At 43.5% G+C, this 71,640-nt stretch overlaps 3 protein-coding genes and 1 pseudogene across 9 annotated transcripts; 2 read left to right on the top strand and 2 right to left on the bottom strand.

Annotated features, from left to right (window-relative positions):
• The first annotated feature begins 35,738 nt into the window (after positions 1–35,738).
• LOC125528194 (transcription termination factor) lies at positions 35,739–46,513 on the top strand. Of its 6 annotated transcripts, XR_015608248.1 has the most exons (12): positions 35,739–35,938; positions 36,041–36,251; positions 41,945–42,293; positions 42,389–42,750; positions 43,396–43,541; positions 43,915–44,076; positions 44,816–44,938; positions 45,030–45,126; positions 45,261–45,309; positions 45,394–45,503; positions 45,613–45,776; positions 46,175–46,513. XR_015608248.1 is itself a non-coding variant. In XM_048678848.2 (2 exons), the coding sequence occupies exons 1-2, from the start codon at positions 35,801–35,803 to the stop codon at positions 36,191–36,193; spliced, it is 291 nt and encodes a 96-aa protein (XP_048534805.1). In that variant the 5' UTR covers positions 35,740–35,800; the 3' UTR covers positions 36,194–36,430. The 6 variants fall into 6 exon arrangements, 1 of the variants encoding a protein (XP_048534805.1); XR_015608244.1 differs by having other exon boundaries at positions 45,261–45,503; XR_015608246.1 differs by having other exon boundaries at positions 44,736–44,938; positions 45,261–45,503.
• On the bottom strand, positions 38,024–41,185 carry PHT2;1 (phosphate transporter 2;1). Its single transcript, XM_048678847.2, has 3 exons — positions 40,449–41,185; positions 39,427–39,618; positions 38,024–39,267 (listed from the first exon to the last, which is right to left on the bottom strand). Exons 1-3 carry the CDS (start codon positions 41,136–41,138, stop codon positions 38,455–38,457), a joined length of 1,695 nt encoding a protein of 564 aa, XP_048534804.1. The 5' UTR covers positions 41,139–41,185; the 3' UTR covers positions 38,024–38,454.
• Positions 46,514–47,206: 693 nt separating the features above from the next.
• On the top strand, positions 47,207–51,731 carry LOC147965271 (uncharacterized; annotated as a pseudogene). Its single transcript, XR_015607396.1, has 2 exons — positions 47,207–47,338; positions 51,099–51,731. The product of XR_015607396.1 is annotated as an uncharacterized LOC147965271 (transcript).
• Positions 51,732–52,485: 754 nt separating this feature from the next.
• On the bottom strand, positions 52,486–55,077 carry LOC147965270 (serine/threonine-protein phosphatase 7 long form homolog). The gene is made up of 9 exons (XM_087530384.1): positions 55,060–55,077; positions 54,892–54,969; positions 54,360–54,529; positions 54,012–54,243; positions 53,712–53,932; positions 53,317–53,632; positions 53,136–53,237; positions 52,896–53,060; positions 52,486–52,806 (listed from the first exon to the last, which is right to left on the bottom strand). Exons 1-9 carry the CDS (start codon positions 55,075–55,077, stop codon positions 52,486–52,488), a joined length of 1,623 nt encoding a protein of 540 aa, XP_087386510.1.
• Positions 55,078–71,640: the final 16,563 nt, after the last annotated feature.

Genomic DNA, 71,640 nt, shown 5'->3' with positions numbered 1-71,640 from the left:
CTTTTTGCGTAGACTCCCCAGCAACGGCGCCAGAAATCCTTCTTGCTACGTCTTGAGCTTAAGTTGGTTTTCCCCGAAGAGGAAGGGATGATCCAACAGAGTAGCGTAAGTATTTCCCTCAGTTTTTGAGAACCAAGGTATCAATCCAGTAGGAGGCCACGCGCAAGTCCCTCGTACCTACACAACACAAAGAGCTCAACGCAACCAACGCGATTAGGGGTTGTCAATCCCTTCATGGTCACTTACGGAAGTGAGATCCCATAGATAATATTTTTGGTATTTTTGATATAAAGATGCAAAGTGAAAAGTAAAAGGCAAAGTAAAAACAAAACAAGATTAAAGTGATGGAGATTGATATGATGAGAATAGACCCGGGGGCCATAGGTTTCACTAGTGGCTTCTCTCGAGAGCATAAGTTTTCTATGGTGGGTGAACAAATTACTATTGAGCAATTGACAGAATTGAGCATAGTTATGAGAATATCTAGGCCTGATCATGTATATAGGCATCACGTCCGTGACAAGTAGATCGAAACGATTCTACATCTACTACTATTACTCCACTCATCGACCGCTATCCAGCATGCATATAGAGTATTAAGTTAAAAACAGAGTAACGCTTTAAGCAAGATGACATGATGTAGAGAGATAAATTCATGCAATATGAAATAAACCCCATCTTGTTATCCTCGATGGCAACAATACAATACGTGTCTTGCTGCCCCTTCTGTCACTAGGAAAGAACACCGCAAGATCGAACCCAAAGCTAAGCACTTCTCCCATGGCAAGAACTACCAATCTAGTTGGCCAAACCAAACGGATAACTCGAAGAGACTTGCAAAGATAACCAATCATACATAAAAGAATTCAGAGAAGATTCAAATATTGTTCATAGATAGACTTGATCATAAACCCACAATTCATCGGTCTCAACAAACACATCGCAAAAGAAGAAGATTACATCGAATAGATCTCCACAAGAGAGGGGGAGAACATTGTATTGAGATCCAAAAAGAGAGAAGAAGCCATCTAGCTACTAACTATGGACCCGAAGTTCTGAGGTAAACTACTCACACTTCATCGGAGGGGCTATGATGATGTAGAAGCCCTCCGTGATGACGGCCTTCTCCGGCGGAGCTCCGGAACAGGCCCCAAGATGGGATCTCGTGGATACAGAAAGTTGCGGCGCTGGAATTAGGTTTTTGGCTCCTGTTCTGATCGTTTGGGGGTACGTGGGTATATATAGGAGGAAGGAGTACGTCGGTGGAGCACCGAGGGGCCCACGAGGCAGGGGGCACGCCCCCTACCCTCGTGACCGCCTCCGGTACTTCTTGGAGTAGGGTCCAAGTCTCCTGGGTCTTATCCGAGAAGAAAATCACGTTCCAAAAAGGATTTTTCTATTTGGACTCCGTTTGATATTCTGTTTCTTCGAAACACTGAAATAGGCAAAAAAACAGCAATTCTGGGCTGGGCCTTCGATTAATAGGTTAGTCCCAAAAATAATATAAAAGTGGAAAATAAAGCCCAATATAGTCCAAAACAGTAGATAATATAGCATGGAGCAATCAAAAATTATAGGTACGTTGGAGACGTATCACAACCGCGTTGTCATAACGCTTCCGCTTACGGTCTACGAGGGTACGTAGATGATACTCTCCCCTCTCGTTGCTATGCATCACCATGATCTTGCGTGTGCGTAGGAATTTTTTTGAAATTGCTGCATTCCCCAATAGGGAGACTATCATTTGAAGCACAAGAGCAAGATGTTCATCATCATCACACCATCTATTACCTTTTGGAGAGTGGTGCCTCCTAGATTGGTTAGGTGTCACTTGGGAGTCTCCGACAAGATTGTGGAGTTGAATGAAGGAGTTTGTAAGGGCAAGGAGATCGCCTACTTCATGAAGATCTACCCAAGTGAGGCAAGTCCTTCGTGGGTGATGGCCATGGTGGGATAGACAAGGTTGCTTCTTCATGGACCCTTCATGGGCGGAGCCCTTCGTGGACTGATACGTCCATTTTGCATGATGCTTTTATATCGATATTTATTGCATTATGGGCTGTTATTACACATTATGTCACAATACTTATGCCTATTCTCTCTTATTTTACAAGGTTTACATGAAGAGGGAGAATGCCGGCAGCTGGGATTCTGGGCTGGAAAAGGAGCAAATATTAGAGACCTATTCTGCACAGCTCCAAAAGTCCTGAAACTTCACGGAAGACGTTTTCAGAATATATAAAAAATACTCAGTGGAAGAAATTCACCAGGGGGGCCACACCCTGCCCACGAGGGTGGGGGGAGCGCCCCCTACCTCGTGGGCCCCCTGGTGGCCCTCCGGTGGCCATCTTCTGCTATATGAAGTCTTTCGATGGGAAAAAAATAACAAGCCATCTTCTCGGATGAAACTCCGCCGCCACGAGGCGGAACCTTGGCGGAACCAATCTAGGGCTCTGGCGGAGCTGTTCTGCCGGGGAAACTTCCCTCTCGGAGGGGGAAATCATCGCCATCATCATCACCAACGCTCCTCTCATCGGGAGAGGGTAATCTCCATCAACATCTTCATCAGCACCATCTCCTCTCAAAACCCCGGGATTGGTGCTAGTAGGTTGCTAGTAGTGTTAATTACTCCTTGTAGTTGATGCTAGTTGGTTTATTTGGTGGAAGATCATGTGTTAAGATCCTATATGCATATTAATACCCCTCTGATTATGAACATGTTTATGCTTTGTGAGTAGTTACGTTTGTTCCTGAGGACATTGGAGAAGTCTTGCTATTAGTAGTCATGTGAATTTGGTATTCGTTCGATATTTTGATGAGATGTATGTTGTCTCTCCTCTAGTGGTGTTATGTGAACGTCGACTACATGACACTTCATCATTATTTGGGCCTAGAGGAAGGCATTGGGAAGTAATAAGTAGATGATGGGTTGCTAGAGTGACAGAAGCTTAAACCCTAGTTTATGCGTTGCTTCGTAAGGGGCTGATTTGGATCCATATGTTTCATGCTATGGTTAGGTTTACCTTAATACTTTTGTTGTAGTTGCGGATGCTTGAAATAGAGGTTAATCATAAGTGGGATGCGTGTCCAAGTAAGGGCAGTACCCAAGCACCGGTCCACCCACATACCAAATTATCAAAGTACCGAACGCGAATCATATGAGCGTGATGAAAACTAGCTTGGTGATATTCCCATGTGTCCTCGGGAGCGCTTTTCTCTATATAAGAGTTTGTCCAGGCTTGTCCTTTGCTACAAAAGGATTGGGCCATCTTGGTGCACTTTATTTACTTTTGTTACTTGTTGCTTGTTACAAATTATCCTATCACAAAACTATCTGTTACCACTTATTTCAGTACTTGCAGAGAATACCTTGCTGGAAACCGCTTATCATTTCCTTCTGCTCCTCGTTGGGTTCGACACTCTTACTTATCGAAAGGACTACGATAGATCCCCTATACTTGTGGGTCATCAAGACTCTTTTCTGGCACCGTCGCCGGGGAGTGAAGCGCCTTTGGTAGGTGGAATTTGGTAAGGAAAAATTTATATAGTGTGCTGAAATTTACTATCACTTGTTACTATGGAAAGTAATCCTCTGAGGGGCTTGTTCAGGGTATCTTCACCCCGACCAGTAGAGCAAAGAGTTTCTCCTCAACCTACTGAAAATGAAAATGTCTGCTTTGAAATTCCTTCGGGTATGATAGAAAAACTTCTAGCTAATCCTTTTTTAGGAGATGCAACAAAGCATCCTGATGAGCATCTAATATATGTGGATGAAGTTTGTGAATTATTTAAGCTTGCAGGTGTACCCGGAGATGTTGTTAATAAGAAGGTCTTCCCTTTATCTTTGAAGGGAGATGCATCGACATGGTATAGGCTATGTGATGATATGGGGTCTTGGAATTACAAACGATTGAAATTGGAATTTCATCAGAAGTTCTATCATATGCATCTTGTTCATCGTGATCGCAATTACATATATAATTTTTGGCCTTGCGAAGGAGAAAGCATCGCTCAAGCTTGGGGGAGGCTTAAATCAATGTTATATTCATACCCCAATCATGAGCTCTCAAGGGAAATGATTATTCAAAAAAATTATGCTCGGGTTTCTGATAGCAATCGCACCATGCTTGATACTTCTTGTGCTGGCTCTTTTATGATGAAGACTATTGAATTCAAATGGGATTTATTGGAAAGAATTAAACGCAAATCTGAAGATTGGGACCTCGACAAAGGTAAGGAGTCAGGTATGACACCTAGGTTTGATTGTGTTAAAAAATTTATGGATACCGATGTTTTCCGTAAATTTAGCACTAAATATGGACTTGACTCTGAGATAGTAGCTTCTTTCTATGAATCTTTTGCTACTTATGTTGATCTCCCCAAGGAGAAGTGGTTTAAATATCATCCTCCCATAGAAGTAAAAGTAGCTGCACCTATTAAAGTTGAAGAAAAGATTGTCACTTATAATGGTCCTATTGTTCCTACTTCTTATGTTGAGAAACCACCTTTTCCTGTTAGGATAAAGGATCATGCTAAAGCTTCAACTGTGGTTTGTAAAAGCAATATTAAAACTTATACACCTCATGAGCAAATTAAAGTTGAACCTGATATTGCTATTGTTAAAGATCTCTTGTCTGATAATATTGATGTGCATGTTATTTATTTTTGTGATGAAACTGCTAGAATTGCTAAACCTTGTGCTAAAGATAAACCTAAACCTGTGGTAGGCATGCCTGTTATTTCTGTTAAAATAGGAGATCATTGTTATCATGGCTTATGTGATATGGGTGCCAGTGCTAGTGCAATACCTATTAGCCTATATAGAGAAATTATGCATGATATTACACCTGTTGAGTTAGAAGATATTGATGTCACAATTAAACTTGCCAATAGAGATACTATTTCACCAATGGGAATTGTTAGAGATGTTGAAGTCTTGTGTGGGAAAACTAAATATCCTGCTAATTTTCTTGTTCTTGGTTCCCCACAAGATAGCTTTTGTCCCATTATATTTGGTAGACCCTACTTAAACACTGTTAATGCTACCATAGATTGCAAAAGGGATGTTGTTACTATCGGTTTAGACGATATGACTCATGAATTTAATTTCTCTAAATTTAGTAGACAACACCGTGAAGAAGAATTACCTAGTAAGGATGAAATTATTGGTCTTGATTCTATTGTCGTACCTCCTAGTGACCCTTTAGAAAAATATTTGCTAGACCATGAAAATGACATGTTTATGAATGGAAGAAGGGAAATAGATGAAGTATTATTTAAATAGGAACCTATTCTGAAACACAATTTGCCTGTTGAAATCCTAGGGGATCCTCCTCCACCCAAGGGTGATCCCGTGTTTGAGCTTAAACCGTTACCTGATACTCTTAAATATGCTTATCTTGGTGAGAAAAAGATATATCTTGTTATTATTAGTGCTAAACTTTCAGAGCATGAGGAGGAGAGATTATTGAAAACTCTAAAGAAGCACCGTGCTGCTATTGGGTATACTCTTGATGATCTTAAGGGCATTAGTCCCACTCTATGTCAACATAAAATTAATTTGGAAGAAGATGCTAAACCAGTTCGTGATCATCAATGACGGCTGAATCCTAAAATGAAAGAAGTGGTAAGAAATGAAATACTAAAGCTCCTTGAGGCAGGTATAATTTATCCCGTTGCTGATAGTCAATGGGTAAGTCCTGTCCATTGTGTGCCTAAGAAGGGAGGTATTACTGTCGTTCCTAATGATAAAGATGAATTGATTCCTCAAAGAACTATTACAGGTTATAGGATGGTAATTGATTTCCACAAATTAAATAAGGCAACTAAAAATGATCATTACCGCTTACCTTTTATCGATCAAATGCTAGAAATACTATCCAAACATACACATTTTTGCTTTCTAGATGGTTATTCTGGTTTTTCTCAAATACCTGTGTCAGCCAAAGATCAATCAAAGACTACTTTTACTTACCCTTTTGGTACTTTTGCTTATAGACATATGCCTTTTGGTCTATGTAATGCACCTGCTACCTTTCAAAGATGCATGATGGCTATATTCTCTGGCTTTTGTGAAAAGACTTGTGAGGTTTTCATGGACGATTTCTCCGTCTATGGATCTTCTTTTGATGATTGCTTGAGCAACCTTGATCGAGTTTTGCAGAGATGTGAAGAAACTAATCTTGTCTTGAATTGGGAAAAGTGTCACTTTATGGTTAATGAAGGTATTGTCTTGGGGCATAAAGTTTCTGAAAGAGGTATTGAAGTTGATAAAGCCAAGGTTGATGCTATTGAAAAGATGCCATGCCCCAAGGACATCAAAGGTATAAGAAGTTTCCTTGGTCACGCCGGATTTTATAGGAGGTTCATTAAGGACTTCTCAAAAATTTCTCGGCCTCTGACTAATTTATTACAAAAATATATACCATTTGTTTTTTATGATGATTGTGTAGAAGCATTTGAAATACTTAAGAAAGCATTGATCTCTGCACCTATCATTCAGCCACCTGATTGGAATTTACCCTTTGAAATTATGTGTGATGCTAGTGATTATGTTGTAGGTGCTGTTCCAGGGCAAAGAGTTGATAAGAAATTAAATGTTATTCAATATGCTAGTAAAACCCTAGACAATTCTCAAAGAAATTATGCTACTACTGAAAAAGAATTCTTAGCAGTTGTATTTGCTTGTGATAAGTTCAGACCTTATATTGTTGATTCTAAAGTAACTATTCACACTGATCATGCTGCTATTAAATATCTTATGGAGAAGAAAGATGCTAAACCTAGACTTATTAGATGGGTTCTCTTGCTACAAGAATTTGACTTACATATCGTTGATAGAAAGGGAGCTGAGAACCCCGTTGCAGACAACTTGTCTAGGTTAGAAAATGTGCTTGATGACCCACTACCTATTGATGATAGCTTTCCTGATGAGCAATTAAGTGTCATAAATACTTCTCATACTACTCCATGGTATGTTGATTATGCTAATTACATTGTTGCTAAGTTTATACCACCTAGTTTCACATACCAGCAAAATAAAAAGTTCTTCTATGATTTGATGCATTACTTTTGGGATGACCCACATCTTTATAAAGAAGGAGTAGATGGTGTTATTAGACGTTGTGTACCTGAGCATGAACAGGAACAGATCCTACGCAAGTGTCACACCGAAGCTTATGGAGGACACCATGCTGGAGATAGAACTGCACATAAGGTATTGCAATCTGGTTTTTATTGGCCTACTCTCTTCAAGGATGCCCGTAAGTTTGTCTTATCTTGTGATGAATGTCAAAGAATTGGTAATATTAGTAGACGTCAAGAAATGCCTATGAATTATTCACTTGTTATTAAACCATTTGATGTTTGGGGCTTTGACTATATGGGACCCTTTCCTTACTCTAATGGATATACACATATTTTAGTTGCTGTTGATTACGTTACTAAGTGGGTAGAAGCTATTCCAACTAGTAGTGCTGATCATAACACTTCTATTAAAATGCTTAAAGAAGTTATTTTTCCAAGATTTGGAGTCCCTAGATATTTAATGACTGATGGTGGTTCACATTTTATTCATGGTGCTTTCCGTAAAATGCTTGCTAAATATGATGTTAATCATAGAATTGCATCTCCTTATCATCCTCAGACTAGTGGTCAAGTAGAATTGAGTAATAGAGAGCTCAAATTAATTTTGCAAAAGACTGTTAATAGATCTAGAAAGAATTGGTCCAAGAAACTTGATGATGCATTATGGGCCTATAGAACTGCATATAAAAATCCTATGGGTATGTCTCCGTATAAAATGGTTTATGGAAAAGCATGTCACTTACCTCTCGAACTAGAACACAAAGCATATTGGGCTATTAAAGAGCTCAATTATGATTTTAAACTTGCCGGTGAGAAGAGGTTATTTGATATTGCTCACTCGATGAATGGAGAACCCAAGCCTACGAAAATGCCAAGTTGTTTAAAGAAAAAGTTAAAAGATGGCATGATAAAAGGATACAAAAGCGTGAGTTTAATGTAGGTGACTATGTATTGCTATACAACTCTCGTTTAAGGTTTTTTTGCAGGAAAACTTCTCTCTAAATGGGAAGGTCCTTACGTTATCGAGCAGGTCTATCGTTCCGGTGCCATAAAAATCAACAACTTCGAAGGGACAAATCCGAAGGTGGTAAACGGTCAAAGAATCAAACATTATATCTCAGGTAATCCCATAAATGTTGAAACCAACATTATTGAAACCGTAACCCCGGAGGAATACATAAGGGACACTTTCCGGAACGTTTCAGACTCCGAAAAGGAATAGGTATATGGTACGGTAAGTAAACCGACTCCAAAACAGTTTTTAAGGCAATATTTCTCCGTTTTGGAATATTTAGAAAAATAGAAAAATAAGAAGCAGTCCAGGAAGGACACGAGGGCTCCACGAGGGTGGAGGGTGCGCCCTACCCCCCTGGGCGCGCCCCCTACCTCGTGGGCACCTCGTGTGCTCTCCGGACTCCGTTTTCGTACATGACACGTATTTTGGTCGGTAAAAATTCATTATATAATCTCCCGGAGGTTTTGACTCCCGTATCATGCAAAAATCTCCTGTCTTTGTTTCGAGCTGTTTTCTGTCAGGGTTGTCAAGGCCAGGCACTATGTCGTCTCCCTCCTCCTCCAACCATGAGGGCAACGATGCTTGGCTAATGAAGATAGAGCTAAAGAGAGAACAACCCATGGAGATCAACAAGGATGAAGGGATAAAGAAGGCCATGGAGGACCAAGTTCCGGCAACAGAAGACACCTTTCAACTTGATCACAATCTTCTTACCCCAACAGAGATCGAAGCTTTCAAGATGATTGAGTTAGCTCGTATACAAAATAAGTATCTCGCACGTGAAAATATTTTGTTGAAGGAGCATATCATCGCACTCAAGGGCATTATCCGCAAATTAGAAGACCTCCTACGCTCGATGTGCAACTATCCATCATCAACAACTCCACCTTCTTCACCAACAAAGGAGACATAATCACATGGGTATGGGCACTCCCCTTGGCAAACTGCCAAGCTTGGGGGAGTGCCCCGGTATCGTATCACCATCACTTTTACCTTTACCGTTTTTCTTAGTTCGATCCTTTTGGTAATATCTTGGTCTAGTAGAATAAAAATTCTTAGTATGATCTAGTCGTGAGTTTTGCTTTATAATCCTTCTATGCAATCGAGTCCGTGAGCTATATAATAAAGATTAGTGTTGAGTCAAGGGCTTGATTATTTTGCCATGATCCTAAGTGAATAAAAGAAAATAATGAAATAAAAGGAAACAAAGAGATCCTGTGAGTCTTATGGAGAGTAATGAGCTCACATAGAAAAAGTATGATGAATAAAAGTTGTTGAGAGTTGACAAACATAGTTTTGGTCATCATTGCAATTAATAGGAAGTACTAAAGAAAGAGATGTCTTCACATATAAATATATTATCTTGGACATCTTTTATGATTGTGAGCACTCATTAAAATATGACATGCTAAAGAGTTGACGTTGGACAAGGAAGACAACGTAATGGGTTATGTTTTCTTACATCTGAGATAAATTATATTGTCATGGATCATCCAACATGGTTGAGCTTGCCTTTCCCTCTCATGCTAGCCAAATTCATTGCACCAAGTAGAGATACTACTTGTGCTTCCAAATACCCTTAAACCAGTTTTGTCATGAGAGTCCACCATACCTATCTATGGATCGAGTAAGATCCTCCAAGTAAGTTGTCATCGGTGCAAGCAATAAAAATTGCTCTCTAAATATGTATGACTTATTAGTGTGGGAGAGAATAAGCCTTATACGATCGTGTGATATGGAAGAAATAAAAGCAACAGACTGCATAATAAAGGTCCATATCACAAGTGGCAATATAAAGTGACGTTCTTTCGCACTAAGATTTTGTGCATCCAACCATAAAAGCGCATGACAACCTCTGCTTCCCTCTGCGAAGGGCCTGTCTTTTACTTTTATCTCCTACCTTGCATAAGAGTCATGGTGATCTTCACCCTTCATTTTTATATTTTATCCTTTGGCAAGCATAGTATGTTGGAAAGATCCTGGTATATATGGCTAATTGGATGTGAGTTTTCATGAACTATTATTGTTGACATTACCCTTGAGGTAAAACGTTGGGAGGTAAAACTATAAGCCCCTATATTTCTCTGTGTCCGATTAAAACTCCATATCCATAAGTATTGCGTGAGTGTCAGCAATTGTGAAAGACTATATGATAGTTGAGTATGTGGACTTGCTGAAAAGCTCTTATATATTGACTCTTTCCTATGTTATGATAAATTGCAATTGCTCCAATGACTGAGATTATAGTTTGTTAGTTTTCAATGAAGTTTACGATTCATACTTGAAATTGTGATTGAATTATCACTCTAGCATAAGAAATCATATGACAAGAATTATGTAAGTTGTTGTTCTAAGAATGATCATGATGCCCTTATGTTCGTATTTTATTTTTATCGACACCTCTATCTCTAAACATGTGGACATATTTTTCGATTTCGGCTTTTCGCTTGAGGACAAGTGAGGTCTAAGCTTGGGGGAGTTGATACATCCATTTTGCATGATGCTTTTATATCGATATTTATTGCATTATGGGCTGTTATTACACATTATGTCACAATACTTATGCCTATTCTCTCTTATTTTACAAGTTTTACATGAAGAGGGAGAATGCCGGCAGCTGGGATTCTGGGCTGGAAAAGGAGCAAATATTAGATACCTATTCTTCACAGCTCCAAAAGTCCTGAAACTTCACAGAAGACGTTTTCAGAATATATAAAAAATACTCAGTGGAAGAAATTCACCAGGGGGGCCACACCCTGCCCACGAGGGTGGGGGGAGCGCCCCCTACCTCGTGGGCCCCCTGGTGGCCCTCCGGTGGCCATCTTCTGCTATATGAAGTCTTTCGATGGGAAAAAAATAACAAGCCATCTTCTCGAATGAAACTCCGCCGCCACGAGGCGGAACCTTAGTGGAACCAATATAGGGCTCTGGCGGAGCTGTTCTACCGAGGAAACTTCCCTCCCGGAGGGGGAAATCATCGCCATCATCATCACCAATGCTCCTCTCATCGGGAGGGGCAATCCCCATCAACATCTTCATCAGCGCCATCTCCTCTCAAAACCCTAGTTCATATCTTGTATCCAATTCTTGAGCATAATTGGTTTGCTACCAATATTTGGCTTGCCAAATGTTGGCACTGCCAACTATTGGCAATACCGAGACTTGCCAACTATTGGCAACTTTATGTGAGAGAGGCAAAACAACTCGTAGCCAACCAAGTAGTTGCCAATATTTGGCACAATGCCAAACATTGGCATGCCAATTTTTGGCAACAAACCAATTATGCTCCTTGTCTCCAAGTCCGGGACTGGTGCTAGTAGGTTGCTAGTAGTGTTAATTACTCCTTGTAGTTGATGCTAGTTGGTTTATTTGGTGGAAGATCATATGTTCAGATCCTATATGCATATTAATACCCTCTGATTATGAACATGTTTATGCTTTGTGAGTAGTTACATTTGTTCCTGAGGACATGGGAGAAGTCTTGCTATTAGTAGTCATGTGAATTTGGTATTCGTTCGATATTTTGATGAGATGTATGTTGTCTCTCCTCTAGTGGTGTTATGTGAACGTCAACTACATGACACTTCATCATTATTTGGGCCTAGAGGAAGGCATTGGGAAGTAATAAGTAGATGATGGGTTGCTAGAGTGACAGAAGCTTAAACCCTAGTTTATGCATTGCTTCGTAAGGGGCTGATTTGGATCCATATGTTTCATGCTATGGTTAGGTTTACCTTAATACTTTTGTTGTAGTTGCGGATGCTTGCAATAGAGTTTAATCATAAGTGGGATGCTTGTCCAAGTAAGGACAGTACCCAAGCACCGGTCCACCCACATATCAAATTATCAAAGTACCGAACGGGAATCATATGAGCATGATGAAAACTAGCTTGATGATATTCCCATGTGTCCTCGGGAGCGCTTTTCTCTATATAAGAGTTTGTCCAGGCTTGTCCTTTGCTACAAAAGGATTGGGCCATCTTGTTGCACTTTATTTACTTTTGTTACTTGTTGCTCATTACAAATTATCCTATCACAAAACTATTTGTTACCACTTATTTTAGTACTTGCAGAGAATACCTTGCTGGGAACCGCTTATCATTTCCTTCTGCTCCTCGTTGGGTTCGACATTCTTACTTATCGAAAGGACTACGATAGATCCCCTATACTTGTGGGTCATCATGGACTCGCGCAACTGTTACCCTTCGAGGGTTGAAGTCTCTACCAATGTGGACGTATGATAGCATCACCTATCGGAACCACGCCAAAAATCTCTGTGTCTTCATTGCGTTTGTAGACTCCAGTCCCATCCCTTTACTTTCTTGCAAATTACATGATTTACTCTTTTCGCTGCTCATACTCTTGCCATGCTTGCTTGAAATGTATTGTGAATGCTTAAACTTGTGCTAAAACTCCACCTCAACTTGAAGAACTTAAAAGCTACTACTTTTGCTTGTTGAGGGTCTAATCACCCCCCTTTAGAGAGCTCTTCTTGATCCTTTCACCTTCTCTCGCCGACAGAGCAGACCCATGCACCTTTTCGCTTCGGCCGGCGCCCCCAGGCGACCCCCAGGGGCTTGGGTTCGGCTCGGGTTCGACGACTGTTATTTTGGCCCAAACCGGCGATAAACAAGGCCCTAGGTGCGCGACTGGGTCGATTTTTCGACGCCGACGCTTTAAAAAGAGCCCTCGGGGCATGTTGGGGGCGCGAGTGGAGATGCTTTTATGGTATAGGAATACCAAAGGTATAGGAAAACCATAGGAGGTGAGATAACATGAATTCAACAATTTCTACATAGATGTCATTTGATGCATATGGTATGGATTTTTTCATCGAGTTTAGGCTAATGCTTTTTTTCTTTGAAATGTGAATGATTGATTCCTATCCTATATACAAATAGAAATCAATTCCTACAAATCAAAGGACTTCAAATAAATTTTTTCTACAAAATTCCTATCCTTTAGTGTTTCTCCAAAATTCCTGTAAACTTGGTTTAATGTTTGTCCGTCTTGTATCCATGATGTAGTGGCCGATGGCAGACTAATCTATAGCTACTAATAAATGGACTATCGCTTCTGCCCGTTTGTCGCCCCTTTTACAAAAAACCTGCATTTGATATTGATTAACCCATAGTCCAACTTAAGTTAGAGAATTTTGCATTAATAGAAAACCCCCTGCCTTTTATGGTAATTAACCCACATTCCACCTTTGAGTCACATAAATGAATTCTTTTTTGTAGTTTTACAAAAAAAAACCTTGCCCTCTCTAGTAATTAACCCACAATACACAATGTCATGAATTAAAGAGAAACCCCTGACATTTTTGTAAATCAACCCAAAGCCCATCTAAAATAAATGTTTTTCTTTTAAATACACATATCTTTTAAACCATAACTTTAATTGTTATATATGAAATTTGATTAGAAAAATATGTAGAATCTAAATATGATGTTATTTTACTTGTTAAACATTTTTAAAATGCTACTTAGGGTGCAATCTTAATCAATTACACACGATGCGTCTTTCTTTCATATCAAAGTTCATCCGAATTGTAAATAAACACCTCAGCAAAACCATATGACGATGAAAGAAACCAATAATAACAATGCATTCTTGACTCATCGAGATCTTGCAAGGAAAAAACAAATTTACCATATTATATCGAGAGAGAGAGAGAGAGAGAGACCTTTGGATTGAGCATATTCGAATGCATTGTGGTTGTGTTAGCACTGAAGCCGCCGTCGGCGAGGGTGGGAAGAAGGATAACCGACAACACATGTGGAATGCCATGTTGAAATAACGGACATTGACCTAGTGAGGTCTTCAGTCATGATTATTGGGTCAGGGACGTGTGTTATTTTTCTCTCTCGTTGCAATGCACGGGCTCTTGTTCTAGTTTTTTTGAAGTACCATGTACCATTCATATATCAAACAGAGATAGTACATTACACACAACACCCAGAACGACAAGCTGTCCGGACATTTTGCACAAAGGACCCCCAGGAACAAAATATTACATCCATCCCCGTGAGCCCCCTGAACAGATCACCAACAAATGTCATTTGCAACTGCCGTCGTCGGAGACGCCGACGGAGAGAAGACGAGACACCACAAACCCTAGATCTGAGAAATCTTCCTTGCAACCAATCTGCTTTGTGGACCTCTTGTGCTCCCCGTCACAAACGACAAGGCCCATGTCTCTCTGGCACATCGGTCGGGGATGAACCCCGAGATTCCCGAACCGCAACACCGCTACATCTGGTCGATACCATTGATGGAACACCACGGCACCGCCCACAAGCGCCGGAACCACCAGCGTCTGGAAACCACCATCGTCGACGACACAGAGGACGCCGCCCAGACTCCAATACGACTTCTGCCAGTCCCTGTAGCAGCGCCAGAGCGAACACGAATACGGCCTTTGCTAGTTATCAATATGGCAGCTATTTCCTCTAAAAACCGCCATAAAATCATCGAATTCCTCCACTGCATGCTGGGGCTGGGCTGGGCCAGAATGCCAGCCAGACGCTGCTGCTGGCCCAGCAAATCCCAGCCCATTGTGTCGGAACGAAACAAACAGAAGGAAAAAACGGGAGCTCCTATACGCCGCCCGTGTGCGTCCGATTGTTGCGACTTTGCTGAAGCGACGCGCACACGGGCTGACCCAATCATCTTGCTGTGAGCGAAAAAACGAAAATAGAAGAAGCGCTTGCGTGGGATCGAACCAACGACATCATGCTCGAATCTAGTGACGCTAACCAGCTGAGCTAGCTACCTCGAACGTTTAACTTGCAGCGCCAGTCTTAAAGTAGAACGTACAGTGGCAAATCCTTAAGAAAAGTTCAAAATTTTTATAATATACATTGAAGAAATATTAAAATACACTGAACTTTTTTGTAAAAAAATACTGAACAAATTTAAAGTACTAAAATGGACATTTTATGGGTATATGTTAAACAAATTTTTAATATATGATGAACAAAACTTAAATACACAATGAACATTTTCTAAATATACATTGAACAATTTCGTCATATACAATGAACATTTTTGTAATACACAATGAACATTTTCTAATATACGTTGAACAATTTAATAATATACAATGAACATTTTTGTAATACATAGTGAACATTTCTAATATATGTTGAACAATTTAATAATATACAATGAACATTTTTGTAATACCCAATGAACAATTTTACAGTGCAAGGTGAACTATGTCATAATATACGATGAGCATTTTCTTAATACATTGAAGATTTTTGTAACACATGGTGAACTTTTTATACAAATACACAATAAATGAGAAGAAGAACAGAAACAGAAAATAAAAAACGAAATTTAAAAGAAAGAAAATGAAAGGACAAAAAGGAATCAAAATAGAAAAATAAAAAACCGGAACAAAACAACAGAATACCGGCCAAACAGTGAAAAAACTGGAAGGAAAAACCATAAAAGAAAAACGAAAAAAACCCCACAAGAAACAAGGAAAATAGCAGTGAACGAAATCGTACGTGGGCCGGCCCAAGTGCGACTTGCTTCAGCGAAGGCTCCTCCTTTTGACGCGGGAGCAACTAATTAATGAGCGCTTCTTCGGGAGCCTCGCAACGATCAGCGCCACTTGGCGCGCTCTCAGCCATTCGCCATGTGTCGCGCTCTGGACGCTCCCTCCGGATTTTATTTTATTTATTTTTCGGCATGCGTTTTCGGCTTTTTAAATGGGTTTTTTCCGGGGTTTTTCGACGTTTTGATTTTCTCCCGGTCTTCCTTAGCTTTTCAATAAAAAAATCAAAAAAATTGACGAAAAAAACACGTTTTTTTTCTTTCGCGAAAGTCACGTTTTTTTTCGCAAGAGACACGGTTGTGCTTTAGCGAGAGTCGCGGCCGTGCCTTTCGAAAATGAAAAAAAATGCGTTTTCTGTTTTTTTTGCGAGAGTCATGGTTTTGCTTCCGTGAGAGGCACGGTTGTGCTTTCGCGAGAGTCACGGCCGTGCCTCTCGGAAAGGGAAAAACAAAACGTGTTTTCTGTTTTTTCTTCTTTCGCGAGAGTCACAGTTTTGCTTCCGCGAGAGGCACGGTTATGCTTTCGTGAGAGTCACGACCGTGCCTCTCAGAAAGGAAAAAAAATACATGTTTTCTGTTTTTTTTCGTGAGAGTCACGGTTTTGCTTCCGCGAGAGGCACGGTTGTGCTTTCGCGAGAGTCACGGCCGTGCCTCTCGGAAACGGAAAAAACGCATTTTCTGTTTTTTTTCCTTTCATGAGAGTCACAGTTCTGCTTCCACAAAAGGTACGGGTGTGATTTCGCGAGAGGCACGGGCGTGCCTCTTTCGGAAAGGGAAAAAACCATGCTCCCGGTTCGGTTTTTTCGCCCGGTTTTTTTTGTCCGCTTTTTTCACGAAAAAAAGTTCGTCAAAATCTATCAACATGTGATCTAGTTTTGAAGATCTCGACACGAGGAATCCAATGATGAAAACAGTTCAAGATTTGGACGCACGGTTTAAAAAATAAAACATTTTGAATAAGCGGATCTACGAAAAAAGGGAAAACTCCCAGATTGTGACAAGTGGCGCGCTGCATGTGCGTCACTTGTCGCAATCTGAGAAAGTGAACTGTTCTTTGTAACAAGTATTCCTTAAGACTAGCCACAATGGATAGTAAGGCTAGTCATAGTGGGGAGTAACTTAGACTAGTGTCATGCATATGACACTAGTCTTTGTTACTACCTTCATAGTGCAAAGTAACATACATGTAGTATCGTAGATGATAGCATTTATTACATCATAGACTCATTTTGCTTTGGGTTGCGTTATGTTACAGTAACATATTATGTTACTCCAAACACCTCTCTCCTCATTAACTCTATGCCACATAAGCAAACCTGTCTTGAAATGCGCTATGTTACTTGCTAAGTTACTCCCACTATGACCAGCCTAACATAAACTAGTAACATACACATATCTCTAGACTATGTTACTACCTTCATAGTGGGTAGTAATTTAAGTGTGGTAACATGCAAATATTCAGTTATTAGGTTATAGACTCATATTGCATTGGGACATGTGATGTTACAGTAATTAGCTAAGTTACTACAACTACCTCTCTCTTTATTAACTCATTGTCACATAAGCAAATTTGCTGAGTTGGACTCGATATTACTGTTGAAGTTACTCCCACTGTGGCTAGTCTAATTAGTTTAGGCCTCCTTTAGTTTAGAGGAATTTCATAGGAATTCTAGAGGATAAGATTCTTATAGGATTTTTTTCCTTTAGAGCCCTTTGGTTCATAGGAATGGATTTCTATTCCTACATAGGATTGGTTCCTATCCTCCACATTTCATAGGAAATAAAAAAGAGCCTAGACTCAATGGAAAAATTCCTTTGGTGTGAACCAAATGACATCTTGTTTCCTATTCCTACTCATAGGATTTGAGATAGATGTCATCTCATTTCCTACAAGATTCCTATTTCTATGATAATCCTATCCTATGAACCAAAAGAAACCTCGCTCTGTTTGGATGTCTGTATTGAAAGGCTCCGTATTGAATTGGCTGGAATACCAATTCAGCAAGGAAATTGAAATGGACAGGGATACAAATTCACTTCTTTGGTTGTCCACTCAATTGGCTCATTGAATCTCAATGAGGTTTTCAATACCAAATCGTGTTTGGATGACAAACTCTTGAATTTGTATATTTAGATGAATTAGAAGGATCTAGCAAGGGCGCTTACAGCTTAGCGCGCCTCAGCGTGGTGCTCGCGGAGGGGCTGGTAGTATGTAACGCCCCGAGACCGATGTGTCAGGTGTCCTCCCGTTATTCGCTGTTGTTGCCTTGTCATTGCTTGCGTGTCATGCATTGCATATCATGTCAGCAGGTGCATTTCATTTGCATACATGTTCGTCTCATGCATCCGAGCATTTTCCCCGTTGTCCGTTTTGCATTCCGGCGCTCCGTTCTCCTCCGGTGGTCATTTCTACCTTTCTTTCATGTGTGGGGGTTAAACATTTCCGCATTGGACCGAGACTTGCCAAGCGGCCTTGGTTTACTACCGGTGGACCGCCTGTCAAGTTTCATACCATTTGGACTTCGTTTGATGCTCCAACGGTTAACCGAGGGACTGAAAAGGCCTCGTGTGTGTGGCAGCCCAACACCCTTTCATTTTGGCCCAAAATCCACCTAAACCCTCTCCATCATCTAGAGCGTTCGATCACGATCGCGTGGCCGAAAACCGCACCTCATTTGGTGTAACATCCCAAAATTCTAAATTTTGGAATGTTATAAACACATAAGTAGATTGATTAATTGTTTGATTGATTGCGTGAATTGAGTGAAATTCGAATTCTTTTTGAAAGTTAAATGAGAGGGAATAAAAGGACTTTCCCAAACTTTCATATTTGTTTTCTGATCTTCGTGAATTCAAATTCCTTTCAACACAAAACCCCGGAGAGAAGATGAAATGACTTCTTCCATTTATTTAAATGACAAGGGGTGTTGAAAAATATTTGAATTTCATTTGAAAATATTTCCAATTCAGAAACTTTAAGCAACTCAATGATTTTCACGAGAGAAGATAAAATGACTTCTTCAAATTATGAAATATGAGTTGGGAGTTTCAAAGAAATTAAATTCAAATTTTTTTTGAATTTATTTTTCAAATTGGAATACATTAGATCATCATGCATATCCTATTCTCTTGCATTTTGGTCGATCCTAGAAATTTCACGCAACTCAAGGACCTTCGAAGAGAGTTGGAGATTTCGTTATTTTCATATTTGAGAGTTTTCTTGAATTTGAAAAAAAAAGGATCATTCGATTTATTTATTTCATCTTCAATAATTTTTCCGTTATCAAAAATATAAGAGAGGGAATAATATAACTTTCCCAAAATATAGGAAAAATGAAGATTTAATAAATAGATTAAATTTCATTTTCCGGTGTTTGTTTGTTTTTCTTTGGATAGGGAAAAATGCGCGTTTTTGAAAATTTTATTTTAGGCTAGGAGAAAAGTTCATTTTGTTTGGCTCATTTTTAAGAGTCAGAGAAAATTTACTTTATTAGTTTTGGAGTCCGGTAGATTTTTCTGTGTTTCTCCGAGCGCGGAACCGTTTAAAAAAAAAACTCAGCGCCTTGGGCCAAAGCCGCCGGCCGGCCAGCCAAGGCCAAGGCCATCGCCGCGCCGCGTGCGTGCCCAGGCTCCAGGAGCCGCCGCCTTTGTCTTTTGGAAGTCCTAGTAGGATTTTTGTCCTACTTCCGTTTATTCCGTTTCTTTTTCTAGATCTTTCCTACTCCTATTCTTATTTCTTATCCCCTACCCCAAGTCTCCTCACCCCTCCCCAATATAAATACTCCCACACCCCCCTCTAAATCATCAAACCCAAAAGCCCCAAGCCTCCACCGCGCCTCTCACCCTGCGCCGCACCTTGCCGCGCCGCCGCCGCCCTGCGTCACCGCCGCCGCCGCACCTTGCCGCGCCGCCGCTGCCCTGCGTCACCGCCGCCGCCGTCGCCTTGTGCATCGCCGCCGCGCCCAACGCCGCCATACACCGCCGCCGCCGCCATGCGTCACCGCGCCACCCCACCCCGCGCCCCACACCCCACGCCGCACTGCCGCACCACCCCACCCACGCCGCCGCCGCACCTTGTCCACGCCGCCGCCCTACGCCATGCCGCCGGAGCCCCTCGCCGGAGCCCCTCGCCAAGGTTGCCCCGCGTCTCTTTTCCTCGGATCGTTTTCTTCTAATCGTTCCGATTCTTTTCTTCTCTTCCGATTCGTTTTCTAGATCGGTTTTCGTTCTTCTTTCGGACCGTTCGTTTCAACGAATGTGATCACCGATTATGCCCGGTTAACGACGCCCGTTCTTTTAACCGTTCTTCGTTTTCTTTCTCATCGGATTTATTCCGCGTTCTCTCCGATCGCGATCTCAGATCCGATCTTCTTTCTAGTCTTCTTCTCGCTCGTTTATCGGAATCAGGTGATTCAAGCGCCTGGAGTTTCATCTCGAAACCGCCGTTCCGTCTAATCAACTTGAACAAGCTTTTGCTACAGTAAAATTTGACCTAGTTTCAACTTGCTAAAACCGAGTTGTTTTCTTCCGCCGTTTGTTTTTCGTCGTTTGTTCGGTTCGTTCTTTCTTTGCAACCGGAGTTCTTAAGTTGAACTTTCTGGTTCGTTCTCTTGTTCGATTTTTCCCTGTGCATTAGATGAGTACTTATTGTGTGGTTACTATTGCTTGCCTACGATAGATTGACCGGAGTGTGACGAGTAGATCTATCAAGAGTTTTGAGTGCGCATCATCTTCATCAACATTGCAGGCAAGTTCACACTTTGATCATACCTTTTCTACAACCCATGTTTTATTGCATTAGATCAATCCTCACACATTGCATGGTTAGGATCTAATTAAATTGTGGGATGGGAAGTAGATGAGGTAGTACCTATTACCTGTATTATTATGAAACCTTTGGGAGTTACTTCTACGTTTGCTTATTATTATGCCGTGCTATGCTAGTAGACGTGGATTGGGTGAGTGATATCCATTACAGATGTGAGTTGATAATTTTAAAAGGTTTATCTAAGGTGGCAACTTAAACACACATCTGGGTGGATTGAGGCACCTGATGTCTATCAGGACTTGCCTGTTTTTTTTTTTGGACCGCCACCCAGGCTCAAAGGGATCATAAGATCTTTCATGCTAGAAACTTCCGTGTGCAGCCACAAGCCATTATGGGCTCTGGCATAGTTGACTAAGTTGTGCGAACTCTTACGGGGTGGACTAGCAGATGTAGGGGTTGTAGGTGGTACGGTCTACCCCACATGTAAGGTGCTAGTGCTTCTGAAAGACTGTGTCTCGGTCATCCGTCTTCTCAAACACCCTGTAGTGCGAGAAACCAAACGGAGGCGATCGAGTCTTGTGGGGAAAAGTGCGCAAACCTCTGCAGAGTAACAAACTAATCATGATTAGCCCTGTCCCCGGTTATGGACAACTTGAGTATCTAGTACTTGAATATCATTGTGAATCTCATCACGTTACTTCTAATTAATGTTGTTGGGTTTTAATTATTTTTAATTGGGATTGATAATGCTGTCAACCATTCTCAATGTTTCACAACCACCATGATAGTAATTAATCTTATTCCTTTGCAGTAGGGAAAAATTGGCTTTACGCAAAAACCTTATAACCATAGAGCTTTTCCACCAGCCAAATATGCATGTAGTGATAGCCATTGTTCATCATTCTCTATGGTGTCAATTTGCCAGTACATTCAATGTACTGACCTGTTTCGGGCTGCAACGTCTTATGTTGCAGGTTTCTTACGACGAGTAAGTGATACGTTAGGGTTACGATTTCTACACTCAACTTTGCCGTTGGTGTTGATGGGAATCCACAACCTTGTTGCTTCCACTATATTGGATTGAGGTAATAGTATTTACGTTACTTTATACATGTGATTTACCTCTGTTATAAATCCTTCGAGTATTGTGTGTGTCAGCATACCGATCCAGGGATGACACGTAAGCACAGAGACTTGACCCTTTCGGGTCGGATCGCTACATTTGGACTCTCCTAGCTCCCTCTACCTATAAAAGAGCACCCCTCCCCGAAATTTTGGATCATTTCACGGATGAACCCTAGATCCACTCCTCCCCGCGCCGCCGGACATGTCCGCCCGGCGGCCGGACACGTCCAATCGCCCGCCGCAGCGAATCGCGTCGCGCCACCTGTCCTCCGCCGCCGTCCTCGCGCCGCCGGCCCGCGGAGCCCATCGCGGGCCCGCACGGGCCCAGATCCACGCCGCCGCCTGGGGAGCCACCCTGCCGCCCGGCTCCCTCCGCCTCGCCGCGCCGCCGCCCGGAGATGCTCGCCGCCCGAGCCAGCCGAAGCAGTTCGCCGCGCCACCGCGCCATCTCATCGGCGCCCGCACCTCGCCGCTACCTTCGCCTCGCCAAGCTCGTCGTCTGGCCCATTCCTCGGCGTCCGCGCCCGGATCTGGCGAGATCCGGCCGGATCTGCCCCGGATCTGCCTCGTCGGTGCCGCCCCTGCCATCTCCGGCGACCTTCGCCGACGAGCCGGTCATCCTCGCGAATCGCCCCCGTTGACCACTGTTCACCCGAGGTCGATTTCTACCAAGTTCCCGAAATTCCCAGTTTCAAATGCCCATGTTCATCATGCCATAACTCATCACCTGTAGTTCCGATTTGGGCATATAGCATATCAAAATGTTCGTCGCAGAGAGCACATCATTTCATCTCATTGCATCATTTTCATTTGAGCTCATCTTGATGCCCGAAATGCTGTTGGAAGAGAGCTATTTGAGTTAATTGTCAGATCTGCTGCACCAAGTAGCTATTTGTCATTTTTGCCATGATTATTGTGTGCATGATATGCCCATGAGATCTACATATGTTTTTTACATACTTTGCCATCTTTCCAGAGGTGCAACCCATTTATTTTTGTGATGTGTGTGGTGACTAGCACAAGCTTGCAAAGTGGTGCATTCGTTAATGCTGATTTCAGGGACTTAGCATTTCCACTAAGACCTTGATCTGTTTATCTCATTATGCCATATGTTCATGTTGTTTCCTAGTGATCCGTGCCTCTTTTGAGGATGATCAGTAAGGATGTTTTGGTAATCTTGTAGTGATCTATCCATCCATGTCTTTTTTGCATTTATGGAGCACCCTAGCTTGAGTCAATCGAGCTCTACTTTTGCTATTTCGTGAATCTGGGCAGATTGTCTACTTGTTAGCGATTTTGCCGAGGATGTTGTAGTTGATCCGTGCATGCTATGTTATTGTTCTTGCCATGTCTAGCTTGTATAATGTGTATTCTTGATGGGTGCATGCTTAGATTGTAATGTCATGCTCTGTAGTGAGTGCATCGAGCTCGTTAACATGCCTAGTTGATATCTGATTTGCATGCTCCAGTTTTTCACTAAGTCTGTGATCTGATTATGTTTTTGCCATGTTCACATGCTTGCAGTTGTATTCTCTGATCCCTTTTGGCTCAAGGTCACTAAGGGACTTTTGTTAAGCTCTTTGAGTAGCTCCATGCCATGTTTTACTTTGCCATGTTCAGGTCCTGTAGCTTATAGTTTTCATGCTCCAAAGTGTGCTACCTGATCTGAAATTCCAGACAAGTGTTAATTTCACTAAGTCTGAAATCTATTTACCAAATGCATTTTTGCCATGCTTGTTTGAGCCTGTTAATGGATGAATTGGCCGTAGCTCAGTGTTCATCAAGATTGTCTTGTCAATCCTTTTCACCGGCGTGTTTTCTCTTCAAATGCACTTCTTGATCATACTTTCTCGAACGTGCTTTGCCTTCTCTTCTCGCTCTCTTTTGCGTATGTTAGCCTCCATATATGCTAGTCGCTTGACGCAGCTCCACCTCATACCTTTTACCTTACCCATAAGCTTAAATAGTCTTGATCGCGAGGGTGTGAGATTGCTGAGTCCCCGTGACTCACAGATACTTCCAAAACCAGCTTGCAGGTGCCGATGAGTCCGTGCAGATGACGCAACCAAGCTCAAGGAGGAGCTCGATAAAGATCTTGTCCTTTATGTTGTTTCGTTCTAATTGATCAGTAGTGGAGCCCAGTCGGGACGATCGGGGATCTGTGTAGCATTTGGGGTAGTCTTCTTTTATTTTGGTTCCGTAGTCGGACCCTGATTGTATCTGGTTGATGTAATGCTTTATTCATGTAATTGTGTGAAGTGGCGATTGTAAGCCAACTATGTATCTCTTTCCCTTATGTATTACATGGGTTGTGTGAAGATTACCTCACTTGCGACATTGCTTTCAATGCGGTTATGCCTCTAAGTCGTGCTTCGACACGTGGGAGATATAGCTGCATCGAGGGTGTTACAAGTTGGTATTCAGAGCCTTCCCCGACCTTAGGGGCCCCACTGCTTGATCGTTTTTAGCGGCCGAGTTGTGTCTAGAAAAATGTTTTGAGTCATTTAGGAATTATATATCGGAGAGTTTAGGAATTCTTTTTACTCCCTAGTCCCTTCATCGCTTTGGTAAGGCATCCTGACGTAGAGTTTTGACTCTTCGCTTCTCAAATTTCACTTAATTATTTTTAGGATCACGCGGGTATCTTGGAATCGTTCTGATCGATTTGTGACGAGAACATTGTTCTTGGTGCCTCCTGTCATTTAGGGGTTGTGGCAGTGTCCCGGGGAGTTGAGCTCCGAGGTGTTGTCGTCACAATTTTATCGTTGCAATTCTGGAATACCTGAGTTTAGTACGCCGACATCGAAAATCTCCTTTATGCAGTTCGTTGGTGAGATAACCTCGACGCCACCCAGTACTGGGGCAGGAGTTCGGAAGTATTGCCATAACTCGTATAACGGATGCTTTTCGAAGGTTGAGGTAGATGATTTCAGAAGGTTTCTTGGTTATGTGTTGAAGGATGGATACAGCTGGATGTAGGATTTGCTAGTTTTGGGTGAGATATTATGCTTCCCCTGTATCCCCAACACCTGATTGCATAACCGAAAAGGTTCGGGAGTTTCATAGGTTGTAATTCAAGTAGCTCTTAGGATATCTTTCCGACAGATGTATGATATGAAATTGGGGTTCGACGTCTAGTGGTCCGCCTATCCACGGTTGGTTTTACAGTGGTCTCGTTGTGTCTTAAAGAGTCCTTGGCTATGCCGACTCGGGGACGCTTCGTATGTCATGTGCACTGCCTTGTACATGATGGTGCTGTACGATCGAGCCCGTGTAGGCCCCACCACGAAAACTTCGGATGAAATCTCTATCATATGTTTGTTCCGGCTTATTCTGCAAGCCAATCCTTTGTTTTGTTTTGAGTTGTGGTATTCGAGTTGCTTCAATGTCAAGTGTTGATTCCATACCTTCCCCAAATGGTGTTCTCATACTCCGATGTGGATACCAATCCTTCTTGATCATCAAGATTGTCTTGTCAATCCTTTTCACCGGCGTGTTTTCTCTTCAAATGCACTTCTTGATCATACTTTCTCGAACGTGCTTTGCCTTCTCTTCTCGCTCTCTTTTGCGTATGTTAGCCTCCATATATGCTAGTCGCTTGCCGCAGCTCCACCTCATACCTTTTACCTTACCCATAAGCTTAAATAGTCTTGATCGCGAGGGTGTGAGATTGCTGAGTCCCCGTGACTCCCAGATACTTCCAAAACCAGCTTGCAGGTGCCGATGAGTCCGTGCAGATGACGCAACCAAGCTCAAGGAGGAGCTCGATAAAGATCTTGTCCTTTATGTTGTTTCGTTCTAATTGATCAGTAGTGGAGCCCAGTCGGGATGATCGGGGATCTGTGTAGCATTTGGGGTAGTCTTCTTTTATTTTGGTTCCGTAGTCGGACCCTGATTGTATCTGGTTGATGTAATGCTTTATTCATGTAATTGTGTGAAGTGGCGATTGTAAGCCAACTATGTATCTCTTTCCCTTATGTATTACATGGGTTGTGTGAAGATTACCTCACTTGCGACATTGCTTTCAATGCGGTTATGCCTCTAAGTCGTGCTTCGACACGTGGGAGATATAGCTGCATCGAGGGCGTTACAAGTTGGTATTCAGAGCCTTCCCCGACCTTAGGAGCCCCACTGCTTGATCGTTTTTAGCGGCCGAGTTGTGTCTAGAAAAATGTTTTGAGTCATTTAGGAATTATATATCGGAGAGTTTAGGAATTCTTTTTACTCCCCAGTCCCTTCATCGCTCTGGTAAGGCATCCTGACGTAGAGTTTTGACTCTTCGCTTCTCAAATTTCACTTAATTTTTTTAGGATCACGCGGGTATCTTGGAATCGTTCCGATCAATTTGTGACGAGAACATTGTTCTTGGTGCCTCCTGTCATTTACGGGTTGTGGCAGTGTCCCGGGGAGTTGAGCTCCGAGGTGTTGTCGTCACAATTTTATCGTTGCAATTCTGGATACCTGAGTTTAGTACGCCGACATCGGAAATCTCCTTTATGCAGTTCGTTGGTGAGATAACCTCGACGCCACCCAGTACTGGGGCGGGAGTTCGGAAGTATTGCCATAACTCGTATAACGGATGCTTTTCGAAGGTTGAGGTAGATGATTTCAGAAGGTTTCTTGGTTATGTGTTGAAGGATGGATACAGCTGGATGTAGGATTTGCTAGTTTTGGGTGAGATATTATGCTTCCCCTGTATCCCCAACACCTGATTGCATAACCGGAAAGGTTCGGCAGTTTCATAGGTGGTAATTCAAGTAGCTCTTAGGATATCTTTCCGACAGATGTATGATATGAAATTGGGGTTCGACGTCTAGTGGTCCACCTATCCACGGTTGGTTTTACAGTGGTCTCGTTGTGTCTTAAAGAGTCCTTGGCTATGCTGACTCGGGGACGCTTCGTATGTCATGTGCACTGCCTTGTACATGATGGTGCTGTACGATCGAGCCCGTGTAGGCCCCACCACGAAAACTTCAGATGAAATCTCTATCATATGTTTGTTCCGGCTTATTCTGCAAGCCAATCCTTTGTTTTGTTTTGAGTTGTGGTATTCGAGTTGCTTCAATGTCATGTGTTGATTCCATACCTTCCGCAAATGGTGTTCTCATACTCCGATGTGGATACCAATCCTTCTTGATCATCAAGATTGTCTTGTCAATTCTTTTCACCGGCGTGTTTTCTCTTCAAATGCACTTCTTGATCATACTTTCTCGAACATGCTTTGCCTTCTCTTCTCGCTCTCTTTTGCGTATGTTAGCCTCCATATATGCTAGTCGCTTGCCGCAGCTCCACCTCATACCTTTTACCTTACCCATAAGCTTAAATAGTCTTGATCGCGAGGGTGTGAGATTGCTGAGTCCCCGTGACTCACAGATACTTCCAAAACCAGCTTGCAGGTGCCGATGAGTCCGTGCAGATGACGCAACCAAGCTCAAGGAGGAGCTCGATAAAGATATTATCCTTTATGTTGTTTCGTTCTAATTGATCAGTAGTGGAGCCCAGTCGGGACGATCGGGGATCTGTGTAGCATTTGGGGTAGTCTTCTTTTATTTTGGTTCCGTAGTCGGACCCTGATTGTATCTGGTTGATGTAATGCTTTATTCATGTAATTGTGTGAAGTGGCGATTGTAAGCCAACTATGTATCTCTTTCCCTTATGTATTACATGGGTTGTGTGAATATTACCTCACTTGCGACATTGCTTTCAATGCGGTTATGCCTCTAAGTCGTGCTTCGACACGTGGGAGATATAGCCTCATCGAGGGCGTTACAAGTTGGTATTCAGAGCCTTCCCCGACCTTAGGAGCCCCACTGCTTGATCGTTTTTAGCGGCCGAGTTGTGTCTAGAAAAATGTTTTGAGTCATTTAGGAATTATATATCGGAGAGTTTAGGAATTCTTTTTACTCCCCAGTCCCTTCATCGCTCTGGTAAGGCATCCTGACGTAGAGTTTTGACTCTTCGCTTCTCAAATTTCACTTAATTATTTTTAGGATCACGCGGGTATCTTGGAATCGTTCCGATGGATTTGTCACGAGAACATTGTTCTTGGTGCCTCCTGTCATTTAGGGGTTGTGGCAGTGTCCTGGGGAGTTGAGCTCCGAGGTGTTGTCGTCACAATTTTATCGTTGCAATTCTGGAATACCTGAGTTTAGTACGCCGACATCGGAAATCTCCTTTATGCAGTTCGTTGGTGAGATAACCTCGACGCCACCCAGTACTGGGGCGGGAGTTCGGGAGTATTGCCATAACTCGTATAACGGATGCTTTTCGAAGGTTGAGGTAGATGATTTCAGAAGGTTTCTTGGTTATGTGTTGAAGGATGGATACAGCTGGATGTAGGATTTGCTAGTTTTGGGTGAGATATTATGCTTCCCCTGTATCCCCAACACCTGATTGCATAACCGGAAAGGTTCGGGAGTTTCATAGGTGGTAATTCAAGTAGCTCTTAGGATATCTTTCCGACAGATGTATGATATGAAATTGGGGTTCGACGTCTAGTGGTCCGCCTATCCACGGTTGGTTTTACATTGGTTTCGTTGTGTCTTAAAGAGTCCTTGGCTATGCCGACTCGGGGACGCTTCGTATGTCATGTGCACTGCCTTGTACATGATGGTGCTGTACGATCGAGCCCGTGTAGGCCCCACCACGAAAACTTCGGATGAAATCTCTATCATATGTTTGTTCCGGCTTATTCTGCAAGTCAATCCTTTGTTTTGTTTTGAGTTGTGGTATTCGAGTTGCTTCAATGTCAAGTGTTGATTCCATACCTTCCCCAAATGGTGTTCTCATACTCCGATGTGGATACCTATCCTTCTTGATCATCAAGATTGTCTTGTCAATCCTTTTCACCGGCGTGTTTTCTCTTCAAATGGATCTGATCATTTCTACAACCGCAAGATCAAGTATCAGTTCTTCTCAACGGGGTTCGTTTCATCCATTCTAATTTGTCTTTGTTTTTTCCCACCCTACCTCCCTTTGTTTTCTCCAAGGATTCAGATCTCTTAATCGAGTATCCATCTTATTGATGTGAAGCCTCTACTTCATCATGAAGATACTAACGGAGCTTCTACTTCATCGTTCTTTGTTCTTTTTCTTCTCCGGTGGATTCAAATCAAGCTTTTGGTGTTGATCATACCCTTTTCCTCATTTCAATGCTTTCTCATGCCGGTGAAATTCTTAATCATTCACCTCTCGCTATTCAGTTGTTCCGGAGTGCTGAAGATATCTCAGAAGGCTCGTCTTGTCATCCAAGATCCGCTCAACCTATTTCGAGATTGTTATATCATTCAAGCCATGTAACTCAACCGGTGCAACCTCTCTTTTGAATCATTCATGGTGTTTCTATTGAGTGGGCCCTAACCCACAGGTCTTTTTCCAGGATCTTACCCGACTCCTCTTATTTTCCCGGAGCTATCCTCAAATTTCTTTTCGGAGTTTGACGCAAGAATGATTTATCATCAGTCAAATGCTTTTCTCCAAGATCTGTCGAATTCTTTTCATCGTTGGCTCAACTTCTCCTCTTTTAATCATCCCGGAGTGTCTCAATAATTCTTGGTGGTGTTTTTCGTCGTCATTTGAAGACCGAAGAAGAGTTTTACCTCCATATCTTATCCGTTCTCTCAGAGATTCGTGGTTCTAATTCAAGGCCATCCTCTCATAATTGTTTTGATTGTGAGAATTCTTTTCACCTATCCGGAGCAATTCAAGATTCTTTTCAGTTTGTTTCTACGGAGCCCATCATCTCAGAATTTATTCATTCTCAGCTTTCAGCTATGGTTCTCCAAATCTTACCGGTGCATCATTCAAGTATTTCTCCAATCAGCTCGTGATCTCTTCGTTTTCATATATTTATTTTACCTCAAGTATCTTCATTCGTTCTCCAATTCTTTCCGGTGAATTGTGCCTTTGTTACTTTCATTTTCAACTCTTACGGTGGTTCGCTCAAGATCTCTTCCTTGGTTGTCATACTAATTCTTTCGTTGTTTTCTATCCTACCGGTGACTTGTTGAAGACCTTCTCAAGTTTTGATATATCTCTTTTAATTATTTTCTACGAGAATAAGTAGTATGCCAATTCCGTGGCTTGTCATCAATCTAAATAGGTGAAGGATGCGCACAACGTAATTCTTATTTTTCATTTCATCCAAGTGATTAATTTCATTATTCCGGAGGTTCATCAAATTATCGATTCAAGTTGTCCATCTTTCTTTTCCGGAGCCCAAAGCTATTTCAATTATCATTCCAAAGATCCATCATATCATCGCAAGGCTTCACCTTGTGTTTTCAACTTCTCTTTCCTTCCGTTTGATCATCCTTTTGTTACCTAAGTTCTTCATGGAGGCTCTACATGATGGTTTCATCAAGGATTTAATTTCCTTCTCGAAGTGTTCATCAACATTCTCTTCAAAGAAGCTAAAGCTTTCTTCTTCGTGCAATCCGGAGTGCAATTCTTTCTACCATATTATTGGAGGTGGTATTATGTCATTCTTGATAATTTGAGTTCATGTTTCATGATTCACATGTTGTCAAGGATGAGATATTTTAAATCCATCAATCTTGTCATTCGATTTATCTTGGGTTATATTTCACCTAAAGCTTTCCTTTCAGGATTGTCGCTTTTATGGTGTTTATCAATGATCCAAGTTCTTCATTTATCCTCCCGGTGAGATAGCTTCTCATCTCCTTGTTCTTATCAATCCAATTCTTTTTCCCATGAGTGCCAGATTGTCACCTCATAATTTGAGATGTATTCCATAAGACCATATCAATCTTATTCCTTTCGTTGTTGGTTTTCCAACAACTCCGTTCGACCCTCCTCCTAAGGATGCCCTCTCAAGCTCTTTTGTGGCAGAAACTGGCATTTTCTTCCCCATTCTTTTCTTTCAATTATCTATCTTCTATTTCTTTCTTCCGGAGGCATGTGATGTTGCTCTCTTCAACCCATCTTCTTGTTTTGTCATGATCGTGTTCTTTTCGCGCTTATCCATTTAACCGGAGTGTCGTATCCTTCATTCAAGTTCTCTCATCTTATCAAGTTTTGCGTCCCTTCTCAGACGGAGTGCTGTCCAAATTATATCATTCTTAATCCTTCTCTATCTTGACTTAACCGGAGTGGTTTCAATATATATCTTGCCCTTAAACCTCAAGGTTTTCGCAATGTTCTTTGTCCCTCTTTTCTAACGGAGTGTTTTCGACCTTGTTCACCTTCGTTGTATTCTTTTCTCGAATTTGTGTAACATTTTCAAGGTTTTTTGGTTTCACTCGTTTGTCAAAGAAGCAACTTATTTTTACCTCTTCTCTTTCTCTTCCGTTTTTCCCTCCGGTGCCATTCTAGATCTCGGGACGAGATCCTCTCGTAGTGGTGGAGTGTTGTAACGCCCCGAGACCGATGTGCCAGGTGTCCTCTAGTTATTCGCTGTTGTTGCCTTGTCATTGCTTGCGTGTCATGCATTGCATATCATGTCATCAGGTGCATTTCATTTGCATACATGTTCGTCTCATGCATCCGAGCATTTTCCCCGTTATCCGTTTTGCATTCCGGCGCTCCGTTCTCCTCCGGTGGTCATTTCTACCTTTCTTTCATGTGTGGGGGTTAAACATTTCCGGATTGGACCGAGACTTGCCAAGCGGCCTTGGTTTACTACCGGTAGACCGCCTGTCAAGTTTCGTACCATTTGGACTTCGTTTGATGCTCCAACGGTTAACCGAGGGACCAAAAAGGTCTCGTGTGTGTGGCAGCCCAACACCCTTCCATTTTGGCCCAAAACCCACCTAAACCCTCTCCATCATCTAGAGCGTTTGATCACGATCGCGTGGCCGAAAACCGCACCTCATTTGGACTCTCCTAACTCCCTCTACCTATAAAAGACCACCCCTCCCCGAAATTTCGGATCATTTCGCGGATGAACCCTAGATCCACTCCTCCCCGCGCCACCGGACATGTCCGCCCGGCGGCCGGACACGTCCAACCTCCCGCCGCAGCGAATCGCGTCGCGCCACCTATCCTCCGCCGCTGTCCTCGCGCCGTCGGCCCGCGGAGCCCATCGCGGGCCCGCGCGGGCCCAGATCCGCACCGCCGCCTGGGGAGCCACCCCGCCGCCCGGCTCCCTCCGCCTCGCCACGCCGCTTCCTCCGCGCCGCCGCCCGGAGATGCTCGCCGCCCGAGCCGGCCGGAGCAGTTCGCCGCGCCGCCGCGCCATCTCACCGGCGCCCGCACCTCGCCGCTACCTTCGCCTCGCCAAGCTCGCCGTCCGGCCCGTTCCTCGGCGTCCGCGCCCGGATCTGGCGAGATCTGGCCGGATCCGCCCCGGATCTGCCTCGCCGGCGCCGCCCCTGCCGTCTCCGGCGACCTTCGCCGATGAGCCGGTCATCCTCGCGAATCGCCCCCGTTGACCACTGTTCACCCGAGGTCGATTTCTACCAAGTTCCCGAAATTCCCAGTTTCAAATGCCCATGTTCATCATGCCATAACTCATCATCCGTAGCTCCGTTTTGGGCATATAGCATATCAAAATGTTCGTCGCAGAGAGCACATCATTTCGTCTCATTGCATCATTTTCATTTGAGTTCATCTTGATGCCCGAAATACTGTTGGAAGAGAGCTATTTGAGTTGTCAGATCTGCTGCACCAAGTAGCTATTTGTCATTTTTGCCATGATTATTGTGTGCATGATATGCCCATGAGCTCTACATATGTTTCGTTACATGCTTTGCCATCTTTCCAGAGGTGCAACCCATGTATTTTTGTGATGTGTGTGGTGACTAGCACAAGCTTGCAAAGTGATGCATCCGTTAATGCTGATTTCAGGGACTTAGCATTTCCACTAAGACCTTGATCTGTTTATCTCATTATGCCATATGTTCATATTTTTTCCTAGTGATCCGTGCCTCTTTTGAGGATGATCAGTAAGGATGTTTTGGTAATCTTGTAGTGCTCTATCTATCCATTTCTTTGTTTGCATTTATGGAGCACCCTAGCTTGAGTCAATCGAGCTCTACTTTTGCTATTTCGTGAATCTGGGCAGATTGTCTACTTGTTAGCAATTTTGCCGAGGATGTTGTAGTTGATCCGTGCATGCTATGTTATTGTTCTTGCCATGTCTAGCTTGTATAATGTGTATTCTTGATGGGTGCATGCTTAGATTGTCATGTCATGCTCTGTAGTGAGTGCATCGAGCTCGTTAACATGCCTAGTTGATATCTGATTTGCATGCTCCAGTTTTTCACTAAGTCTGTGATCTGATTATGTTTTTGCCATGTTCACATGCTTGCAATTGTATTCTCTGATCCCTTTTTGCTCAAGGTCACTAAGGGACTTTTGTTAAGCTCTTTGAGTAGCTCCATGCCATGCTTTACTTTGCCATGTTCCGGCCCTGTAGCTTATAGTTTTCATGCTCCAAAGTGTGCTACCTGATCTGAAATTCCAGACAAGTGTTAATTTCACTAAGTCTGAAATCTATTTACCAAATGCATTTTTGCCATGCTTGTTTGAGCCTGTTAATGGATGAATTGGCCGTAGCTCAGTGTTCATCTTTTGTTAAGCATCATGAATGGATCCCTGCCATGTATTTTGTTGCCATGTTTGAGTGCTGTAGCATGTTCATCTTGTTGCATTTAGATGGCTACTTGCTGTATATCGCAGATCGGTGCCATATTTGAACTGCTTGCCATTTCCAAACCGTAACTCCGATTCCGGTGATCTTTACATCGTCTTCAAGCGTTTTCATCTCACCTTTCCAGTGGCACACTTGGATTTCCAAGTTGAGGCCAGGTTCATTCATTCCTTTGCAAATCATGCATATGCATCGCATACCACATCCCGCATATCATACCATGTTCATGTGTCGGTTGTTTACTATGTTGTGTGCTTCTTTCCGGTGTTTGCTTCTTCGGGCTGGTTCCGATAACGTCACGTTTGTGAGGATCCGTTCGACTACGTCCGCTTATCTTCTTCATGGACTCGTTCTTCTTTCTTGCGGGATTTCAGGCAAGATGATCATACCCTCGAAATCACTTCTATCTTTGCTTGCTAGATGCTCGCTCTTTTGCTATGCCTATGCTACGATACCTACCACTTGCTTATCATGCCTCCCATATTGTTGAACCAAGCCTCTAACCCACCTTGTCCTAGCAAACCGTTGTTTGGCTATGTTATCGCTTTGCTCAGCCCCTCTTATAGCGTTGTTAGTTGCAGGTGAAGATTGAAGTTTGTTCCTTGTTGGAACATGGAGATGTTGTTCCTTGTTTGGAACATGTTTACTTGTTGGGATATCACAATATATCTTATTTAATTAATGCATCTATATACTTGGTAAAGGGTGGAAGGCTCGGCCTTATGCCTGGTGTTTTGTTCCACTCTTGCCGCCCTAGTTTCCATCATATCGGTGTTATGTTCCCGGATTTTGCGTTCCTTACGCGGTTGGGCTATTATGGGAACCCCTTGACAGTTCGCCTTGAGTAAAACTCCTTCAGCAATGCCCAACATTGGTTTTACCATTTGCCACCTAGCCTTTTCTTTTCCCTTGGGAGTCGCGCTCCTAAGGGTCATCATTATTTTACCCCCCCGGGCCAGTGCTCCTCTGAGTGTTGGTCCAACCTGTCAGCTGCCGGTGGCCACCAGGGGCAACTCTGGGATGGCCTACCCGTACCTAGGACAATCTGAGTGTGCCCTGAGAAAGAGATATGTGCAGCTCCTATCGGGATTTGTCGGCACATTCGGACGGTGTTGCTGGTTTAGCTTTACCTTGTCGAAATGTCTTGTAACCGGGATTCCGAGTCTGATCGGACCTTCCCGCTAGAAGGAATATCCTTCGTTGACCGTGAGAGCTTGTCATGGGCTAAGTTGGGACACCCCTGCAGGGTTTTGAACTTTCGAAAGCCGTGCCCGCGGTTATGGGCAGATGGGAATTTGTTAACGTCCGGTTGTAGAAAACCTGAAGTTGACCTTATTTTAAAATATATCAACAACGTGTGTTACCGTGATGGTCTCTTTCCGGCGGAGTCCGGAAAGTGAACACGGTGTTGGAGTTATGCATGACATGGGTTGTTCTAGGATCACTTCTTGATCATACTTTCTCGAACGTGCTTTGCCTTCTCTTCTCGCTCTCTTTTGCGTATGTTAGCCTCCATATATGCTAGTCGCTTGCCGCAACTCCACCTCATACCTTTTGCCTTACCCATAAGCTTAAATAGTCTTGATCGCGAGGGTGTGAGATTGCTGAGTCCCCGTGACTCACAGATACTTCCAAAACCAGCTTGCAGGTGCCGATAAGTCCATGCAGATGACGCAACCAAGCTCAAGGAGGAGCTCGATGAAGATCTTGTCCTTTATGTTGTTTCATTCTAGTTGATCAGTAGTGGAGCCCAGTCGGGACGATCGGGGATCTGTGTAGCATTTGGGGTAGTCTTCTTTTATTTTGGTTCCGTAGTCGACCCTGATTGTATCTGGTTGATGTAATACTTTATTCATGTAATTGTGTGAAGTGGCGATTGTAAGCCAACTATGTATCTCTTTCCCTTATGTATTACATGGGTTGTGTGAAGATTACCTCACTTGCGACATTGCTTTCAATGCGGTTATGCCTCTAAGTCGTGCTTCGACACGTGGGAGATATAACCGCACCGAGAGCGTTACATAGTAGCAGCGAGGGGAGGAGGGGGAGGTCTTGGAGGCCGGCGGGTTCCTTTGAAGCCGAGGAGAGCGAGGGACGAGGGCAGCGACGGAGCTCCCTACTCCTCTGCTCCATGGGCGGCGGAGCCTCAGAGGGACGAGCGCGGCGGCAGATCTCCCTGCCCCTTGGCGGCGGGGGAGAGGGGGTCCTTAGAGTCCGGCGAGCGAGGGACGAGGGCGGAGCTCCATGGGTGGAGGCGCGGTACCTCCACGGATGTCTGTCTATTTTCCTAGGCGAAACGAAGCGATACGTTTTGCGGGAGCGAGCGTTTTCGAACAAATCGAAGGCCTCGGGCTTGGTATTCACCAGCAACGTGCACAGGTGGGGAAAATCACGCTCTGTATTAAGATACGTTTCCACCTGCCAATACAAAGGCCATCCAAACAGCTGAATTGGAACCTCCCAATACCAATTCACAATTCGGAGCCTGAATACATACATTCAAACACAGTGTTAGTGATTTCGTTTTGACGCATGCGGAAAACCTGGCCTTCGGCAGCCCGCGCCCCCCCCCCCCCCCCCCCCCCCCCCAAAAAACCGAAGTAGCGGCGGCGAAGTGGTGAAAGAGGAGATGCTGCAATTCCCGGCGCTGATGCGGCAGTGGCCGTCGCCGCCGCTGATTCCGGCGTCCACACTCCTCCCCGTGCCCGCAACTACCCAGGAGGACGAGCTCCTCCTCGCCATGGCCGAATCCGACCTCGAGGACAAGGTACTGCTGCTCTTCCCCTTCCTGCCCGTGTCCTTCGTCCCCACCGCACGCCGCGGCTCTAACGCCTGCCCCGTTCTGCTCTTTCTTGCTCTCGCCTCTCAGCTGAACGCGATCCGCAAGACCAACAGCAACCTGGTGATCATAGGCAAGCCTACCAACGACGTCAAGGAGGAGTACGACGCGGAGGTGGAGGAGGACGACGTCGACAACGTCGACGAGTCCGACGGGGACGACTTCGACCAAGAAACCGGCTGAGCCGTCCTGCTCCCCCAGGCTCCAGTCCCGAGACGTTGCCCTTTCTGCGAACCAATCTGTACGCTTGTTGCAGCCCGAGATCCCCAATTATCTCTAGTTATTAGATCAATCTGTCCAAGCTATCATACTTTACTTTGCTACATGGTGTTTTGACGATTCGGGGGGTTACCTACCCTTGGATTAGCTTGTTAATGCTGTCAAGTATTTATCGAAACACCGATATCAATCATTACTCTATGTGAATGCCTTACTGCCTTGTGCCTCTTGGTCAAGTTTCTTTACAGTGAGTCAGTGATATGCTGATGATATTGGGTATCTGTATTTGGAAGCTAGGGACATGTGATAAACTAACGCGCCCCTTGTATTCCTTTCTGAAGCATCATGTATGTAAATTGTTATGGTCAATCTATATTTAGTGTTGTGGATGGCCGCCATAGAGATTGGATTGTATCATTTCGATTAGAGATAGGGTTCAATGTTTGACTACTCCAGTTATGAAACATGGGTGCCAAGTAGATCATCTCTATGTGAGCGGAAGCATTTACCAAGTATTGAGAGGCAATGGATCAAAATTATGGACTTATGGTTATTGACGAGGACCAGGTCCCAGCCCAGTGGTGAGAGTGCAGTGGCGTGTCTGCACCTTCCTAGCCTAGGTTTGACTCCCGGTGGATGCAAAATTTAGCCACGTTGGTTAAATTTCAGTGGACTGCTTTCCAGGGCCTCTCATTCTCATTAATAAAGAGTCATCATAGCAGGAGCAGCACATGCAGGAAGAAGCGGAACGACACAACAGCAATGATTGAGTAAGCTGTGAAGTAGTGGAGGATATAAACTACTCCCTCCGTCAAGACGTTCTTGCAAGCTAACATAGCTTACAAAAACGTCTTATATTGTGGGACAGAGGGAGTAGCTAAGTAGCTGCTAGAAGTTTTAGGCGTCGTATCAGGTGGAGAAAGTTCATGGCTACATACATGGGCATAACCGTTGATGCCAACGGGTGCCCTGATCCTGGTCCATTCCCTAACCCATGGTAAATATTAGTAAAGGTTCGACGTGCCATCTTCTGTGTCTGTCATCTCTATCTATATATAGTTTGATGCTCCTAATCCTTAGCATGCACAGATTAACCTTTTGGCCCCACCCTTACATCCACGATAGTGTGCATGGTCAGGATATCATATATCGTCTATCCTTGATCTCATGAACATATATGATTTAAGGAAAAGGAAATTTTGATGTTGATCAAGTTCAGTTAAGTACTTCCATGCTTGTGCCCACAAAAAGGAAATCCTACTATGTTACTGATGAGTTTGTCCACAAATCTGATGAGAATTGTTGAAAAACATGTCCCATCAAGTCATACCCATTGATATACTCAAGACTAGTTAGTAAACAGAATGATACCATGGCAGGAAGTTACTCGTCATAGAGTTAGTGAACATGTGCAAAAACCATCTTCTCAAAGACTAATTAGAGAAACATAATGATCAGCCTTTCAGACAACCAAGATCTGAAATGATAATAAACCAATCGTATTTCTGTATAGTTTTTCGTAGATTTTTTCCTTGTGGATTTATTCAGACATTCCTACTTATGTGTGTTCTTCAATAAAAATAAATCATACTTATTTGTGTTCTTCAATAAAAATAAATCCTACTTATTTGTGTTCTTCAATAAGACTAAATATTTCTCATGTAGCCCCGCGGGTTGATGACCAGTTCCTCTAATCTCATTGTTATTTTTTACTTTCAGCAATTCTACATACATGTAATACCGAACTTGCCTTTTACTATTTATCACGTGGTTCTTCCATTTTGGCCAAAGAAAAAAGAAAAGAAAAAGATTCACATTTATAGTGGCGCTGAAACAGCAATATCGTCAATGTGGCATAATTACAAGGGTAGTGAGACGAACCATTGTCTATTATGTATGATCAATTAATCATATCTCTACAAGAAATTGAAATATTCCACCTTCTGGAAGAAAATATAAAGATATAGTCATATAGGTGGTACATTAGAGATAAAAGATGAAGAAGCTGGGAGTCTCAAACATGATTATTTACCGTAAACCCTTTATCCTAATCATGTTTTGTTGCCAGGAAAATGATTATTTTCTCTGACAAATCTTTTCAATTTCTCTGCTGGAAACTCCCGGAACTGGCTCATCTATTCACTGTTACACATTCTTTTACAGCATAAAAAATTTAGGGACAACGGCTGGACCTCTCAAAACAGCAACTGTATCTCACAAAGCACTCACATAAAGTATTTCAGAATCTTGGTCAAGATTAATGTATAGATGACTGATAGCAAAGCACCAACTGGAATTGTGACCACCCAGGAGACCACAATTTCACGAACAGTCTCTGCTCTGACTCTGTTGAGACCTCTTGCAAATCCTACACCCATCACTGCACCAACAAGTGTATGTGTAGCAGATATTGGCAACCCAAGCTTAGATGCAAACAAGACCACAGAAGCGGCCGCAAACTCTGCTGCGAACCCCCTTGTGGGTGTTAATTCGGTGATTTTCTTGCCAATTGTTGCTATGACTCTATAACCCCACATTGTAAGCCCTGCGACAATTCCAAAACCACCCCAAGCAAGGACTTCAGTCGGTATGACTATCTCAGCGCTGCTTGCTACGCCTTGAAGAAGAGACAAAGCTGCGGCCAGAGGCCCTATGGCATTGGAGACATCATTGCCTCCATGAGCGAATGACATGAAGCATGCTGACAGGACCTGCATGTAGCCAAATACGCCGTAGACAATCTGCAGTTGAGCTCCTCTAGGGCCAGCGACGTCAAATCCACCTTGCTGAACATCTGTATTGTCAGCTGTTGCTATCTTTTCTGCTTCCGAAGACAGTAGATCACCAAGCTGTTTTTTGATTGCCCTGCTAACAAAGACAGCTCCTATTGCCCCACATACTAATGCTTGCAGAACGGCAATGGAAAATGTCTTGCTGAGAGGGAAAGCGGCAAACGAGATTGCAGTGACACCAGTAAAAACTGCAATAGGTGCAGAAGCAGCTGCAGCTTGACCTGGATTTGGTGCGCTGTACACGAACTGAAGTGAAACATGGTTAGTAGAAATAGTGTTTGTGTCTTTTATTTAGGAGATTTTAGTTTCTGTGATTATCTGCTCAATAAGATGCCTGACTAATATCACAAAGATGTCTTGTTTTCTCATTTACCATGTTGCAAGTAAAGTTAGTATAGTACTCACCCTGCGTATGCACTTGTAAACAAGAAATGAGACTGCAGCACCCATCAGAGGAGAAATAAGCCATGATGAAGATACTCTAGCCAAGGAGCTCCAGAAAACTGCATTGACCCCTCCATATACCAGCCCAAAACCAACCATAGCCCCAACAATACAATGGGTAGTTGACACAGGCCAGCCATAAGAGGAAGCAACCTATAAGAAATAAAAAAAGGGTAATCCAGACAGATGCTTATGAATATATGCTACATTCTCAAGGCTGTAAACTCAAGTGCATTGCTTGTGGATATATTATATTTGGTGATGATAAAATATATTTTGGTAAGCATGCTAATTGCATTGAATTTTCACTCGATTGTATCAATATCAACACTCTGTTGCACAAATAGATGAAACATATTACCTAATAATTCAATTAGTGATCCACTAAAATTTCTTACTCCAGCATAATATATTAGCATTTTCTGTTCAGTTACCCCTATTTGTTGTTTCTGTACTTTCCCTAACTGAAGTAGTTGTTCAAAGTTCCGATAGCAACCTCTGTGAATTGGAAGTGAGGTGCACTTGAAGTTTGAACTGATGATCCTGAATCTGCCTATAACTGGATCCTAAAACTCAAAATTTAGATCAAAGTTTTCTGATTTCCACATCAACCAGGCTAAAACCAAACGTTGAATTTGAATCTGTCAAGTGCCTTTCCCTTTGCTGGTTTCTTACTTATCTTCGGATAAAAGTTTCTTATATAATCAGGCTCCCTAGAATCAGAGATAGCATTTGCATGCCAAAACTCAAGCACTCCATCAACTAGCATCTACAAGTGCATAGGTTTTTGCTGTCAGATAGGTGAAACTAGTAGTATCATAAATATGGCACTGAAGATATCTTACATCTTCTGTTTTTTTATAGACGAAACTGTGGGAATCTTGAATAATTATGTGATTGATGCTAGTGGAACCAAGGGACCGCGTCATCTGATTGACATGGTATAACAAATCTCAAAAGGGTTATCTGTGACGGAATGTTACCTGCAACCATGTACCAGCAGCAGCGAGGGAGGACAGCAATCCAGCAAAGAGCAGAGAATCATTTCCTTGGAAGACGGATGTGACGAGGATGCCCTTCTGCATGGTGCTGGTGACATGGGTGCCCATAAGGAATGCACCAGAGAACTCTAGCACAGCTGCAGTCAGCACTGCCTGCCGGAGAGTCAAAGCCCCAGATCCGACCGACGTCCCCATGGCATTTGCCACATCATTGGCTCCAATGTTCCATGCCATGTAGAATCCTGACAAGAGGGTCAGATATGCCAGCACCTTCATCTTGGTCGTCCCATGGAAGAGCAGTGAGCGCATGGCCAGGGGAACAGTGAGAGCTGCAAATGCAATCACCACAGAGATTGACATGGCCATCCGTGGTGAAATATGGAATGCCTTTGCCATCTCTGACAGTTCGGATCCTCCGCTCTGCTCCCCCGAGGCATCTGAGTTTGCACCGGAGCCATCGTCAGCGTTTGCAAAGGAGGAGAGTGTGGCGCGCGGAAGCACCAGGTGCGAGCTCAGTGTCTTGGCAGGCGACACTTTAGCCAGACGGAAGCAGTGAATGGCAGGTGGCAGCTGAGCGGCAGGGCAACGGAGCAGGAGAGCGGCAGCCGCAGCTTGCCCTCCTGCTCCAGCATGTGCGGGGGCAATGGAAAAGAAAGGAGAAGATTGAGACATGGAGTGGCAGAAGCAAAAACCAGGGGGGGGGGGGAGGCACCAAGAAGAAAGAGATGAGATGATCAGTGGAGAGCAGGAGAGGAAAGGGGGGGGGGGGGGGGGGGGGGGGCGGTGGCCATAGGAGGGAGCTGTGGATGGAAGCAAGAGCTTGCTTTCTGTGGTGGCCCAGCTTGGGCTGGGACGAACGAGTGGTGGGAAGGAACGAGTGGTGGAAGGGGATATCGGCAAGATTCCCGCCTAATCCATAATCTGGGGTCGCAGCGGGCTGCTGGACTGTTTGTTTTCTGTTGCATGGATGTCTGGACTGGACCTCCCTCCACTCCGTTTCTTCTCAAGATCCAAATACGTGTCTCTTCCTGTTGTTTTGATTCTTGGCCTGGCCTTTAGCCTGGCATTAGCATCTTCTTAGGGTAGTTGGATTTTGATTGAAGCAAAATGATGTTTCTTCTGTTCCTTTTGCCGTTTCATGTTTGTGTTATGCACTGTGTAGAGTAACCGGAACTAGTGTCCCTCTCAGGACATCATGCATTTTTACTGTTCTTATTCTCACTGCTTTTGTTAATACACACTATAGAATTTCCTGCGCCATACTTATTACTGATGGCAACAACAACAACAATGTATAATTATTACTGATGACAATGTAACAGAGTGTTGTGGAGTAGAGGACATCTCATGGATATTGTGTCCTCTTGCAAGAACGGCTGTGGTCCAAGATTCGTGCAGTTCATTTATTGTCAGTCTTGTGGTATGTGTATGAAGCTGCATTGTGATTGTGATTTGCTTTTGCCATTTTGTTATAGCAGATGGGATGATACCGTGCTGCTGGCAAAAGGACCACAGGGAAAATGTAACCACTTTGTGCTCGAGTCCAGACGGCTGCTGAGAGGAATTATTGGCGTCCATGTCTCGGAGTCGGAGGTTTCCTTTATATCAGCTACGGCGCCGGTGTCATATCCACAGGTCGGCACCCCGCTAGACCATACCACCCATTAACAGTCGCGCAAGGGGCGGTCGATGGGCGTGTCCACGTCATTCTTGATTTTACTGTATGGTATAGAAACTTGTTTTTTTTTGTAAGAAACCTCCCCAGATAACGCCTCGCCGCAATCGAGCCCCACGCACACGCGCCGCCGCCGTCATCTCCCTTCGCAGGCACGTCTCTTCCTTCACTCGATTTCCCTGATCCCCTTCTCGCACATTGCCTCCTCCCATTCCTTCCCCCCTTACTCGCACGGAGGTGGCTGCAGGAGATGCGTGGCAGAGGAGGTTCGTGCAGGGGGTGATGGTGGTGGGAGTGGGGAGTAAGAAAGAGCATGGAGGCGGCGGCGGCTAGGAAGAGCGTGTGCGTGACCAGCGCAGGAGGCTTCATCGCCTCGTGGCTCATCAAGCTCCTCCTCTCCAAGGGCCACTAAATGGTCCGCGGATCCGTCCATCCCAGCCCCTCGAAGATCCAACCTCAGCTCATGCTCGCGCTGCTCCCACCCCACGACGCCGTCTGCGTCGAACTGAAAGCCCACGGAGGACGGGGACGAGGTCAGGGTGGAGATGTGGATCATTTTCTTTGGATCCCCAACTGAAGAGTTTGAAGGAGTTTCTGCAGAGCACCTAGGTAAAGAGTTGATTTTGGTTGATTTCTTTGAGTTCAGTGTCAGGATCTCTGGGGGATGCACAAACATGTTGCTCTCCCAGCTCAGCATGCATTTTTAGTTTGCACTTTATATATCAAACTCAAAAGGATTTGCACTATGAACAAATTATTTTCCTGTCTGAATCATGCAAAAAATTGGAATAGAGGAAGGAAAATCAGTGGTTAGACTGTGTGGGTTGTGTCTATTGGGCAATGGAGGTCGCAAATAAACTTCTACGCATACTTATGTAAGTAGATGGATATTAATGGGAGAACAACAACCTAAAAAGGGAGGGAAAAAACATTATACTAAAAATCTGTATATATTGTACTTGTTTTTCACGTACTTCTGATCAGCTTGTTACATTAGATATGCCTTGCATCTTGAATGTCATCTCACTTCCATAATTGATAAAAGACAGTGCAGATAATGCCCTTGTTATTACCTTTTCACTTTTACTTGATACTTTCTTAAGTATAATTGCAACCCAGTTCTTCAAACATAAAGTCTAAATCAAGTGTCACGTTATAGTTATCTTTATATACTCCAATCGCCGATCTGTTTATTGCATTGCCTTCAAAAGACTCACTATAGGGATCGTGCGCTATGTTTGATTTTCACTGCAGATGTCAATGAATGTGCGTAGAGTCCAGGCCCCTGCCATGGCTCTGCAACTTGCCACAACACAGTTGGAGGGTTCCATTGTTCATGCCCTTTTGTCACCAGTTTTGCTAAGGAAACAAACTCCTGCGCCAATCAGTTTATAAGTCAGGTAAACCATGAGAAGTTAGCACCTTGCTTTATTATTCTTACAATCAACAATGCATGCTTTAGATTCTTAAAAATGATCTTTGCTGTTTAGTCTGGTAAATATTTTGTGCTTTGGCGAGAGCAGCAGAGTTGTTTTTCTCTCCATTAGCTGGCACTAATGCCTAAGAGGCATGTCACTGTTATGCTCTGTCAGGCCAAAATTTGGTTTGTGCTTAAACATAGTCTGAGGCCACATTGTTGGTCCTAAGGTTTTAAAAATGACAAGTTGCAAGTGCAACTATCACCGGCAATCCACCAACAATAGAAAATTAGTTACGTACAAAAAGGGAAAATAATTATGCATCTAACTATTATGTATGGATATACTTTTTCAGGAGTTGAGCAGGGCACAATCTGTGGCAGGACCGCATTCTCCCACTCCTTTGTCTCAAAGCAAAAGAAGCTCGCTGCCTTTGCCTGGAGAGAGCAGAAGTTTCTTTTATCTAATCCAAGATGATCTATTCATGATTAAAACAGTGAGGAAATCAGAAGTCGAGGTAATTTTCTTATTGATGCCACTGTGATGAGCTCTACTCTACTGTCGGCATAAAGTAGGACAACATTTTATTTGGAGGTTATATCACTTGTGAAATAATTTGTACTGTTGTTTGGATTGCATCCTGTAAATGCCATTAAATATTCTTTCCCATCATGCTGCCCTATTTGAACTAATATTCTTGAGTCTCATCAACTCTGAATATGGTGTATGGCGTACTCACATCCCTGCCATTTGGGAACTAAATGAAATAGTTATTAGTCTTGGACTCTTGGTAATGCTTAGGGCCTGAAATCAGATAAAATATATGGACCGAAGCGAACACAATGTATTTTAATGCAATTGTTCCTTTTATAGGCCAGTAAACAAAATCAAGATTAGAACGCAACGTATGGATCGATTTATAGTTACAAGTGACAAAATTACCTACTATAATTCTTAAAATCATGGTGTTGCTACTCATTGTCGTAGGACGCAGTAGAATCAAACACCCCTTCTGGTTTCCTCATTTAGTTTAGAAAGTACTCCCTCTATAAACTTGTACACCTAAAACGTCTTATAAAAGTTTACCGAGGGATTAGTATTTATCTAAAGTTTATTTTTCCATTGAAATGTGCAATCTTACAAAGCTTATAAAGCTTTTTAATGGGTTGAGGTAAGTGCGGGATGGATGAAACTGCTCAGTACCGTCTAATCTGGCAATCTGGATTATGATCGGTTCAACTATTTTGTGGTTCCAGTTCTACTAATTGAAGCCGGTGAGTTGGTGTATGCTTGACGTGAGTCTGGTTCTCGCTTCAATTCCCCCTGTTTCACCTCCAGATCTACTCATCGGGAGATGGATTCCTTGCAGTGAGAGGCTGGTAGGGGTGCTCGTTTAGCACATGATTATTTTCTCACTTTTTGATTCTTATAAGCCTTTTGGACTTAGGTGATCATTGGTACACGATGCAGGTCTGACGCTGTTGTTGATAATCATCCATACCTATTCTGGACATGGACGAAGTACACACATGTACACACAGCTTTTTTTGATCCGTTGCATATCAAAGTATGAGTACATATATCACAATCCTCTGTAAATACCTAATGTTCTTTGCTTTGTGTGAAATTGACCTTTGGTAATTTGTGTTCACTTTTTACTTGTATGTGTGCGAATTTATAACCTGGATATTTTCCTACTAGGCTTCATTCAGACGATGGACTGTCTTGCTCTACTTCGAAATCAAAACAGGTGAGTCGTGTCCTTTTTAGGATTTAACCAACTGAACTGAAACCAAGATACAGTTGCTGCAGCACTATTGAGCAAATTGTACAGGGGAAAGACAGGCGGCTGATGCAGAACAAGGGAAGGAGTAGCAGCTATCTGCTGTTTCAGTTGTTTATGTGCGCTGAAGATTGTTCATACCCGTACCCTGAAGAAAGAAGGCAAAATAATCCATAACTATTTCTTGATAATAAAGTACATAGACATAGATATATAGCTCAATGGCTCCATCACGTTAGTTTGCTAAATAAGTTATATGGATCCTTGCAGACACAAGATAGATTCTAGATATACCTGGAATATGTTCATCCGGGTTCAGTTAATAAGTGCATTAGTCAACATTGTGGTGCAATGACAGAATCTGTTGTCCACAACTTCACCTGCCATATCCTTAAGGGTCTTGATTTCCTACAGAGCCAAGAAATTATGCATAGGTAATGTTTCTTTTTCGTTGTTTGATTTTTTATTTGATAATGATTTGCCGTTCACTGCTTCCTTACTTTCTGAACCTAACCCTTTTGTTCTGTTGTTTACGTTATCTCTTATTTATTTCTTATACAAATTGTCAGATTGCTTTGTCCTATTTAGACCATACAAATGGTTAAGAACTCATTATCTCTTATTTTTCTCTTATACAAATTGACAGATTTCTTTGTCCTATTTAGACCATTCAAATGGTTAAGAACTCAACAACTACTTTCCTTTTGCATGATGTAGATGCCAATAATTCGCTCTTCAGTTTTGTAACGAAAATAGTACCCGAAGTTTATAGATCTTTATTCCTTCTTGCCGATGAGACGAGGACTGATTTCTGCACACATATTTACTGCAGATCTGGAAATAAGTTTAAAGGAAAGATTTAGAAGGTGAAGGAGCTGATAAAGAGCATGCTAAATTCTCACTGTCTTAATCATTTTTCGTGTACAATACCATTCATGTATAGGTTTGGAGCTTTGTGCCGACAAGAATTCTCTGATTGGCATCATTTGCAGTAACTGTGGTGATCCAGGACGCTTTCAAGATTACAAATTCAGTAGTGGCAACTTGAACTTATGTAAGAATAAACAGAATGATTTTTCATTCTGAAGAGTTTCCTAACTGTTGACTTTAAGCCTTCATAGTTACATCGTGGGATTATGAATAAGATGGTGCTAATTATACTTTGAGTGAATTTCTGGTGTGTATTATTCAGACTGGCCCTTGAACTAAATAAAGAAAAGTCAAAGATAGCGTGCAGTTGCAGGAGTTGGAATTTTGTTTCTTTGCTGCTCCTGTCTAGATAGCGTGCAGTTGCAGGAGTTGGAATTTTGTTTCTTTGCTGCTCCTGTCTGTCTCTGACAAGCACTGATGCACCACCAATATAATAAGTTGTTGAACGATTCAAAAGGACCATGAACCATGGATAAATGCAACAGCAAGGTTAGGACGCACAGGCATGCAGAGGAGGCGCGCCCCTGCCCCTAGTTGCTGCAAAATGTTGATCTGGGTCCGGCCCCTGTGTGACGGTGGGGTCCTTGTTGGCGACAAGCAGAGCGATTAGGTTTTCCTTGTCCCTGGCGGGCAAATTTGACAATTTTAACAAATTTGACAATTTTAACCTCTGGACGAAATCAATTCACAGAATGAATTGCCCGTGAAACTATTTCACTCCCCTGACCTTTTTATGTAGTGCCCGTCACGCAGGCGCCACACCTTACGGTGCAACGCCCAGCTCGGGGGCGTTGCACGCCAGTCCACCGTGGCAGCCCCTGGGCCCGCACCCAGCAGTGCAGCGCCTCCGAGCTAGGCGCCACACATGTAATGTGCAGCGCCTAGCTGTCGGGCGCTGCACTATGACTTAGATAGGGGCTGGGTCCCCCTCCCCCACTCCCCCACCCCACACACCCCAACCCGAGCTTTGCCCCTCTCCCACTCTCTCCCCATCTCAAATCATCTCTCAAATCTTGCAAATTTGAAGAATTTATCTGTGGATTTCGAAGTCAAACCCTCCCTCAAGGTAATCTTCTCCGATCCCCTTGTTTTGATCCAAGTAATGTTATCTAATTGCTCATTTGTTGTTAGTTTGGGCAAACCCTAGTTTTGTTTAGATCTAGAGATTTACATGGATATGTGAGATCTTTGTTTGCCAATTTCCTATGATTAGGCTTTGTTAGTATGTTAGGGTTATTCTTATGGGTGTTCTTATGTTGGTGCTAGGGTTATGGTTAGGGTTAGGGTTATTGTTAGGGTTATGGTTAGGGTTAGGGTTATGGTTAGGGTTAGAGTTGTTGTTTGATATATATTTTAGGGTTCGTATTCCGTGTTAATCCTTAAATTAGTACTCATGGAAGCAATGTTACGTTGTGTTGTTTGAATGCTTATAGGGATGAGAAGAACATATGTGTTTGTTCATCATGGGGACAAATACGCCTTCTTGAAAGGCAATATTGAACCGGATCCGGATGAGCTTGACATGGTGTTTGATAGTGGTCCTAGCTATGCGAAGCTCTTGCAACAAGTGAGGAAAGATTTGAATTGGATGGACCCTAGTGATATCGTTGAGTTGGAGGGAAGGCATAATGTAGGTTTTGGAATGCACATTCGTTGGAAGACAATGCGTGTCAACTCGGAGCAACGTTGGGTTGCATACAAGGAAACGGTGGCCGAATCACTTGACAAGGCTCTTGAGTTATTTGCAACGAACAAGGTTGATTCAAGTTTGCATTTGGACTTGAACCGGAACCCCCCCTTTGGTTGCTAGTAGCCCCCCACCCTTGAAGCGAGATGAAATTGTTGAACCTCTTTTGACCCAAGAAGTGAGGCCAACATTGAGCCCGTTTACAAACAACAAAGATGAAGCTTTGCAAGAGGACAATGATGAGTATGCGGACGATGACAATGAAGTTGATCTCCAAGACAACAATGTGGGTGATCTCGACAAATATCATTTGCAAGAGACAATGGAGCATTCCATCCCTTTTTCCCGTGCATATGCACCGGATTCGGATGACGAAGGTCCCGATGAACAAGTTGATGAGGACGGGTTCACAGTGAAGGAGACCGAAGCTTTCGAGAAGGTATTCGGTTGGGATCACAAGACACCATTGTTCAAGGATGCTAGTCTCGGGGATGAAGCCGTTGTGGATGGTGACAAATCTATATCTCTTGGGGTTAGGCCAAGCTCTCACCGTGATTTGGGAGACGACAAGAACCGGATTGCTAAAGGGTCTAAGTTCGAAACCTTCTTGGAATTGAAGATGTGGCTCGACAACTACTCGGTTACGCATTATCGTCCACACAAGGTGGTGCACTCGGACGTCAATGTGCGCTACACGGTTGCATGTGCATGTGAAGATGAAATATGTCCATGGATTGTGTGTGCAAGACCATGGAAAGGAGGTCCCACTTGGCACGTAGTCAGTTGTGTGCCAACTCACATGTGCCGAGGCAAAAGGGTGGATGGCAAGATTGTGTCCCAAGACCACAGACAACTCACGTCCGAGTTCATCACTTACAGGCTCTCGAACTCAATATCCACACTTCCAATAATGAGCGTCCAACATGCCATTGACCTTGTGAAAGCCACCTTTTATTACAAGGTGAAGTACGGCAAGGCATATAAGGCGAAGCAAGCCGCATTTAAGATGTTGTATGGTACTTGGGAGGACGCATACAACCGAATCCCTAGGTTGTTGTTAGCCATGGCTGCCACAAACCCGGGCATGGTTCATGTGGTCAAGCCTCATGGGCACCAAACAACAGTTCATGAAGGAAGGAAAGTCCGAGTATTTGGCCATGCATTTTGGGCGTTTGAGCAATGCGTGAGGGCTTTCGAACACTGTAGGCCGGTCATCGCCATTGATGGCACGTTCTTGACCGGACAAGACAATGGCACCTTGTTGGTTGCGATAGCAAGTGATGCCAATAACCGGGTGTTGCCATTGGCATTTGCTTTGGTTGAAGCGGAGAGCAATGACAACTGGGAGTGGTTTTTGCGTCTTTTGAGGACGAAGGTGTTACCCGCTCAAAGGGAAATTTGTGTCATATCGGATCGGCATCCAGGAATTCTTAACGCGGTGGAGATTGACATTCCCGGGCATGCTCCGTTGCACCATCGATGGTGCATGAGGCACTTTTGTTCGAACTTCTATAGGGCATGTGGCCTTAAGGAGTTGGCCGATGATCTTCAAGATTGTTGTCTCGCTTTCTTCGAGAAGCGGTTCACCACTTTGTTGAACAAATTGCTCGCACACAAAAAACTTGATCCCGGGGGCCAAGACTTTATCAATAGGCACATTCAACACCGGAACAAGTGGGCACGTGCTTTTGATGAAGATGGCCGGAGATATGGTCAAATGACAAGCAATATGGTCGAATGCTTCAATAGGGTGCTCAAAGGTGCACATGGATTACCCGTGACGACAATAGTTCAATACACATTTGACAAGATGAATGCGTACTTTCTAAAGTACTCGATGCAAACTGATGCACAGATAGCGGGTGAGAACCCGCGCAAGTACAAGTACAAGTTCCCACCCAAGGTTGATGAATGGTTAGAATTTCAATCACGGAAGGCAGACTCAGAAGAAGCTATATTATATGACAACGAAGAGTGGAAGTACGAAGTGAAAGAGCCAGGAGGAACCACAAACGATGGCCGGCAACATGGAGGTCGGGCTTTCAAGGTGTCGTTAACACAATGTGATTGCTCTTACGGGAGGCCATTGTTGCTTCATCTCCCATGCTCACACTTGTATACCACCGGTCGCGTTAGAAATGTGGACATCAATCACCCACGCACCATGAGGGAGTTGGAGTTCTTAATCATGATGGTCAAGAAAACATGGGCTCCCCGCTTTCACCCATACTTTGACCAATCACAATGGCCGGAGTACCATGGAGTTCAACTATGGCCGGATCCGGAGTTGAAGGTTGTTAAACGGGGTAGACGTAGGACAAAGCGTCTTAGAGGCGACATGGACGGATGGGGCCATGGTGGCCGCCGCGAAGCGGGAAACGACCAATTCCAAGAGCCTCATGAGAGCTCCCGTTGTGGGGAATGCAAAGGTCATGGCCACAACAAAAGAAAATGTACAAAACCAAGGAAAAGGTCCAAGAAAAATGATGCAAGCACTAGCCAACAAGGAGCTACACAAGGGAGCCAACCAAGTGGTAACCAACAAGTGCCAAGCCAACCAAGAGGTAGCCAACAAGTGCGAAGGCAACAACGTGGTAGCCAACAAGTGCCAAGGCAACCAAGTGGGAGCCAACCTAGTGGTAGCCAACAAGTGCCAAGGCAACCAAGTGGGAGCCAACCTAGTGGTAGCCAACAAGTGCCAAGGCAACCAAGTGGGAGCCAACCTAGTGGTAGCCAACAAGTGCCAAGCCAACCAAGTGGTAGACAACAAGTGCCAAGCCAACCAAGTGTTAGCCAAAGAGGATCTAGGCAACAAAGAGGTCGACAACTAGGACTTACAAGAGGCCGTGGTGGTGGTAGTCTAGGCCGTGGTGGTGGTAGAGCTCGTGGTGGTGGTGTTGGCCGTGGTGATAGTCTTGGCCTTGGTGATGGACTTGGTCGTGGTGATGGACAAGGGCAAGGTCGTTATAGAGGAATGTTTGGATACCTCGATGGACCATTTTCGTATGTTGCTTACTAACTATAATTTTTCATATGTTCTTGTTTTTCATATGTTCTTCTTTTTCACATGTTCTTATTTTACATGTGCTTCCATTTGTTCTTATTGTCTTTACTAACCATTATGTTTCACTCATTGTAGGTATGTCAGCTTCCCAACCCAACAAACCAACAATGAAGGAGGATGGCGAAGATGAGATGGCGGGATGGTGGGAGAAGGCTGCGAAGAAGCTTAGAGAGGAGGATGCAGCCAAGCTAAAGAAGAAGAAGGAAGAGGAGCTTGAGGAGAAGAGGAAGGCAAAAGTGAGAGCATCAAATGCGATGCGTGCTAGGGAGAAAGCATTGGTGAGGAAATGTGAGGAGGCACAGAAGAAGCGTCAAAAGGATTTTGAAGAAGGAACCATGAAGCTTTGGGCAATTGCAGCTGAAAAAAAGAGAGGGAGGATCAGATATTTATGGAGAGGGTGGTTAAGGAGGTCATCCTCATAAGGAAAAGGGAGGAGGAGGAGGAAGAAGAGAGGAAGAAGAAGAAGGGAAAGGGGCCTTGCTCTACGCAATAGAGCTATGTCATCTTCAAATTGCTTGTGGACGATGATCGTGTTATCCTCTAAACTACTATGTGTCATGAACTACTATCTCTCCTCCTCGATTTGGTTGTGAACTACTATGTGTCGTGAAGTACTATGTATTATGAACTAGTATGTGTCGTGAAGTACTATGTGTCGTGAAGTACTTTGTGCATATGTTGCCTTCACAGTTCTTTGCTTGCTATGTATCAATCCTACTTCACATCATCGGAATATGTGTGCATATGCCAAAAAATTCGCTAAGTACAAGTGCAATGCCTAGCTCCATGGCGTTGCACTGCTCAGTGTGGCGCCTCCAGGCTAGGCGTTGCACGGCTGTAACTTGCAAACGGTTTGTTTGCTCTCTTTTTAGCTCATCCCAGGCGTGCAATGCCTCAGAGCTAGGCGTCACACTGTACAGTGCAGCGCCTAGCTCTGAGGCGTTGCACTTCTGGGATGAACTAAATAGAGAGCAAACAAAATGTTTGCAAGTTACAGCCGCTGCAACGCCTAGCCTGGAGGCGCCACACCGAGCAGTGCAACGGCAACGCCTAGCTCTGAGGCGTTGCACTCCTGGGATGAGCTAAACAGAGAGCAAACAAAACGCTTGCAAGTTACAGCCGCTGCGGAGCCTAGCCTGGAGGCGCCACACTGAGCAGTGCAACGCCCTGGAGCTAGGCGTTGCACTGCTCAGTGTGGCGCCTCCAGACTAGGCGTTGCACGGATGTAACTTGCAAACTGGGTCATTTTCAGGCAGAGTTCAACATTTCCTAGAATAAGCAGTCAGGATCTTTAAGTTCAACATTTCAGTCACAGTTGAACATTATTAACACAACAAGTTCAACATTGCTAAGACAACCACTCCAAGTTCAACATAACTAAGACATACAAGAGGATCAAGTTCAACATAGAGCTACCACAACTCCAAGTTCACCGACATAACAAGTTCCACATTACTACAAGCTACCACCACTTCAAGTTCAACGTTACAAATAGAGGACGATGACTAGTTCCTTGAGCGCTTTTTGGCTGCTCCCCCCTCTTGCTGGCTAACTTCTTCACCTTCCTAGGAAGAGGAACCCGCTCCCGCTTCGGCTCCAGTTCCTCCACGTCATCCACATCGTCATCCAAATAGTCATCCAAAGCTGCCATCCGCGAGGTGCCGACTGTCCTTTTGCCTCTTTGGGTGAAGTCTTCAGGTGTGTACTTGTTGATTCCCGTCCTAGGCTTTAACCTGTATGCGGACCTAACCTGGTACGTCCCCAAGGTCATATCATCAGCAACCTATGCATCAACAAAAGATATGGAAAGACCGTGTGTGAGGATATAGTTAGCAATGCATCAACAATTGGATATATATGCTCATGCCATACCTCTTGGGTGACCACACCCACATCCTCATCCTCCAAATGATCACCATGGCCCTGCCCCGAAGCGGGATCTGATGGTGTCGCCGACCTAGACCGTTTTGGTGATACATACTCGGGGTCACGACAACCGAAAAGGTTTGATAGCCGCCTTAACTTTTGGCCCTGGCACTGCAACATGTACAAGTGAATGAGACATCGAACGTAGAAACACATGTTAAGTGCTAGTTTGAAGGAGATGTGAACCTTGATGAATGCTCGAAGTGCACCTTCCCCATCACTTTTGCCAGCCGGGGTTGTTTCAAGAATAGTCTCGGTCTCATCAGCTGCTTTCTTGATCTGGGCACGCTATGAACAGAAATGGTATTAACGTGTTAGGCAAGCGAAGATGTGAATAGTGTGAATGAAAAGCAAAGAGGGAAAATACCACAAAGTTCATCATTGGAGCTGAAGGGATCACTGAGTTGCCTTTCCTGACTAATGCGTTGTACTGGTGCTGGGCTACCTCATCAAAAACGGTGGGTTCTTCCAAAATCTCCTCAGCATACGCCGGCTTGCATACCTCCACACGGGTACTTGCAAGAAACCATGTGAGATAGTTGTTGAACGCGATCGGGCAGTGCTCACGAAGCTGGACTCCTTTTCTAGCCCTAGCTTGCTCCACACTAAGCGCAAACTGTACGACATACTTCCTGTGATGCTTGTCCCAATCCTTGATCTTCCGCTGCCTTTTCTTATCCAACCTGTAAGTTAGAAACATAATATTAGCACCATCGAAACCACCGAGAAGCTGCTAAGTGCTCAAGGTTAATTATATCTTACGCGTGTAGCAACTTGTCCGTGTCCTCCCACTCCGGCGGGTGTGCCTGGAACAAACTAAACTGACGACACACTCGATGTGGGAGGTGAAGCTCAACCGCCCAGTTGCATATGAGTGGGCACCGCATACGCCAGAGATCCCTATCCCTAGTGCACATCGGATTCAGCCTGAACTCTATAGGGTTACCAAAACTGTCTCCTGTTCCATACAGCTCCCATACCACCTGCAAAATGGGATAGAATGCAAAATTGATATAGACTTACAATAGTAGCATCATAATCACTTATGCAATGTCGATTCACCTGCTCAGGCGTGATCGCATCAAGATCGCTCTGGTACAACTTGTACATGACCGAGGGATCATCTGTCGTCTCATTTAACACATCCCACTTGTAAGCCCAAGTGGGGAGCCGTAGTGGGTCGCCTTTGTCGTCCCAATCCTCGTACTTCACGGTCTTCAGGCGTCCAACCGGCAAACGCTCCCAGCTCCATATGGAAAGTGCGAGCAAACAACCACCAATACCTCCAGATGACCTACAACAGGCTTCGTCCAACCGCACATAAAAGAGAACATGGTTGAATTAAGAGCAAGATCGCATTCATAATGTAGCAATGAAGTGAAAAAGAAACAACTTCATACCTGTCTATACAAGTAAGCCAGTGTCGCCGAACCCCAACTCCAATTGCTATCGAAGACGGTCAACGCCTTCAGCCACATCCATGGAGCATTCATGCCTGTGCCATCAGCAAATATAGCCCTGGATATCACGTACCACATGTAGACACGAGCATATGTCTTGACCGTGTCCTCATTAGCTTCCTGAGGGCAAGTACCAAAGTGCTCAGTAATCCACGTGAAAGGAGCACCGGCTGCGACTCTTTCCTTCTTCTTGTCTTCTGCTGCTGGTTCCCGAGGCTCCGGAGGAACCATACCGATAAGGGCATTCATCTGCGCGCGCCACCATCAGAATCGGTGCTCATACATAGAGGATTCCCATCGATAGGAAGACCGGTGATCATAGCAATATCCTGGAGCGTCACGGTCATCTTCCCGGCCCGAAGATGGAAATTGTGTGTCTCCGGCCGCCAATGATCAATAAGCGCGGTGAGTGCTGGAGCATTGTTGGGTGGCGTCGACCGTCTGATCATCTAAATGAAAGGGAGAAGTCCTGTCTCCCTTACATACGGTGTGTATCGCTCATCATAGCGCATCCACCTAAGGGTGACCCCATGAGAACGAAGCTTCAGAGGTGCAAGCTCCTACAAACAAACAAATCATAACATTATATATGGGGCATTTGTGTTTGAAATAAACACAAAATTCATAAAACCGGCCACTTTCATTATTACTCGCTGCTCCACCGCCATAGTGTACGACCGGTGTTGTTTGTCCCAGTGATCATCGAGAAGCCAAACCATCCTAACAATTTTGAAAGAAAGCTTTCTTGTCAACACGATTATCTTTTGAATACAAATAAACTAAAGTATGCCTAGTACATACAAAATTCAAAGCATATGTATCCAAAGCATTCTTGTCAATACAAATATAATTTCAACACAAATAAACTAAACTAGGCCTACTTCATGGAAGATTTAATACAAATCTCTTTTCCATATAAAATAACATGTCAACCTATGTATCCAAACCATATCTTTTCAATAAAATATACTAAACTAGGGTTGCTAAATTAGGTATCTAATACATGCAAGATTCTAATACATGCAACATTCTAATCTAACAAGGGTTCCCCAAATCTAATAGGTGCAAGATTCAAACAAGGGTTCCCCAAATCTTCAAAATATCATACATTCTATGGATAGAAAGAAGGGGATCGGAGGAGAGTACCTTCTAGGATGGATTGGTGAAGGAATCCACGGACCAAATCATCAGATCTGAAGAATTTGGGAGAGGGGATTGAGAGGGGGAGAGGAGAGGGCCGCCGCCGCGGCTATGTTGTTTCCGTAACTGTAACTGGTGGTGCAATGGGGTGGGGGGAGGAGAGGGCCGCCACGGTGGATAAGTCACAGTGCAGCACCCGATGGCTAGGCGTTGCACATTACATGTGTGGCGCCTAGCTCGGAGGCGCTGCAGTGCTAGGTGCGGGCCCAGGGGCTACCACGGTGGACTGGCGTGCAACACCCCCAAGCTGGGCGTTACACCGTAGGGTGTGGCGCCTGCGTGGTGGGCGGTACACAAAAGGGTCAGGGGCGTGAAATAGTTTCACGGGCAGTTCATTCTGTGAATTGATTTCGTCCAGAGGTCAAAATTGTCAAATTTGCCCCGGCGGTGGGTCGATCTGGTCGCACCCCCTCCGATCCCCTCCTGTCTCCCGTCGAGGTGGTTGTCCCCTTGCTACTCTCATCTCCCCCACCCCCCGGTCAGCCTTCGGGTGTCAGTGCACACGAGCGTACACCCCCACCATCCCTTAGTTCCTCCGGGATAGTTCGGATTCTTCCATCTTCAAGGTGTGGGAGCATGAGGTTGGTCGGGAGCCATGGACAGTGTTGAAGACAAGTTGAAGCGCATGAATCTCTCAGAGGCTAAGAGGAGGGGTGTGAAAATCGGCTGGAGGAGAGCGGCAAAGCAAAAGGGGAGTGTGGCTAAAGCAATGGGGAAGTTGTTCTCTGATAAACCGGGACATGTAGGAGGTATGGAGCTGGCGCTAGGCAAGATTTGGTGCCCGATGAAGAGGCTGGAGGTGAAGGAGATGGGAGAGAACCGATTCTTGTCCCTTTTTCATCAGGAGGCGGGGAAGAGAAATGCACTGGACAATGGCCCATGGACCTTTGGCAAGGAGCTGCTTGTGATGGAAGACTTCGATCCTCGCAAAACACTAGAGGATTACACTTTCGACGCAGTGCTGATCTGGGTGAGAATCTACAATGTTCCGCTAGGAATGATGTGTTGGGAGGTGGGGGAAGACTTGGGGGAAGAAATAGGTAAATTGATGGAGGTTGATGCTCGCGAGCACTACTATGAAAATGCTTATACATAGAATTTTAGCAGTAGTGCCTGTTTGGGCACCCACGCTACTGGTATTTACCAGTAGTGCCGGCCAAAACGGGCGCTACTGCTACTGCATAGCAGCAGCGCTGGTTGGCGTGGGCCGCGCTGCTGTTTAGCGGGCCGCCGGGGCCAAAAGGTAGGCCACTTAGCTGTAGCGTGTGATTTGCGCCCGCGCTACAGCTAGTGGGCTTAGTAGTAGCACTTACCCATTGACTGCGCTGCTATTAACCCCACTACCTCCCCCCGCGCCCCCTGGCCCGACCTCATCACTCTCACTCACACTCCTCCCTCGATCCCGCGCGCGCTGCCGTCGACCCCCGCACGCTGTCGTCCCCCACGCCGGCCCTCCTCCCTGCGTCGGCCGCCCTCGCCCGCGCCGACCCTCCTCCCCACCGGCCGCCTAGCTCCCCCGCGTCGGCCTCCTCCTCCGCCTGCCGCCCCGGACCCCGCGCCGGCTCTCCTCCCGCCCCGGCCCTCCTCCACCGAGAGGTACTCCTCCCTCCTTCCTCCTCCTCCCTCCTTCCCTAGTTATAGTTATTAGAGTAGTTATTTTGAATCCTATGTAGTTGAAAAAATATAGGTTATTAGAATAATGTAGGTTATGATCGAACCTTAGCTAGGAAAGATTAGGTATGAACCCTAGTTAATTCGTATGAACCCTAGGTTTTAAAGTTAGGACAGAAATTTAGCTAGGTTTTTAATTAGGTGTAGTTAATAGAATTTAGGTGTTTTAAGTGTATTTAAAAGAGTTTTAGGTGTTTTAGTTGTTTTAGGTGTAGTTAACAGAATTTTAGGTGTTTTTTTAGTTAAAGAAATTGTTCTTATTTTTTTAGTTAAAGCAATTTTTCCTGTTATATGCAAATTTGCAGTGGACATGTCATATTTTGAACATGTCATATTTTTCCGAGTGGCCTATGTTTTGCCAGAAATGTCGATTCGTTTACATTCTGGCAAATTTCAGGCGCTCGATATGTCCTGTTTTTAGCAAAGGTCATGCCAAATTTTGCTAAGTGTTTATTAATTTTGTTTTCATAATTAAGCATTTTGTTCTCGACGTCGACGATGCCTATCTCGCATCCTCGTCGTCGACTCGGCGGAGGACTCCTGGTTGAGCCGAGGGGCCATGTCCAGGATTGGGCTCCGCCGGGCTGGTACTGGGTTGTGCTACCTTCTGGTGAGCACAGCTTAGTGAGGAGCCAGCTCGTCGTCGACCCGGAGCTTCTTTGGTGGTGGTCACGTGGGCCTGCATCGGTGGAGAGGCTTGAGTCCCCAGCGCAGGTGGTACAACACCATGTCACGGTGGAGAACGCGCACGTCCAGCGCTACTTGGTTGCGTTGGCGAACGGCCGGTTCTCCAATACCTGGCAGATTCTTTGGGGATCTCACCAGAGCTATGATCCGGTGATGGTTCCTTCTCTTTGGGTGTCCACCGCGGCCCACTGAACCTAGAGGAGCTATTATTCGAGATGTATTAGTGATATTATATGATGATCTTTGCTACAAACTACTATATATGTATTCGATGATGGATTATCAATTACCTATTAGTTATTTGCTTATTGAATGCAAAAGATGAGCGCGGTTTGTGCTACAAACTACTATATATGTATTCATGATGAATTATATGATGATCTTTGTTACAAACTACTACAAACTACAAATTTTAGGTGTTTTAGTTGTTATATGATGATCTTTGCTACAAACTACTATATATGTATTCGATGATGGATTATTAATTACCTATTAGGAAATGTCTGATGATGAAAGGCTATTTGCTATGTCCGAGTACTGCGAATATGAGAGCGGTCTGTGCGACAGGCCTCACCTGGTAGAAGGTCGACGCTTCAGCATCAAGCTCCAAGAGACCTTCGATGTTGAAACGGTACGCAACAATGACAAGTGTTTTTTTGTTATTTTTTGCACGACTTCTCTGCTTCTTCAACGTGTAATTTCCGTCTTTTACAATTCGACTAGCTTATCCCATGCCATGCAAGACGCTATGTCTTGGAGAAGATGGGTTTTGAAGATCATGAAAGAATGGAGACAAAGATAATTCAACTAAGGACCCATCATGGTTATGTTTTTGCTGTAAATCTATACAATTCTGTGAACTCATCCAATTTTGGTTGCCTGAATTGGGAAGCCCTTTGCAAGGCGTATGATTTTCATGAGGGTATGCTTCTCACCTTCGATCTTGGTGATCCTGACATCGATGAAAATGATATGACCATTTGGGTCCTTGTTGACACGCTCCTAGTTCTACCATTGTGTGAGTTTCTTAAACATATTTACTAAGTAATTTATATTGTTTATTTCAAAATATTTGACAGCTTATTTCCATTGACAGCTTATTTTCATTCTTCAAAAAATGTACGGAAAATGGTAGACAGAACCTACTACTACAATGATGAAGCACACTTAACTTATAAGGAGCAAGATGCTCTTATCGCATTTTTTACTAATCTTGAGAATTACAATAGCCATTATCAAACTCCTCCACATTATGGTCAATACGTGCCACTAGTGCACGTGTTGAACTACGACAACATCAATGGAGATATCATGGTAAGATTTTCTACTATTACGACATCCGTGCATCTTTTGCATAAATTCTTCTAAAACTAAACTACATTGCTAACTACAAAGTTATTACTATGTTTTTGAACAGAAAATCCCGATGGATTGTGTGCCTCATGTGATGTTGCCGAGAGGCCGCGTTAATGTTATGAGCTTACGGCCACCACGGCCAGGTCAGCTGCAGTATCCACATCACTCCTGTCCATACCGGATTTCTATAAGCGAGGAAGCCATGATAATAAATGATTTCAAAAAATGTTTGAACCATTGTAGAGAGCTACTTGGAAGCAACATTGTGCGTAGGCCAAGACTTGGAGACAGGATGATCTCCGTTCTTTATTATGGAGAGTCAATTTTCCTTAATGGAGAGTCAATGCCTATCTTGTTTTATGATTTTTTACCTAAGAGAGGGTAGAGTAGGTCCTATGAGAGGAGTAGGTCGTAGCTAGAATGTGTTATTATGTTCTACAATGTGTTAGAGTTGATGATGATGATGATGAGGAGTTATGATTATGACTAGTGACCAACTTGTTATATGATGTCTCATTGACGAACATTGTTTGGTGGTGATGACAAGTGGTAATGAATATGCTATTTAAACAAACTAGTTCATGATGAGTTGTTATTGTATAAAAGATATATCTGTTTAAACATGTACATCGCCAAAATGCTAAAAAAACATAAATGGTAGCAGTAGCGCTGGCCTAAAAACGCTCTACTATTACTTGAACTTACGAGTAGCGCTAGTCTAAAAACGCGCTACTAGTACTTGAACTTAATAGTAGCGCTGGCCTAAAAATGCGCTACTGCTACAAAATAGCTGTAGCGCCGTAGCAGTAGCGCTGGTGCCCGCGCTACTGGTAGCACAAAAACCAGCGCTACTGGTAAGCTTTTCTCTAGTAGTGGAGGATGGGACGACATTGGGTAAATGCTTGAGGGTAAAAGTGAAGATCAAAGTCACTGAACCTCTCATGAGGGGACTATATCTGGACGTGGAACCGGAGGAGGGGGAAGTAGGGAGTGACATGGAGGTAGGCATGACCGATGGAGAGAGGTCGAAAAAGGATAAGGAAGGGAGGATCTGGTGCCACTTTGAGTATAAATATTTGCTCGATTTCTGCTATACTTGTGGGAGGCTTGGTCATGTGGACAAAGAGTGCAGCATCAGTCTGAGAAAGGGCCGGAAAGCTGAGTTTGGAAGATGGCTGAAGTATGTGCCGGAAAGAGCTCATGTCAATGAGGCAGGAAGAACAAACTGGAGAGAAAACAGTGGTGGCAGTTCAGGCAGGAGGTATGGGTGGCTGAATAGCGAGGGGAGGTCTAGGAGTGATGTGGAGTCCTGGAAGAAATCGAGTGGAAGTGGGGGAGACAAGGAAAAGACGAGCACGATCGAAACTGAAGTTACAAGTCCTCTAAAGATCACACTGCCAGCAAGCGAGCAAAATAAGGAAAAGAGTGGGGATAAGAGCAAAAAATGTCTGAGGTTTGGCGCTTTGCAGCCACAAACAAGGCAGTCCCAGACAAGCAGGGGGACCCTTCTGCAGGGGTAGAGAGAGGAGCAATAGACACCTAGAGAGGTGGAAAGAGTGATATAAAGGGGGAACTGCATGCAGATGTGAAGGCTCATACCTTAAAAAAAGAGAGTAAGAAGGGCAGGAACGACACGTTTAAGCGTGTGTCTAGGGAGAGTACGGGGGCAGCAGCTTCAGTGGTCATCGGTGAGAAGAGGAAGGGAGAGGACATGGATATTGATGTTATGGGGGGCCCAAAGAAGATGAAGGGAGGGGGGAGTGGTGGACTGGCTTTGTTTTGGAAGAATCAAGTTAATCTCAAGCTAATTGGGTTTGTCTCTCGGTACCATATTGATATGGAAATTACTGAATTGGATGGATTCATTTGGCGGTTCACAGGGATTTATGGAGAACCAAAGCATGATGAAAAGGATAAGACGTGGAAATTACTGCGAAACCTGAAACACCAAAGCAATAAGCCTTGGCTGTGTGCCGGAGATTTCAATGAGATCCTACATTCATGGGAGAAGGATGGAGGAGCACCTCGACTTCAAGCTTGCATGGATCGTTTTAAGGCGGCTCTAGAGGTGTGTGAGCTATGAGATCTCGGCTTTGTGGGGGACACCTTCACTTGGCGAAATCACAGTCATGATGCGTCCCGGTACATTAAAGAAAGACTGGATAGGGCGGTCGCCATGCAGACTTGGTGCAAAAGATTCCCAGCATTCCGTGTCATCAATGGAGACCCTCGGCACTCGGATCATCGCCCGACAATTATTGAGCTGCTAAGCTAAGAAGGGGGTCGGCGAGGAGTTTGGAGCCCAAATTTGAAGCAAGATGGCTTGAAGAGGAGATGTGTCGAGAACTAGTTCGAAACAAGTGGGAGAGAGAGATGGCGGGCAGTGACAAGAAGGTAGCAGAGGTGACAAGAGGAGTGATGACATACCTTGTTGATTGGAGTAGAAATATCCTGGGGGACCTAGAAAAGAGAATTTGCAGAACAAAGAAGGAGTTAGAGCGGTGTAGACGTGATAACATTGGGCCGGAGCAAGTTAGGAGGGAGGAGGTGTTGCGATTCAAGCTTAACCGGTTGGAGGAGCAAAGAGAAACCTATTGGAGGCAACATGCACATGTACATTGGTTGAAGTGCGTGGATATAAACACAAAATTCTTCCATGCAGCAGCCTTAGAGAGAAAGCGAAGGAATAAGATTAGAAGGTTGAAGGAGGATGGTACGGTGGTGGAGGAAGAGGGGGCCGTGAAAGATGTGGTGACTAACTACTTTTTGAATCTTTTTACCTCCCATGCAGGTACGAGGACGAAGGAGCTCTTGGGTAACGTTGACCCCCGAGTGACTCCGCAAATGAATGCTGATACGTCTCCAACGTATCTATAATTTTTGATTGTTCCATGCTATTATATTATCAACCTTGGATGTTTTATATGCATTTATATGCTATTTTATATGATTTTTGGGACTAACCTATTAACCCAGAGCCCAGTGCCAGTTTCTATTTTTTCCTTGTTTTAGAGTATCGCAGAAAAGGAAAATCAAACGGAGTCCAATTGACCTGAAACTTCATGGAACTTATTTTTTTGGAAGGAAAGCAACCCGGGAGACTTGGAGTCCACGTAAGGGAAGCAACGAGGAAGCCACGAGGCAGGGGGCGCGCCCACCCCCCTGGGCATGCCCTCCACCCTCGTGGCTCCCCTGACATACTTCTTCCGCCTATATATATCTCCATATACCCTAAAACGATCGGGGAGCACAATAGATCAAGAGTTCCGCCGCCAGAAGCCTCCGTAGCCACCGAAAACCAAACTAGACCCGTTTCGGCACCCTGCCGGAGGGGGAAATCCCTCTCCGGTGGCCATCTTCATCATCCCGGTGCTCTCCATGACGAGGAGGGAGTAGTTCTCCCTCGGGGCTGAGGGTATGTACCAGTAGCTATGTGTTTGATCTCTCTCTCTCTCTCTCTCTCGTGTTCTTGAGGTGATACGATCTTGATGTATCGCGAGCTTTGCTATTATATTTGGATCCTATGATGTTTCTTCCCCCCTCTACTCTCTTGTAATGGATTGAGTTTCCCCTTTGAAGTTATCTTAGATTGAGTCTTTAAAGATTTGAGAACACTTGATGTATGTCTTGCCGTGCGTATCTGTGGTGACAATGGGATACCACGTGATTCACTTGATGTATGTTTTGGTGATCAACTTGCGGGTTCCGCCCATGAACCTATGCATAGGGGTTGGCACACGTTTTCGTTGTGATTCTCCGGTAGAAACTTTGGGGCACTCTTTGAGGTTCTATGTGTTGGTTGAATAGATGAATCTGAGATTGTGTGATGCATATCGTATAATCATACCCACGGATACTTGAGGTGACATTGGAGTATGTAGGTGACATTAGGGTTGTGGTTGATTTGTGTCTTAAGGTGTTATTCTAGTACGAACTCTAGGGCTGTTTGTGACACTTATAGGAATAGCCCAACGGATTGATTGGAAAGAATAACTTTGAGGTGGTTTCGTACCCTACCATAATCTCTTCGTTTGTTCTCCGCTATTAGTGACTTTGGAGTGACTCTTTGTTGCATGTTGAGGGATACTTATGTGATCCAACTATGTTATTATTGTTGAGGGAACTTGCACTAGTGAAAGTATGAACCCTAGGCCTTGTTTCAACGCATTGCAATACCGTTTACGCTCACTTTTATCATTAGTTACCTTGCTGTTTTTATATTTTCAGATTACAAAAACCTATATCTACCATCCATATTGCACTTGTATCACCATCTCTTCACCGAACTAGTGCACCTATACAATTTACCATTGTATTGGGTGTGTTGGGGACACAAGAGACTCTTTGTTATTTGGTAGCAGGGTTGTTTGAGAGAGGCCACCTTCATCCTATGCCTCCTACGGATTGATAAACATTAGGTCATCCACTTGAGGGAAATTTGCTACTGTCCTACAAACCTCTGCACTTGGAGGCCCAACAACGTCTACAAGAAGAAGGTTGTGTAGTAGACATCAAGCTCTTTTCTGGCGTCGTTGCCGGGGAGGTGAGTGCTTGAAGGTATATCTTTAGATCTTGCAATCGAGTCTTTTAGTTTCTTGTTTTATCACTAGTTTAGTTTATAAAATAAAATTACAAAAAAATATGGAATTAAGTTTGCCTCATACGCTTCATCTTTTTAATATCTTTCGTGAGTATGATGGAAAGGAAAATTGTGCTCAAATGCTAGAAGAAGAATGCATTAAAATGTTTGGCACTAAATCTTTGAATGATGAGCATGATTGCAATGTTGTTAGTATGAACTCCTTGAATATCCATAGTACTAATGATGATTGCAATAGTTATGATGATAATGTCTCCTATAAACATGTCAATTTTTGTGGAGTGCATTGGGTTTGTAAGTACACACCAAATAGGGAAGATAGATATTGCAAGAGGCATAAGTACTTGGAAACTAAATTGTTGCAAGAAAGGCTAGATGATTGTGCTGAAAATTTAAATTTTCTTGGCCATACTTGTGAGCTTTGCAATGAACATAGTCATTTAACCATCCGATGCAAATTGTTGGATGATCTAATCATGTCCAAAAATTGTGATGAGTTGATTTCCCTTGCACATTATAATGAACTTAGCTTGCTTATGGGTTGCGAAGAAATGAAACATATAACTGGGGATCTTCCAGAATTTTCCCATTATAAACTGCTTGGCTTTGATCTAGAGAAAATTTATGTGTTGTGCGGTGAATTGCATTGAAAATCCTTATATTGCCAATTACATAAAGAAAAGAAAACAAATAGAGGACGAAGAGAATACTAACGAAAGGGAAGAGACTTCCCAATACCCTTCTATTATTTCTTATGATGAATCAGGTAACGAGGAGGAGCCTCCTATTCAACCAATCTCATTAATAAGGAGCTCCAAAAATAGGATTGAACCCACACATGATGTGGTGAGGAAGAAGAAAAGAAAAATAAAGAGAGGTAAAAAGATATCTCTCCCAAATAATGCTGCTCCTATTACTATTGTGCCTCATGAAAATATAATTGTGGAAGATAATGATACTTCTTATGATCTTGAAAATCTTTTTGGCACTTGCTTGGAAGAATATGATAATTGCTATACTATTGGTGCTATCCATACTATTAATGATGAGAGTGATTATGCTTATGATATGAAAAGGCCCAAGCTTGGGGATGCTATGTTTGATGAAGATGATATTTTTAGTCTCCCAAGTTTTGATATGCAAATTTATAATGATGATAGCATGCCTCCTACTTATGATGATTATTGTGATGATACTTATGCTATAAAAAGTGGTGATTATATTTATAAAACTTGTCATGATTATGGTTACCCCTTTTCTGAACATTACTCTTTTAATGTGGAAACAATTTATAGTATTCGAGTTTCTTATGATACTCCCACTATTCTGAATGAGAAGAAATTTGCTTATGTGGAGAGTAATAAAAATTCTATGCTTGTAGATCATGAAAAGAATGCTTTATGTGATAGTTATATTGTTGAATTCATTCATGATGCTACTGAAAATTATTATGAGGGAGGAACATATGCTTATAGGAATTTCAATAATATCAAGTTTCCTCTCCATGTGCTTAAAGTTTTGAAGTTATGCTTGTTTTACCTTCCTATGCAAGTTGATTCTTGTTCTCATAAGTTGTTTACTCACAAAATCCCTATGCATAGGAAGTGGGTTAGACTTAAATGTGCTATTCATATTATTCATGATGCTCTCTTTATGTTTCAATTCTTATCCTTTATGTGAGCATCATTGAAATCATCATGCCTAGCTAGGGGCGTTAAACGATAGCGCTTGTTGGGAGGCAACCCAACTTTATTTTTTTTCCTTGCCTTTTGTTCCTGTTTAGTAATAAATAATTCATCTAGCCTCTGTTTATATGTGGTTTTATGCTTTTAATTAGTGTTTGTGCCAAGTAGAACAGTTGGGAAGACTTGGGGAAAGTCTTTGCGATCATGCTGTAAAAAAACAGAAACTTTAGCGCTCACGAGATTTTCTGCCATTTTTTATTGGACAGTGCTATTGAGTTAATTATTTTTGAATATGATTAATAGATAAATTCCTCACTTCCATAAATTTAGTTTAGAATTTTTGGGGTTCCAGAAGTTTGCGTTAGCTACAGATTACTACAGACTGTTCTGTTTTTGACAGATTCTGTTTTTCGTGTGTTGTTTGCTTATTTTGATGAATCTATGGCTAGTAAAATAGTTTATAAACCATATAGAAGTTGGAATAAAGTAGGTTAACACCAATATAAATAAAGAATGAGTTCATTGCAGTACCTTGAAGTGGTGTTTTGTTTTCTTTCGCTAACGGAGCTCACGAGTTTTCCGTTAAGTTTTGTGTTGTGAAGTTTTCAAGTTTTGGGTAAAGATTCGATGGACTATGGAATAAGGAGTGGAAAGAGCCTAAGCTTGGGGATGACCAAGTCACCCCAAGGTAATATTCAAGGATAACCAAAAGCCTAAGCTTGGGGATGCCCCGGATGGCATCCCCTCTTTCGTCTTCGTTCATCGGTAACTTTACTTGGAGCTATATTTTTATTCGCCACATGATATGTGTTTTCTTGGAGCGTCATCTTATTTTCTTTTGTTTTGCTTGCTGTTTGAATAAAATACCAAGATCTGAAATTATTAAATGTTAGAGAGTCTTCATATAGTTGCATAATTGTTCATCTACTCATTGATCTTCACTTATATCTTTCGGAGTAGTTTGTTGTTTGCTCTAGTACTTCACTTATATCTTTTAGAGCACGGTGGTGGTTTTATTTTGAAGAAATAATTGATCTCTCATGCTTCACTTATATTATTTTGAGATTCTTTAGAACAGCATGATAGTTTGCTTTGGTTATGAAACTAGTCCTAATATGATGGGCATCCAAGAGGGATATAATAAAAACTTTCATATAAGTACATTCAATACTAAGAGAAGTTTGATTCTTGATGATTGTTTTGAGATATGGAGGTAATAATATCAAAGTTGTGCTAGTTGGGTAGTTGTGAATTTGAGGAATACTTGTGTTGAATTTTGCAAGTCCCATAGCATGCACGTATGGTAAACGTTGTGTAACAAATTTGAAACATGAGGTGTTATTTGATTGTCTTCCTTATGAGTGGCGGTCGGGGACGAGCGATGGTCTTTTCCTACCAATTTATCCCCCTAGGAGCATGCGTGTAGTGCCGAGGTTTTTGATGACTTGTAGATTTTTGCAATAAGTATGTGAGTTCTTTATGACTAATGTTGAGTCCATGGATTATACGCACTCTCACCCTTCCATCATTGCTAGCCTCTTCGGTACCGTGCATTGCCCTTTCTCACATTGAGAGTTGGTGCAAACTTCGCCGGTGCATCCAAACCCCGTGATATGATACGCTCTTTCACACATAAACCTCCTTATATCTTCCTCAAAATAGCCACCATACCTACCTATTATGGCATTTCCATAGCCATTCCGAGATATATTGCCATGCAACTTTCCACCATTCCGTTTATCATGACGCATCATCATTGTCATATTGCTTTGCATGATCATGTAGTTGACATCGTATTTGTGGCAAAGCCATCGTTCATAATTCTTTCATACATGTCACTCTTGATTCGTCGCAATCCCGGTACACCGCCGGAGGCATTCATATAGAGTGATATCTTGTTCTAAGTATCGAGTTGTAATTCTTGAGTTGTAAATAAATAGAAGTGTGTATCATCATTTTCTAGAGCATTGTCCCAAGTGAGGAATAAAAAAAAGAGAGAAAGGCCATAAAAAAAGAGAAGGCCCAAAAAAAAAGAGAAAGGCCATAAAAAAAGAAAAAAAGAGAAGGCCCAAAAAAATAAAAAAAATAAATATGAGAGAAAAAGAGAGAAGGGACAATGCTACTATCCTTTACCACACTTATGCTTCAAAGTAGCACCATAATCTTCATGATAGAGAGTCTCTTGTTTTGTCACTTTCATATACTAGTGGGAATTTTTCATTATAGAACTTGGCTTGTATATTCCAACAATGGGCCTCCTCAAGTGCCCTAGGTCTTCGTGAGCAAGCAAGTTGGATGCACACTCACTTAGTTTCTTTTGTTGAGCTTTCATCCATTTATAGCTCCAGTGCATCCGTTGGATGGCAATCCCTACTCCTTGCATTAACATCAATCAGTGGGCATCTCCATAGCCCATTGATTAGCCTCGTTGATGTGAGACTTTCTCCTTTTTTTGTCTTCTCCACATAACCCCCTCATTATATTCTATTCCACCCATAGTGCTATGTCCATGGCTCGCGCTCATGTATTGCGTGAAGGTTTATGAGTTTGAGATTACTAAAGTATGAAACAATTGCTTGGCTTGTCATTGGGGTTGTGCATGATGAGAGCATTCTTGTGTGACGAAAATGAAGCATGACCAAACTATATGATTTTGTAAGGATGAACTTTCTTTGGCCATGTTATTTTGAGAAGACATGATTGCTTAGTTAGTATGCTTGAAGTATTATTATTTTTATGTCAATATGAACTTTTATCTTGGAATCTTATGGATCTGAATATTCTTTCTACTATAAAGAGAAATACATGATGAATATGTTAGGTAGCATTCCACGTCAAAAATTCTGTTTTTATCATTTACCTACTCGAAGACGAGCAGTAATTAAGCTTGGGGATGCTGATACGTCTCCAACGTATCTATAATTTTTGATTGTTCCATGCTATTATATTATGAACCTTGGATGTTTTATATGCATTTATATGCTATTTTATATGATTTTTGAGACTAACCTATTAACCCAGAGCCCAGTGCCAGTTTCTGCTTTTTCCTTGTTTTAGAGTATCGCAGAAAAGGAAAATCAAACGGAGTCCAATTGACCTAAAACTTCACGAAACTTATTTTTGGAAGGAAAGCAACCCGGGAGACTTGGAGTCCACGTAGGGGAAGCAACGAGGAAGCCACGAGGCAGGGGGCGCGCCCACCCCCCTGGGCACGCCCTCCACCCTCGTGGGCCCCTCGTGGCTCCCCTGACGTACTTCTTCCGCCTATATATCTCCATATACCCTAAAACGATCGGGGAGCACAATAGATCGGGAGTTCCACCATCAGAAGCCTTTGTAGCCACCGAAAACAAATCTAGACCCATTTCGGCACCCTGCCGGAGGGGGCAATCCCTCTCCGGTGGCCATCTTCATCATCCCGGTGCTCTCCATGACGAGGAGGGATTAGTTCTCCCTCGGGGCTGAGGGTATGTACCAGTAGCTATGTGTTTGATCTCTCTCTCTCCCTCTCTCTCTCGTGTTCTTGAGGTGATACGATCTTGATGTATCGCGAGCTTTGCTATTATATTTGGATCCTATGATGTTTCTTCCCCCTCTACTCTCTTGTAATGGATTGAGTTTCCCCTTCGAAGTTATCTTATCGGATTGAGTCTTTAAAGATTTGAGAACACTTGATATATGTCTTGCCGTGCGTATCTGTGGTGACAATGGGATACCACGTGATTCACTTGATGTATGTTTTGGTGATCAACTTGCGGGTTCCGCCCATGAACCTATGCATAGGGGTTGGCACACGTTTTCGTCATGATTCTCCGGTAGAAACTTTGGGGCACTCTTTGAGGTTCTATGTGTTGGTTGAATAGATGAATCTGGGATTGTGTGATGCATATTGTATAATCATACCCACAGATGCTTGAGGTGACATTGGAGTATCTAGGTGACATTAGGGTTTTTGTTGATTTGTGTCTTAAGGTGTTATTCTAGTACGAACTCTAGGGCTGTTTGTGACATTTATAGGAATAGCCCAACGGATTGATTGGAAAGAATAACTTTGAGGTGGTTTCGTACCCTACCATAATCTCTTCGTTTGTTCTCCGCTATTAGTGACTTTGGAGTGACTCTTTGTTGCATGTTGAGGGATAGTTATGTGATCCAACTATGTTATTATTGTTGAGGGAACTTGCACTAGTGAAAGTATGAACCCTAGGCCTTGTTTCAACGCATTGCAATACCGTTTACGCTCACTTTTATCATTAGTTACCTTGCTGTTTTTATATTTTCAGATTACAAAAACCTATATCTACCATCCATATTGCACTTGTATCACCATCTCTTCGCCGAACTAGTGCACCTATATAATTTACCATTGTATTGGGTGTGTTGGGGACACAAGAGACTCTTTGTTATTTGGTGGCAGGGTTGTTTGAGAGAGACCATCTTCATCCTACGCCTCCTACGGATTGATAAACCTTAGGCCATCCACTTGAGGGAAATTTTCTACTGTCCTACAAACCTCTGCACTTGGAGGCCCAACAATGTCTACAAGAAGAAGGTTGTGTAGTAGACATCAAATGCCTTACTTGGCGAGGCGTTCACAGAAAAGGAGGTTGTTGACGCCTTGCAAAGTATTGGAGAGCTAAAGGCCCCGGGTCCGGATGGTATGCCATCTATCTTCTATAAAAAATGTTGGGATATTGTGGGAGAGAATGTGATTACTGAAGTTCTGCGTGTGCTTAATGGGGGTCCTATGCCTGAAGGTTGGAATGATGCATGTGTTGTCCTCATACCGAAGGTGCTGAATCCGGAGAGCATGAAGGACTTGAGGCCCATTAGTCTCAATGTGGTGTATAAACTCATCTCGAAGGTACTCGCTAACTGGCTGAAACAAATACTCCCTGACATCATTTCACCGAACCAGAGCACTTTTGTACCAGGCCGCTTGATCACGGATAATATCTTGCTTGCTTATGAATGTACCCATTACATGCAGAATAAGAGAACGGGAAAAGATGGCTATGCTACGGTAAAGTTAGATATGAGAAAGGCATATGATAGGTTGGAGTGTGACTTCTTGGAGAAGATGATGTGCCAGCTCGGCTTTGAGGAGAGGTGGATTAAGCTGGTAATGCTATATATCTCCACTGTGCCATACAAATTTAAGGTGAATGGAGAATGCACAGATGTGGTGGTGCCCCAAATAGGTCTCCGTCAAGGTGATCCTCTATCACCATATCTGTTTTTGATTGTTGCCGAGGGGTTTTCTTCCTTGCTTAATAGAGCGGAAAGGGAGGGAAGATTAAATGGAATACGTATTTGCAATGGTGCCCCGAGTTTAAACCATCTACTGTTTGCAGATGACTGTTTGGTACTTATGAAAGCTTCGCGAGAGAGTGCCATACATCTGCAGAACGTGCTAAATCTGTATGAGGTGTGCTCGGGACAGATTGTGAACTACCACAAGTCTTCTGTAATGTTCAGCAAGAACACGGGTGCGGTGCAGAAACAGCAGGTGCTAGCGGAGTTGCAAATTGGAAATGTGACCAGATCAGAGAGGTACTTGGGGCTGCCGGTGCATGTGGGCAGGAACATAACCAAAATGTTTGAATACTTGAAGGACCGCATGTGGAATCGAATCCAAGGCTGGTTGGAAAGGCTAATGTCGAAGGCAGCCAAAGATGTGCTCATAAAAGCTTGTGCCCAGGCAATACCCACCTTCGCTATGTCATGTTTTGATCTAACAAAAACTTTGTGTGAGGAAATGGGAGAGATGATCTGTCGATTTTGGTGGGAAAAGCAGGAGAAGACCAAGACTATGCATTGGCTAAGTTGGGAACTCATGACACAACCAAAAAAAAACTGGCGGTCTCAGGTTCTGAGACTTGCATGGGTTTAACTTGGCCATGCTTGCTAAGCAGGCATGGAGGACACTCACTGAACCAGAGTCCCTCTGTGCACAGGTTTTGAAAGCCAGGTACTTCTCGAACACCTCGATCCTGGAGGCACAAGCTAACCCAGGGATCTCTTACACCTGG

This window comes from Triticum urartu, chromosome 6A (genome assembly GCF_056163025.1).
Source record: "Triticum urartu cultivar PI428250 chromosome 6A, HENAU_Tu73, whole genome shotgun sequence".
Classification (NCBI taxonomy): Eukaryota; Viridiplantae; Streptophyta; class Magnoliopsida; order Poales; family Poaceae; genus Triticum; species Triticum urartu.
Note: the sequence above shows the minus strand (reverse complement) of the source record. Positions and strands in the feature narration are given on the sequence as shown.

What these genes read in the sequence shown, in the direction of transcription:
- LOC125528194 (XM_048678848.2), top strand. Translation starts at nt 35,801, where the DNA reads ATGCTGCAATTCCCGGCGCTGATGCGGCAGTGGCCGTCGCCGCCGCTG. An exon ending in AATCCGACCTCGAGGACAAG is followed by an intron (nt 35,939 to 36,040) that starts GTACTGCTGCTC and finishes CTCGCCTCTCAG; the next exon opens with CTGAACGCGATCCGCAAGAC.
- LOC147965270 (XM_087530384.1), bottom strand. An exon ending in TCGGCGACACTGGCTTACTT is followed by an intron (nt 54,244 to 54,359) that starts GTATAGACAGGT and finishes AGCCTGTTGTAG; the next exon opens with GTCATCTGGAGGTATTGGTG. An exon ending in TGGGTGTGGTCACCCAAGAG is followed by an intron (nt 52,807 to 52,895) that starts GTATGGCATGAG and finishes GTTGATGCATAG; the next exon opens with GTTGCTGATGATATGACCTT.